This window comes from Balearica regulorum, chromosome 12, assembly GCF_011004875.1.
Source record: "Balearica regulorum gibbericeps isolate bBalReg1 chromosome 12, bBalReg1.pri, whole genome shotgun sequence".
Taxonomy (NCBI): Eukaryota; Metazoa; Chordata; class Aves; order Gruiformes; family Gruidae; genus Balearica; species Balearica regulorum.
In genome coordinates, this window is record NC_046195.1 from 1,169,846 (window position 1) to 1,230,793 (window position 60,948).

The 60,948-nt window shown below is 55.1% G+C and overlaps 3 protein-coding genes and 1 long non-coding RNA gene across 5 annotated transcripts; 1 reads left to right on the forward strand and 3 right to left on the reverse strand.

Annotated features, from left to right (window-relative positions):
- The first annotated feature begins 14,430 nt into the window (after positions 1-14,430).
- INSYN1 (inhibitory synaptic factor 1) lies at positions 14,431-25,705 on the forward strand. Its single transcript, XM_075764780.1, has 3 exons — positions 14,431-14,554; positions 14,877-15,624; positions 25,013-25,705. The coding sequence occupies exons 2-3, from the start codon at positions 15,442-15,444 to the stop codon at positions 25,694-25,696; spliced, it is 867 nt and encodes a 288-aa protein (XP_075620895.1). The 5' UTR covers positions 14,431-14,554; positions 14,877-15,441; the 3' UTR covers positions 25,697-25,705.
- A 12,732-nt stretch (positions 25,706-38,437) lies between these two features.
- On the reverse strand, positions 38,438-41,529 carry LOC104640848 (zona pellucida sperm-binding protein 3). The gene is made up of 9 exons (XM_010309339.2): positions 41,122-41,529; positions 40,365-40,480; positions 40,177-40,280; positions 39,789-39,966; positions 39,593-39,713; positions 39,395-39,486; positions 39,180-39,325; positions 38,783-38,902; positions 38,438-38,568 (listed from the first exon to the last, which is right to left on the reverse strand). Exons 1-9 carry the CDS (start codon positions 41,527-41,529, stop codon positions 38,438-38,440), a joined length of 1,416 nt encoding a protein of 471 aa, XP_010307641.2.
- Positions 41,530-42,850: 1,321 nt separating this feature from the next.
- Positions 42,851-44,141, reverse strand: LOC142603458 (uncharacterized). Its single transcript, XR_012837386.1, has 2 exons — positions 43,494-44,141; positions 42,851-43,410 (listed from the first exon to the last, which is right to left on the reverse strand). It is a non-coding gene; the product is annotated as an uncharacterized LOC142603458 (long non-coding RNA).
- Positions 44,142-46,749: 2,608 nt separating this feature from the next.
- Positions 46,750-60,427, reverse strand: CD276 (CD276 molecule). 2 transcript variants are annotated; one of them, XM_075764495.1, is made up of 9 exons: positions 60,296-60,427; positions 58,215-58,313; positions 55,005-55,152; positions 53,308-53,658; positions 52,616-52,912; positions 51,323-51,463; positions 49,589-49,630; positions 49,170-49,205; positions 46,750-47,884 (listed from the first exon to the last, which is right to left on the reverse strand). In XM_075764495.1, exons 3-9 carry the CDS (start codon positions 55,051-55,053, stop codon positions 47,862-47,864), a joined length of 939 nt encoding a protein of 312 aa, XP_075620610.1. In that variant the 5' UTR covers positions 55,054-55,152; positions 58,215-58,313; positions 60,296-60,427; the 3' UTR covers positions 46,750-47,861. The 2 variants fall into 2 exon arrangements, with proteins under 2 accessions (XP_075620610.1, XP_075620609.1); XM_075764494.1 differs by lacking the exon at positions 60,296-60,427 and having other exon boundaries at positions 49,585-49,630.
- Positions 60,428-60,948: the final 521 nt, after the last annotated feature.

A 60,948-nucleotide genomic window follows, 5' to 3' on the forward strand; every position in this document is an offset into this window, starting at 1 on the left:
CTGATCTTACATTTTCATCCATCAGCGAGCAGTTTTTAATTTTGCTGAGAGGAGGGAAAAAAAAGCCCAAATCCACCATCCAAAGCATGTTCAGCCTGACCAGATACACCTTCCCCTGAGACATCTGAATTTTGATAAGAGCACATTGCCCGCACTTGCAGCATCCCTCTCCCCTCCTGCTTCCCCTGCATCTCAAAGACAAAAGGAAACCAAAGATTGATTTTTTTTTTAATTTTTTTTTTTTTAAACGCATCAAGAGTTGCTTTTTGGTCTCAACCAGGGCTTCGCTAACCTGCTCGTGTCCCAGTCTTTGCATCAGCCAGGACAGCAGCATGCCCCACGCAGGGACCCGCCGACACCGGAGCCAAGGTCACTACACCCAGGTGACATTACCCAGCAGGCACATCCAAGGAGTTGGCTTTGCTCCCTGGCACCATCAGCCTGGCCAGACCTCGCAAAGTCACATAAGGTGACATTTTCCAAATAATTTAACTCGCCCTGATAAAAAGCTGGCTAAAAAAAATCCTCCTGCCTGTATGTATCCCTGCTGGGAATTACTGTTCTGGGGAGAACAGGCTGTTTTTACCGGCATTTACTAGGGGGAGGGAAAGGGAACAAGCTCCTTCCCAAGGTAGGAACCACACAAGAAGATTATTTCCTCTGAAAAGACATTTGGTTGGGCTGTATTTTTTTTTTTTCATTTTGTGCTGCAGCAGGCACACTGATACGTATCTGTTCAAAGGCAAAAGGAGAACACAAACGCTCTGATCCGCTCGGACAACCCCAACCGTCCCCCCTGCTCCGCCCCTCCCTCCATCACGGTTCAGCTTTCCGCTCGCCAAAAGACATCGGCTTTCATTCCACCTGCAAACGAGAAGGGAATCGAGCAGCCGAACACACGGCAATGCTGAGCCCCAGCAGCCCTCAGGCATTTTGGGAATGAGCGTCTGCCACCCTCCCGCACCCACCCACCCCCCCAAAAAAACCACAGATTTTTCTCCTTTTCATCCTTGCAGCAAGCAGGAGGAGGATGCACGCTTCAGGGTAAAGAGCAGGGAAAAGCTTGAAGTTTCTTGGGTCAGGGAAGCTACCAAAAAATACAAAAATCTCATTTCAAGATGTTTTCACAACACACACCCCCCCGCCACACAAATCACAGCCCCCAGCAACTGGAAAGCACGGCATCAGAGCAAAGATTTTTTTTATTTGCCTTGCTTTAGTTTTGCTCTGATAATGTAGAAGGGTGGGAATGGGGTGATCTTCCACCTTGGGGGTGTCTCCTGGGGACCTGCCTGCCCAGCTCTGGCTGGAGAAGGGGGTCAGCAGGATTGGTCCTTGTAGGCAATGCAGGGAAGGAGGAAAGAAAAAAAGGAGCTAAAGGAGATGCAACGCTCACTCTGAGGAACTCACAAATGCAAAAAACCCTCCAAAAGACAGAAAACAGAGCAGCAGCAGAGGAGACACTCAGTCCATGCTGCAGCCCGGGACAGTCTGGTCCTCCTCCAACCACCGCTTGTCCGAGCTTCATCCTCCAGCAACGCAAGGATCCATGCCTAAGGGCCACAAACACAACCGAGCACCCAGAACCTGAGCTCAGCACTTTTGCAAGTGCAGGATTAGGGCAACAGGGTGGGGGATTTTTGTGTGTCTGGTTGTCCATTCTCACATCCCTTGAGATGCTACACCATCCTTCAGATCCCAGCCCACACCACGCTCCAGCTGCTCCCCTCCTGCCTAAGCTCAAGCTGCCAGCAGTAAATGTCTTCTACTACTTAAAAGCTGTTCTAATATCACATAAGAATAACTTCAACTTACTCTTAACTTCTTCACCAGTGAGGAAACGTGCCCTCTCAAAGCCCAGGAGAGCTGTCCCCACGCAGGCCATCCTGTTCAGCATCTGTCCCAGACAAATCAGAGCCTGCAGCAGGCTGGAAAAACTCATCCGGCTCTGAGCATCATCAGGAAGCATTAAAAAGGGCAGATTTAACATCTCCAAACAGGGAAATAAAACCTGTAAAAGTTTATATTTTTAGAAGCTGGGAATTATTAAAACAAGCAGACTGAGCACAGGACATTAGGAAATGTTTTCATGGGGCTCATTTTATTTCAATTCCTCCTCTTCCCAGCCCAGTACACTTATTTCTGGCTGTCCCACCACACCTTCCCAAAATAAGGAAGGCATGACCTCAGGATAAATCTCCCTTAAGGGATGTGCAGAGACAGGGATACAGGCTCAGGGAATTACAATCGGAGAAGTCAGGCTGGAGGCACTCAAATTGTGGAGTTTGGGGCTTCCCCCCCGCTTCTCCTTCATTTTCTGGTGGTGTGACATAACCGTCTCACAGCTATTTTTAAGCCCTCGTGACTTATTTCAGGACAGATGCTGATCCCGGGAGCAGGAGGTAATTCCCACACAGTAGCGTTGCTCTGGGAGAGATGGCACAGCCTCTGCTGGTCACCTTTTATACATGCTGAAATAGTTTCTAAAAATACTCAATTTTTATTTTTTTTTTTCTAACAGAAACAAGGGAGCTGGTAGAGAAGAGGGGAAAAAAAAACAGTTTAGTTCTCCTGATGCATCTCCTCACCCCTGAGCTCGTCAGAGGACACTACTGGGGACAAACAGCCCAATTTCTCCTTCCCAGACACTCTCGTTTTGGGATACATCACCAGAACTGAGCATTTTTGCTATTTTTGGATAGCAGGGAAGACCAGGACTGTCCCTTTCACAGGGGGCCTCTTCCCAGGACACCTCTAAGCAGGGAGGAACATCCCACATCCAGAGCTACCACAACAGCAAGAGATGGGTGAGAACAAGGTCCAGGAGACATCTCACAAGCTTTAGCCTCCAGGGTTGCTACACCGTCAGGAAGGGCAGTATGTCCTCTGAGCTCCCATCTCTCCCCATCGCTCTCCTACTTCTTGGCATGAAATGAGTTTGAGGGGTCTCAGCCACCACACCCGCAGGGTGAGGACTGGAGTTTTTGTGGGACGTCTCCAAGCTGTTGGATTTGCAAGGTAACTGTGTGTTCATGTTCTGAGTGCACCAGGGAGCATGCAGAAGTTGCTGGATCAGCCCTGGTCCTGGCATTAGGGTCCAACAAGAGGCCGTGGTGCTCCTTCTCCTACAGCCCCTAGAGTGTCCCCCTGAGCAGATGGGATGTGCCTCCAAAATAAAACCAGCCCTCCTAACTGGTCCCAGCACTTCCTTTCCCTTCCTGTTCCCAGGCAGGGAGGGATTCAAGTGGGAAAGCAAAGGAAGAAAACCCTGCTGAGATGGCAATCTGCAGCCAAAGCCAACCATAAGCACCCTCAGCCCACCTGGCTCCATGCAGCACCCAAATCCCATGGGAGGATGAACATACCATTTTGCATCCAGGAGACGCAATGCTTTGAGGAGGAGATATCACACCAAGATGCAGGACCCACCCATAGCCCCACACACAACCAAAAACTGCCCAACCACAGCTTCAAAGCCCCAGGACAAGCTGATGGCACAGCCCAAAGCTTGAAGGATGCTCATGGGGCACCACCCGGTAGTTGCACGCACCGAGGGTTAATTTTGCCCTGTGGCTGCTATGGGGGCAGGGAGAGCATCCTCCAGATGCACTGAAACTCTACATCACCCCCAGAGCCAAAACTCAACCACAACCAGCACTCAACGTGATCTGAGCACGCACGCGTGCAATTTTACACGCACGCTCCCCACAAGGGCTCAGACGCTCCGGCGACATGTCCCCCACCTCACCCAAACACACGGCACCCTCCCTCGCTCCTGCCCACGTGCCCACAAAGCTGTTTAAACAAACCGTCTTATCTTTTTTCTATGAGCTTTAAGGAAGCAATATATATACACACACACATATATATATTGCAGCTGCTTCTATACCTAAGCGCTTGGCTCTTTCCAAAGAGGAGGAGCAATGCAGATAGCGATGGGTAATCCAAGCCTTGTAGCGAAAACATCTTTGAGTCGGAAAGGTCGAACGCGGGTAACTAAAGCGATGCCTTCTGAAGTTTCAGGCATGGCGCGTACATCTCGCCATCGTCTCCGAAGCAAAGAAGGTTTCAGGAAAGTTTGTCTAATCCTTTCCAAGTTATGAAGATTTAAATTCTTTGCATTTTCATCAAGTGCATTCCAGCTCACAAGGAGGAACGGATCCTCTCTAAGCACACAGAGAAGAGCCGAGTCAAGCGTGTGGTGGGCTAGGAGCACTTTTTCATAGCATCCCACCCACATCCCATCCCTTACTGGACCTTTCAGCAAATAAAATAAATCAGTCACAGAATTATTTATGTCTATTTTCGCCAAAGCTCAGAAGCAGCCAGCTGTATTTTGTTCAGCCTGTCCCAAAAAGCTCCTAACAAAGAGGAGACCAAAGCTGGAACACATGCCCGATGATTTTGAAAGCTATGAATGACTGCAGCAAGGAAGCAGCTGGGAAGTCCCCAGGCAGACGCAGCCCATTGGGATGCCCCATGCCCTGCAGGGTCCCCATTTCTTCTTGGAGGGGCTCAAGATGGGGGAAGGAGAGGGAGAAGAGGCCACATGTGGTTCTGGTGGGCTCTCAGCATCTCAATCTGCTCATACAACTCCCTGCCCCAGCTTCTCCTCCGCAGGCCATGCTGGAGTAAGGCTTTGAGACACGCTACAACTCTTGCAGGGGCTCTTAAACCCTCCCAGGCTCGTCAGCAGAGAAAATAAATTCCTCCTTCGCACCATTCATGGAAAGCCTGCACCCTCAAGCAGCTCAGCTGGCACTGGGAACACCAGCTCTTCCTTTTAAACCAACAAACAAGGGGTAGGAATTCAGGGTGACCACAGCCACGTGAGGAGCAAGACTCAACAGCAGATGGTAGGAAGGACTTGATGGTGGAAGAGCTGTAAACCCAGGACAAGGAGCAGAGCAAGGGATGAGGGATGGACACCTAAAGTTTATCTTACTCATTTCCCAGTACAGCTGGGAAATGGGGACAGCACCTCGCTCATCTTCATTTCCTAAGCTCAAGAGCTTATCCCAAAAAATCTGGAAATCCCAAACTTCTGTAGGCTGCAAAACCCCTTCCACCAGGCTGATGGATGGATGGTTCCTCACCAAACCCAACCCAACACAACCCTGACCGCAGCTCCCCATATTTCTTCTGGTGGGCTGAGATGATGTTCCTGGCCACAGACCTTACCTAGGAACATCCCACCAAGGCAGGAGACACCGCAGCCCTTGCCATGACCAAAATTAATACTTTTTAACAGAAGGAGGAAAACCAAACATCAACCTAAGAAGAAATTGCAAAAAAAAGCAACAAGATTTAAAAAAAAATAGAAGCCCTTCAAAGTCAGCTCCTCAAGATTTGAAGGAACACGGCCTTAATTTCATCAACTGTGAAAACCCATTAGCATCTTACTAAAGTCCATTTAAAATATTCATCTGGAGGATATTTTATGCAAAACTGCCGCTGTGTCTCAAAAGCTGTTGCAAAATGTTAACAGCCACATTGAAACTCCCCTCCTGTGGCAGTCATCTCCCGGAGGGTTTAGTGAAAGTGGCAGCAGGGACAACAGCACGGGGTGACCCAAGGGGAAGGGACAAACAGCACAAGGAACCCCTCGCCGGCTTTGGAAGAATAAAGTCTGGAGCAAATCACAACCTTGATGTTGGTTTTCCAGCCTGGGCTGCATCCACAGGTCACCGCGGCACGGTGGCGTGCAGACCCCGCAACATCAAAAAAGTGCAGGAGAGGGGTTTTCCCCGGGTCACAGCCCAAATCCAAGCAGGATTTACAAGGCCATTCCTCCTCCCCACCAGCTCACGGAAAATTCTGGGGGAAATTCTTGGCTTTCCCCTCCATCAAAAGCACCATGGATGTTTATTTAACAAGCCCTAGCTCTGCCACAGCAGGGAATTAGAAGGCAAGCAGCTCTCTGCTGTGGCCTCTGATTAACAAAATATATTATTAGCATCCCAAAACGAGCTTTGCCAGTGCCTATAAATACGAGCCGGCAGTGACTCAGCAAAGCTATAGCTATTCCCCCCTCCGCACCCCCCCCCCCTTCCAATTTCCCAGGTAGACGCATCTTGGGGTGTGCATGTGTGCGTGGTCCTGGCTCCCGGGATGCTGCGCAGGTCGTCATGGAAACCCAACGCTGCCAAAATCATCCCTGCTCCGGAGAATCCTGCGCTAAATTTCCCCCTGCCCCAGCCTGGCCAGGGATGCCCCAAGCTGACACAGGATCAGGCTGTAGCATAAATTTGCAGCATGGAAAAGAAAAATGGGGATTTTTTTTTTTTTTTTTTTTAAGAGTTTAAGCTATTCCTGGCCTTTAAAGTCACCCATAGAGCAGGGATGATTCTCTGTTGTCTCGTATGATGCTGTGCTAGGCACCCTGCCCTTGTCCAGCACGTGCTAAGCCACAGCCAGGGCATAGTGTCGTGCTTTATATTTTTTTAATTAGCAAGGTTATGTTGGCACAAGCAATCAAAGGATACGACATGAAAAAGCACAATTAATAACAGGGGTTTCCCACCAGCTTGGGTGGCTCTGTCCACTGCTAATTAATCCTGCCATGAAACCAAGCAGATTTAATACATCTGCCCCCCCCAAAAAAATATCCACCCCAGTAACATTTGGGGTTTCTGATAGCTTTTCATACATCACGTCAGCAGAGTCACCCAGCCCCAAGGCACAAAACCCTTCGGTTGTTATCGAGCTTAAAGGATTTTCATTTGCAAATTCATCACGTTAAGCAGGGCCCTGGAGCAGAGACAGGCAAAGTTTTCCAGGGGAAAAATATTTCAGCCTAAAAAACCCCCCCAGAGAACATTTGGCAACCCCCAAATTTCCATGCCTTCGTCCAAGTTTCAAAAGAGTTGTTTGTGCCTGGAGGATGCCAGCGCTGGTTCGCTGCGGCATTTAAACAAGCCGCCGCCGCCACAGAAAAGGAGATTTGCATTGAGAAACTCCCTGTGATTTTGCTTTTCCATTCCTGATGCAAAAAAAAAAAAAGATTTAATTTGAAAGCAATTTTGATAGAAATTTCTGGTTTGGCTAACCAACAAATCACAACTGGAGCATCGCAGCTCCAAGAATGGGTGTTGCTGGGTGAGACAGGAGCAGTAATTAATTAATATTAATTAATTATTCCATTAATATTTCCAGGTAGGTAGCAGCAGCTTCTGATCAATGAAATAAGAAAGAGGCCATGGCCAAACCAACTCAGCTGGTGTCCCCCATCCCAAGTCATGTCCCAGGAGGAGCCACATCCCTGTGCCCGCGGCCAGCTCTGTGGCAGCCCGCTTGCCACACCGCCACCCTCCAGGGCCGGAGGTCCCCCTGATTAATTATTTATCCATTGCACACCATAAATCATGAAGAATTTGAAAGGGAAACCTTCCCAAGCAAGGTCACCTTTCCCCTGCCAGGGCTCAGCTCATGTTCCTGGGTTGGACACCGAGAAGATGCTGTAATTACATCCACCCCTCGTGACGGTCACATACAGCAACCAGCGCTTCAATCTCCCCATCCCAGCACCACAATGATCCAAACAAACAAGAAGGCAAACCAAATATGGGGTGAAGTTATCAGGAAATGGTCAATTTATCCTTAAATCCAAGCTATCTTGGCAAGCATCGCTGTGGCTGGGCTCTGCCAGGACCACTGGTCCCAAGGGATGCTCAGCTGCCTCCTGCAGACTTGGCCCTGCAAATCTAACTTGGCTTTTGGAGACCAAGTGACACCCCAAATCATCTGGGGTCTCCAAAGCCGAGAAGGCAGCACATCCCTAAACCCGCTGATTTTATCCTTCCTATTTATAGCCATCTCCCCAGCCTGGTCATGCCAGAGCATCTCTGAGCCCTCGCCAACACAGCTCGGTCCCCACAGAGCTCCAGAGGAAGGAGGAGAGCCAGAAACTCGGATAAGGTCACAGATGAGCTTTTAAAAATGTAAATGAAGCCCAAGGAGTTGGCCTAATCCTGCGGGCAGGCGCTCTGCGACACACAAAAATGAGATTAGCACAAGGTCCCCTTGGCGCAGGTCGGGTCCATCTGCTTGGTATTCTCCTCGCAGAGGGTCTCCCTGAGGACAGGACCAAGCCCAGAGCTCCCAAGGACATCTCCAACCCCAACACCATCCTTCTCGGGCATAATTGTCCCGGCTGGTGTCAAATAGAAGGGGGAAAAAAAATAAAAATATGCAGGTTTGGGCCAAATCAGCATTTCATTCACGGAACATCGTTGCTGATGCTGCATCCCTCGAAGGGAAAGGAAAGCGCAAAGGAAGCTGGAAAACCCTCTTCCAAAGCTTTGGGGAAAGACTTATTTTTCCTTTCAGCTTTTATTTGGGTAGGTTTTGAAAAGCAGCTGGAAAAATCCGCTTTGCCGTCAAGCTCCAGCGCTGGCCCATGGCCCTTGGCCACTGCTGAGGCTCCTCCAAGACCAGCCTTGCTGCATCCCTGGTCCTCCCAGCTGGGCAGCCCCAGAGGAGCACAAAGCCTGCTGAGCCACCTTTCCAATCAGCATCTTTAGGAAAGATTTCTACTTAAAAACACGGCACGCCAAACTCCCAACAAGCCAGTCACGTACGAGCTGAGGACGGCAGAAGAGGCTTTAATTCTTGACCCCCCCAGCAGATGCTTTCCGGGGGCTCAGCTCTGAGTCCAGGCTAAGGACCATCTACCTGCTGCCCACCAGCTTCCCGACACCTTCCCCGCCCTCCTGGCACATTTTCAGCCCAAATACAGAAACCAAAGGGAAACTGAGGCACGGGGGCATGGATACCAACTGCCAGCTCAGCAAAAAGCAGCACCCAGGATTTTTGAGCCCCGTGCTCTCCACCGGAGCCTCTTGCCCCCTCAGCAGACTCCTCTACCTATCCAGCAAAGCCAAAAACATACTTTTTTTTTTTAAGGCTGCTTATTTAGGGCTCCACCAGACCCGGCGCTCAGTCCCTGCTCAAGTGCCGGCGCGGATACTCAGAGGTTCCCCCCTCCGCTGATTTCCAACGCTGTTTGCACAGATAAGCCATCCCCGAGCAGGCTCAGCTCCCCTCGCCGGGGTGATTAATAGCAGTTTTGCTAGTAAAACAAAAGGCCATTAAGAGCGCTAATATTTGCTCTCCCTACTCCCTGCCTACTTCATTTCATCCTTCGGTGCGAGCCCTCGCACGCTTTCCCCAATGAGAAATTAATAAGGGAGTGAAGCGACATTGATTTCCCCCCGCCACCGCTACGGGCGATCGGCTACATCTACCCAAACCCAGATCCACCGGCTGGGAAGACAAGGATGCTCCCAGCTCCAACCACACGGAGAAATCCCAGACCAGGGTAGAAACAATAAAGATGCCCTTTCTCCATCTGAGACTGAGTTTTTAAGTATTGGAGAGAAGAACGGTGTTTCCACGGGGCTTTTAGCCGACCTGGTGATGGAGAGAGTCCCATCCCCATCCCGGCAGCAAGAGGGACCCAATTAAGACAGAAAAGCTTCATTAAAAGCAGCCCAGACCCCACAGCCTCTAAAGAACCTGGAAATCAGGAGAGAACCCCCAAGGCATCAAATCCCAGGGAGAAGGACCCCGCTTTGGGGTTACTCACCCGTGCCAGCTCCTCTGCGGCTCGGCATGGGGACACCACCTCCTCTTGCCAAAAATCTCAGCGCCAGAAGAAACCCCCTTTGCTCTGAGCCCCTTTAGAGGATGCTGAAGCCCCTGGAATCCTTTATACTGATGGTCCCATCCTCCCCAGGTGGGATGTGTCTGGGGTAAAAGCCGCGGGGAGGGAGGGTCGAGTGCCTTTGGGGTTATTTGGGCTATCAGCTGGGGTGGGGATTTGCTCCCAGTGCTTGATACAAGAGCCGGCCAAGGCAGTGTAATACGGACCGACAGCCCCATGTGATGGGATACGTGTTTTCCATCAGGATATATAAATTCATTAAAATGTAGCCTTTTTCTCAGGGGAAGAGCAGTTTCCCATTTCGAAAGCATGTTTGGAAAACGGTCGTGAATTTTCCCGCATCCCATTCCCAACAAAGCGGATGGTTTTACAGGTCACGCCCATGTTGCCGCTCCATTTTAATAGGCTTTTTTTTTTTTAAAAAAAAAAAAAAAAACCTGCTTGAAAGCAACAATTAAACCTGAAATCACCTGGCTGCACGTTGGCTGAGCAAAACCATCACTGCTCAACACCAGAGGCAGTTTTTGACTCCTCATCCTCGCCACAGCCAGGCTGTGATTTGAAATTCAAGGATGCTCTGCTCGCTGGGATGAGCGGACACTGGGAATTTGGGGATTTGGACCCTCCAGGACGTGGCTCGGAGCCGGAGCGTGGTGTCGAGGGTGCCGACCACGACACCAACACCAGGCAGAGCAGGCAACGCTGGAGCTGCCGGGCTCTTCTGGTGAGCAATGGACTCAAGTCCCCCCAAAAGAGCTCATCATGGACAATCTCACCCCCAAAAAATCCTAATTATCACTGAATGCAAAGATTTTGATTTCACCCCAGCCCTTGCCCCGGGGGGCCGAGACCCCAGCAGGGACAGAAACCTCCTTGTCCCCCAGACCACGTGCTGAGCATCAAGGACCACGTTTTGGAGCATCTCAGAGATGAATTCCCACGTCCCATGTTTGAAACGGCCCAAGGATAACGTCCATCCGAGGAGAAAGCTGCTTCACCGTGAGCATCGCATGGGACCGCCTGCTGCCGCGGGAACGCAGCAGGATGGGACTCGTGGGTCTGCAGGCCAGGGAAGGGCGATGGAGATGGGCAAAAAACCCTGATTTGGAAACATTGCCCTAAACAGGCTTCTTCAGGGGTTATTTTCTTTCTCCTCCTTGGTTTCTTACCATATTCTCTGCAGGTTTTCTCCAGGCGGCTGGGACCCGAGGCGCTCCCAAGCTCGGTACTGCTAACACATATTTCTGTATTCTCACATCTCTCCTAGCTAATCTTTAGGGAAAGGCGAATTGACAAACTGGTGAAAAACTGACTGACACTCCAATCAAAATACAAAAGAAACAGAAATAAATGGCTCTGAAAAGAATCGCTATTTAATTAGAAATTACATCTGTGCCAGTGAGTCACGGCGGGGAAGCGATACATCAGCGGGCTCGGCGCTGAAGGGCACCTGCCAGCAGCATGACAATGGGGACCGGCTCCCATCCCCGGGAGATTTCGGGGGGACGGAGGGGACCCCCTGCCACGGCGTTCCCTTGCTAAGCCTTGCCGAACTGAGCACCAGCCTGCAGGAACCAACTTGGCACGACCCTGGAAAATAAAATGCCTGCGAGCCTGAAAGCTTTTGTAGAGAAATCCCCTCCCAGCAGTTTTCCTGCTGGAATGGGAAAATCCCTGGTAAATCAGATCTAACGAAAGGCATAAATAAAGATTGCAGAATGAGGGAGATTAGGGAGGTGGGAATAAAACCGCTCCTCTCCCTGTCGCGCTCCGGCCGTGTCCCTCCCGCAGGGAAACCCCGACCCTCCATCAGCGGGGTACCAAAACCTGGGCAGCATCTGGGGATCCCCCCCCCAGCCCCCGACTCCTCTGGGAGACCCCGAGGAAGGTGGGATGGGGTAGGAGAGGATGTTCGGCAGGGAGATGGGAGACACGGATCAGTCAGAAGGGACGTGAGATGCCGAGAGCGGGGTGGTCCATGACCATGACCATCTTTTTATTCTTCTTCTGCAAATGACGACTCCACCAGCAGCTGGAAACACGGCAGCTTTCACAGCAGGAGCGAGGCAGGACGGACGGACATCCCTTCCCGCAGACGCTGCTTTGTCCCCCGGTGCTGGGGGTGCTCAGGACCAGGGGTGTCCCTCAGCATAGGACCGCTGAGCGTGTCCATCCTGGGCTTTGGAGCAAAGGGTGGCGTGTGCTGCGGGTTTGGCTTCTCGGGTGTCTCGTAGAGGCTCGGCCTTTCTGTCCCTTTTCCAGGGGTAAGAGCTTGCTGGCACCCCTTCATTTCACAACCTCAAGACACCATCCAGAGGGTTTCAGAAGGTCGTAGGAAACACGACCTCACGCTGGAGCCTTTTGGACATCCCTGCAGGGCCGTTTCTGCTGTCTAAACTTCACCAGCATGGACAGGACTTTCCAAGGTGGGTTTTTGGGCAGCACCGACACTCAGGGTCCCACTCTCCAGAGTTTTCAAGCATCTGTTATCACCCTGGCTCAGACCAGAAGCCCCTGGGCTGCCACTACCCATCACGGAGGTGACAAGCAGACACCTACGGCAGAGGGGAAGAGCAAGTCGTGGATGGAGCAGTGTTTCCTCCCCAGCCCACATCTCAGCCGCTCGTTTTATTCCCCACTGTAGTTTATTCAGGTCATCCTCTGGCCAAAATCATTCCGTATCTTTTATTGCCTTCCCTGCATCTGCTGTGCGCGTTCGGAGGTGAGACCTCACCCGATCCCTCATCGCCGGTCCAAGGTGGATTTCCCAGGAGCAGCACCTCCACCTCAGTTTTACCACCTCCATTCTTTCCCCAAATTACTCTCCTGATATCCCCGTCGATTTTTGGCTCTGCCTGGTTAACAGCAGAGGCAGAGCGTGAGCTGCCATCAATCTATTAGAGGAAAATCAGAGCCTGGGAGCGGAGGAGAGTGTCGTGGTTGTCGAGGACCCAGGTTGGCTGCATTGCCCACAGCTGAGCTTTAGGGGCAAATTATTGCATGGAGGAGGTTCCTGCTGAAAACTTCCCACCGGCTGTGCGGTTACCCTGGAAAATATCATTACGGTAAGGCTGTGTGCCAAGACGTTGCTCGTGCCGTCCCGGGGATCCACTTCTGGACCCTGACCCGTATGCCCCGTGGGAATGGGAAGAGCCCCCCCCCCCCCCCCAAAGCATCATCTCGTGATGAGCTGCTCGCTAAAGGATGAGTCAGTTCGGGTCCACGCCAAAAAGTGTGTTCAGCACTTTTGAACATACCCGGTAGGAGGCAATAAATAACACGTATGCGCACACGCCGCCTCGCCTCTTGCAGACCTGGGATTGCCACCTATCGTCGCGGTTCAGCTCTAGGACAGGAATCTCCCATTGCTGCTAAACTGGATGGATTTTCCCAGGCTGGATTCCCTGCTTCGGGTCGATTCCTTCCCCTCGTTGGGGTCCCTCCCAGACCAGACACCCCCCCCTCCCCACTGGCACACACGGGCCAGTGGTTGTTATCCTCCTCTTGCCCAGGCGAGTCCCGCAGCAGGGACCTTTGCTTGGATGACGCTCCTGCGTCCTGGGCGCACTACTGGTTTTTTTTACAGATCTTGCAGATATTGGCCCCAAATATGACCCACAGGGTGGGGGGGTAGGAGGGAGCATTGTACGCTCAGAAGGAACCAGCCTATTATTTAGACGGGAGGAACCAAGCGGGGAAACTGAGGCACAGCCCCCCCCCCCCCCTTCCCCCAAGCAAGGACACCCTTACCCCAGCGCTGCCTCAGTTTCCCTTGGCTCAGCCGCCCCCCTCCCCTCTCCACACCGTGCAAAGGGGCTCCCGGTCCCTTTAAGCCCCCCCCCATCACCACCACCACCACCACCCCCCCCCCTTCGCCCGGCGGAGGCTCGGCCCCTTTCTCTGACACAGCAACCGCCGGGGCGAGCCGAACCGGGGAGCCGCGGGGAGCGGGGAGGCTGCGGCCGGGGGCCGGGGGCCGGGCGCCCATCGCCTCTCCGCCCGCCCCCCCCCCGCCATGGCTCTGCCCGGGGCACCGGGGGCCGCCCGCCCCGCTCCGCCCGTCCGGCACCCAGGGGGCGGCCGGTCCTGAGCCGGTATCGCTGCCGCCGGTCGGTCCTGGGGGGCACCGGGGGAGGGAGGGGAAGGGGAATGGTGGAAGGGGGAGGGGGGATGAGGGCAGTGGGGATGCTGGTAGTGGGGCTGGAGGATGAGGAGAGCGGGGATGGAGGATGCAGGTACTGGGGATGGAGGATGCGGGGATGCGGGCACCGGGGATGGAGGATGCGGGTAGAGGAGATGGAAGCTGCGGGTACCGACATCCTCCATCCCCGGTGCTCCGGAGGATGCGGGTACCAGGGAGGATGGAGGATGCGGGTAGTGGGGATGGAGATGCGAGCATGCCGGGACACCCCCCCCCCTTCCCTGTGCGCACCCCCGGGCTGGGGGGATGCGCCCCCCCACCCCACTGTGCTGGCGGAAGGGTATTCGAGGGAATTGGGGGGGGGGGGGGATTTGGGGGTAAGGGGGGCTTTGCCCCCTCTTCGGCCGGGGCGGGGTTGGGGCTTGAACCCGGGAGGGAGGGTGGAGGTGGGGAGGGGGCTGCCTGACACCCCCTCCCCAAAGCAGAGGGGTCCCCCCCAGGACGTGTGTCGTGTGTGTGTGTGTGTGTCCCCCCACGGCGGGCTGTCACCTCTGGTAACATCTCACCCCTTCCAGGAAAGTGGCCCCCGGACTCCTCGTGTGCCACGCAAAAGCCCTGAGGGAGGAGGAAGAGGAGGAGGAGGAGGAAGGGGAGGAAGTAAAAGAAAGGAGGAAAAAAAAAAAAAAAAAAGGACAAGGAAGAGCTTGGACTGGAGCCAAGGAGGGGTCTGGATCTGGCTGCCCACGACGGTAAGTTCCTGGGCTGCGCGGCTGGCTGTCCTGGCTGGCTGTCCGTCCGGCTGGCTCAGCCAGCCCCCGCTGTGCCCAGTCTCCAGGTCTGCAACCGGGAGGAGGGCAGGAGCGGGGAGATGCCAGGGGCAGCGCCAGGCTCCATCCTGCTCCCCCCACTAGTTAAGGGGTGCTGCTGGCGGAGGGGGGGGTACCCGGGGACTCATCCTCACGCTGGGGCTGAGATCAAGGCAAAGCAGGAGGGGACAGAGCCCCCCCCCCCCGGCTTTCTGCCTCCAGAAGGGACGGCTCCCTCATGTTGTCTGTCTGTCTGTCCTTGCAGGAGGGGACCCTGGGCTCCCCAGGACGCCTGCGCTCAGCTGGGAGACACCCCCCCCCACCTCCACCCAGCGTCGCAGCTGACGACCCCGGAGCGAGGGCCCGACGCAGGGAGCAGCGTCGCTCTGCGGGGACATCCAGCCCCGCATCCCCCTCCCCAGCATCAGGGAGCAGGCGAGGCGTGAGCCGCTGGATTTTAGCTTCCCGGGACATCCAAGGGACTCTTCCTCTTCTTCCTCCTCCTCCCGCGCACCCGACCAGGCAGCGCTCGCCTTCCTCCGCTCGCCCCATGGCCGCCCCACATCTCCCCGTGGTCACCGGCTGAGCCCCCTTCGCAGCGTTCCCGACTCCGCATGCCGCATCCCGACCCCGCTACCTGTTCCGAATCAGAGCCCCCCAACCTCGCAGGGAGGCGAGCGTGCTGCCGGGACTTTCTTGGAGGCAGGGGAACGTTAAGATGTTGAAAGCTCCCCGGCCGAGAGGGGCTGCGTGGACGCCAGGCCACCCGGCTAGAGGGGAGCAGGATGGACAGAGCCGTCGGGGCCGGGAACCGAGGCCGGTAGGGAAGGATGGACTCCCGGACCTGCCAGGACAGGCAGCCCAGTGACCACCCCAGCAGCAGCAGCAGCAATTGTAGCAGCAGCAAGAGTAATTGCGAAAGGGAAAGGATCCGGAGTCGGATGAAAATGGTGATCGGGCAACTGGAAGGCATCTTACAGGAGCTCAAGGAGGTGGCCAAGGAACTCCGGGAGGTAGGAGAGCACCGGGGTGTCACGGTAGCTGCTGGCCGCAAAAGGGGGTGCCCTGTCCCCGTCCCCCCGCCTGTCCTCTGCCTCCGGGGCCAGGCTGGTGGGGGGAGCTCAAAACCCGCAACCCATCAGCCCCAGGAGCGACCTGGGGTGGCACAGCCTGGCTGATTTGCAATAGGGTTTTCAAAAAGAGGGGGGACAAGTTAAGGGGAAAAAAAAAAAAAAAATTAGCTATGGTTTGTAAAATTGCCCTTGACCTTGATGCCGGGGTTTGCTCGGGGTCAGGGGGCCCAGCCGAGGCACCGGCTCTGCGGGTGCTGGTGGTGGGAGAAGCACCGTGGGGTCACGCACGGGGGCTGGGGGAGCCGGTGGCACAGTCAGCTCCGCTGTGCCTGGAGCCGGGAGGGGACGGGCACCTGGGAGGTGTTTTCCAGGCCCCTTTCAAACCAGGGAGGTGGATGGAGAGGGGATGGTGGGTCCCTCTGGCATTGCGGAGAACACCAAAAATATGGCATCAGCCCTGGGTGCGATGGTGGTCCATGGGGTGGGCAGGGGGCTAGAGGGACTGGCTGTCCCATAGCCTGGCTGTCAGGGTCCCTTGCTCCTGAGAAAAAAAAAATATATATACACACACACACACACACACATATATATAAAGTGTGGTTGGAGTTTCCTCCCTGTGCGGAGGCACGGCAGAGTCGGTTTGGTGGGGAATTTAATCTTTTTGTGGCTCAAGGGTTTGGGTCGCACGTTTCCAGGGGAAGGGGACCTGGATGAGGCTGGTAATTTAGGACATCTCTGCAGGTGACAGGGAAAGCGGTGGATGGAAATCACGTGGTGGCCTTGAGCGCAGCGTGGCAGCTTGCTTTTGCATCCTCTCCGTGGCCCGAGCCAAGCACGGGGTTATATCCAGAGCGGTGCGAAACCTTGTCTCCTCCCCCCAGGAAGGGGCAGAAATTGGTGGAGGTTTTGCCATGGGGCCACCACGGAGCAGCCCCGCATGGGTCGGTGACGGTTGCGTGCCACCGAGAGAGCGTTGATGCAAGTGGACCGACGTCATCCTGGGTGCGGACGTGGCCGTGGTCAGGGAGGTGACACCTTCCAGCCTGAAGCATCCTCTGGGATGCGGTGTCCTCCTTTGCGATGGCTCCGCTCGGTGCGGGAGATTTTAGGGAGGCCATCCCACTGGGAAAGCCAGCACCGGGGGGATGCCACATCCCACCCCACCAGGTCCTCACGAGGGCTTGACCTGGCCATGGCATCCCTAGAAGTTTTCCTTTCTCTCGTGGCTTTGCCGGTCCTCCCTGTAGCAGAGAGCAAACCTGGCCATCCAAAGCAAAAAGCCTCCCCGATTCCTGCAACGCCAACGGGGGAGCCCAAAACCCCTTCAGCAAATCTCTGATGGATTGAAAATAGCCACAATAGTAACAATCGGGAGGCAGGGCTGTTTTCCATTTAGTCCAAGCTCACTGCATGGTCCTCCAGGAGCTTAAAGAGGCCTTTAAAGTGAGGATGATGGCAATTGGCCCCTTTTATTGAGCCCATGAATTCAAGGCCAGGTGGGACCACCTCAATCATACAAGCATCCCTCCTGCTGAGGATGCAGAGGGATAAGGAGGTCCAGGATGGGACAAATCTCTGACCCTTTCACAGCTGAGGCCAGGTTGTGCTTCCCACCAAGCCCTGGGTGGCTCCACAGGGTCCTCATCCATCTCTTGGGGCCAGAAGGACCTCAAGTGTCCCTGCGGCATCCTTGGTAGGCTGCCCAAGTCAGGCCGTACCAGCGTGTGTCAGAGCAGAGAAGACAAGGTGGCCTGAGGACTCAGGGGACAGGTAAAGGTCTCTCAGCTTTCCGGAGGGACACATTTTGGGAAGCAGGCTCAAAGGAGGAGCAATAACGTTGGAGGGTAGAAGAGCTAAGCTGGGCACAGCAGGTCCCTGTGCTTTGAGGAGCAGAGGGTGGCCAGAGGGCACCTGTCCTCTGCCCCTCACCCTGGGCAGACCCTGCCTTTGTGCCAAGGAGGAGGTCCCTGCCCCATGAGATGGCTTCTCCAGAGGGTGCTGGGAAGTGTTGTAGCCTGAAGCTGACTTTGCCACGGAGCTGGCACATCCCTAGACACCGGTGACCTCCCAGACTGCATCCCATAGCTGCCCTGGAAGAGCTCCTCACATCATGGAGCAACACAGCCAGGTCAGCACAGAGCTAGCCACAAGGTCCCCACCACGAGAGGGGTCCTAAACTTCAACCCTTCTCAACAGCTCCTACAACACACCACATCATAACTTGGCAGCAATTAGTTGAATTTAAAAAAAACAGCATAAAACTCGGTACAAAACCAGGCTCCAGAGCTAGAACACACCGGTCCAACCTAGCTAAACAGGTCTTCATCAGCTCCAAAGAAACCAAGGTCTGGTTTTCCCCAATCCAAGCAGATGTTGGGCATTAGAGGCTTTGGAAATTCAACCCCTTGTCTTCTGGATTGCTCAGAGCGAGCTCTGTGAGAGCACGTTACATGGAAGTGTCTTTCAAAGCCGCCCAGACAAGTATGTGGTAGACATCAGGCTGGCAAATCGTAAGCTCTAGGATGCTGGTGAAAGAAATAGTGAAAAAAAAATTAGCCATTGTGGTTGTCTACCTTGCACATAGTGATGCTCTTCCTCGTCTAGAGGTGAAGGCCAGGACATGGGGACAAGGCTAGGGACAGTCAGCCCTGCAGCCCCAAGCAGGGACTGATGGCCCCAAGCCTAAACGGGCTCATGGGGGTCTCAGGAGGGGCTGCTCAGGGTCACTAAAGCCCATTAGTGCCCGCAGGGCCCTGGCACTTGTGATATTGGTGTGTTCTCCAGTGGAGACTCCAGGTAGGCTTTGGAAATGTCCATCCCCGCAACCATCTCCTCTGCTCGGGGCTTCGCCGCTGGGTTGGGGCGCAGGGCTGGATGTGCTCGCCGAGGGCAGCCGCGGACCCGATCCTGCTGCACCAGAGGCATCCGTGGAGCCAGAGACCCTTCACTGGGTGATGCCAGACCTGCTCCTTCCAGGTTGTTCTTGTGAGAGGAGCTGGGTGCCAGGACTTTGCAGGTCTGGAAGAAGCAGACGGGTCATAACCACCCTGGCAAAAACCTCTCCCAAAGCCACCAAAAGCCCTACGTGGGCACGAGGGCTTTCACCCAGGGATGATTCCTGCTCCAAAACCACTTGCCAGCTCCAGGTGCAGCCAGCTCCGGCTCACACAAGGCTTTTCTCCCAGGTTGTCCCTACTTCAGCAGAGATTTTGAGTCCCGGACTCAGCCTGGATTGCAGGATGCACTGGTGGGGGGCGGGAATGCTTCAGTGGGGGACCCCAGGTCAGCCCCGCTCCGCTGGCCCATCCGTGGGGGTGCGATGCAGGACCAGCCCCTGGTTCAAGCATCATCCCCGGCTCCCGGGAGCCGTTGCCACCTGAAGGCTGTCATTCCAGATGTCCGTTCGATTCGGGATGCTGTTTTACCAGTTCTCCGCTCCCACTCTCCCTCCCTCCTCCTTTCCCTTTTGTGTATATAATTATTCCCCAGCACTCCAAGACAGGGCTGTATTATGTGCGGGGAAAATGATTATTAAAATCTTTGATTGAAATTGCACACTGGAAGTAGAAATCAGGCAGGAGGCAGGCAGGGAAGGCGCTTCCGCCGAGAGCGCTTGCCACGCTGCCTGCCCTCCCACGCGCCTCCTGCCAGCCCCTGGCCTTTTCTTCCCCCCCCTCCGTGGGAATAAGGGTGATGCCACGGGGCGGGGGAGGGAAACCCAAAAGATATCCCAGGAGGTCTCAGCCACTGCAAGGTTTTTTGCTCCTTCCCAACCTTGGGGCAATCCCTTTGATTAGTTCTGAGGGTTGGAAACCATCCGTGGGGTATATTCAGAGGTGGGAAATAAAGATAAATATCTGTGCAAGTCTTCCTGTGGGCAATTCCCCCCAAAATCCCATGGAAAGGGTCCTGTCACTCCCACACACCCCCCCCCCAACATGGGAGCAATGGGGTCCCACCACCAAGGGAAACAGCACCGAGGGGTCCCCTCCAAGTCTTCTGCAGGAGGGAAAATCCTCCCTGCATCCCGTATGATAATAAATACCTTAATAACGTTGTAATCAATAGGTGATTAGCTGGGAACGCTTGGGAAAGTTTACAGTGAGGAGGAAGCTCGTTATTATTCTAATAACAACACGGTTTTGAGATCTGCGTGATGATTTCCAACTATTTAGCGGGTGACGTTGTAGCAGATGATCCCAAGATCTCATTTATAAGCATCGGTTCGCGGAAGAGAGGCCCCCTGTAACCCAGCTTCAGTTTGCGAGCTCCAATTAATCATTTATTCCTTATTAAATATTTACTCACCTTGCCTGTGCCGGGAAGTGGTTTGGGAGATGCAGGAAGGTCCCCGCTCTGGGAGTGTTTGGTCGGGGGGGGGGCTCTGCTGGAGGTCTTGGGGTGGCGGGAGGAATTGATGCTCAAGGCGACAGTGTCAAACACTTCTGGGTTGTTTTGGGAACATGGTCGGGGATATTTTTAATTTTTTTTGCGTGGGCTACGCAGTCCCGTTGCACATCTCCTCCGTGTCCCAGCTGGCGCAGGGCCCGACGGGTCGGATCCAGCCTGGGAAAGCAGCCGCGTAGCATGGGAAGATGCTTTGGACCCCAAAATCTGCTGCTGGAGGTCCGAAACACGTTTCTAAGGAAACATGAGGTCAGGGATGCACAAAAATGCCCAGCTGGGGATGAGATGTTTGGCTCTGGGTTGGGAAAACATCTCACAGGAGGGCGGCTGAGGGGGGACACACACACGCAGGTCCCCCCATCATTGAAGCAAAGACACCCCAGGCAGCGCAGTGCCCCGTCCCCCCGCTTTGATCTCCCCAGGACCCCTCCCCGCTTCGCCCAGCGGTACTCGCCCCGAGCTCCAACCTGCTTCGCCCCATCCTCTTCAAAGGCCGTGCCGGGATGAAGGGGCCGTTAGATCCCACCACTTTGATCCCGGCATCTTCCAACCCCTTCCCCGGCCTCGGGAATGAGCATCACCAATTAATTACCAGCCACGCAGCCCGTTCAGACGAAGCCTTTGAAGTCTTCTCTCGTCTTCCTGGCCTCATCCTTCCCTTCTCCAGCATCTTCTCGAGCTTCTGGGTGGTTTAGCTCCTCGATAGGGAACAGTACGGCCAAAACATGGACGCTGGAGCCACCGAGCCAGGAATCTCCGAGCTGCAATCGAGCCGATAACAAAAAAAAATCCCATTAAAAACCAGTGATGCTGCAGATGTTCAACATCTGCCTCAGCTGGGGAGGTAAACACTCGATTTGGGGAACCCAGGCTTTTCTCTGGAAAGCTCCTGGCTGCCAGCACTGTCCTTGGGTGCAGGGACAGTACGTGGGGCGAGCGGAGCTCCCAGCACTCCCAGTTGGGCTGAATGGTGGGAACTGGGGTATTTTTGGGGTGGGGGTGAACCAGTCGGTGCCCATTTATGCTCTGACTGCTCAAAGCTTGTCGCTTTGGTCCAGAGCTGAGCATCCCTTGGCCACCCAGCACCTGCTTTCAGGTCACTGGGGCACAGCAGGATGAGGCCCCTTGGTGCCACCACGCGCAAGGCGAAGGGGAATTATTTTTGCTTCCTATTTCCCCGCTGCTGAGTACCCTCGGATTGACCAGGGATGCTCTGCTCTCACCAAAAAGGTGAGGGAGGAAGGGGACACGTCACCTCTCGGTCACTCCCCACCCAATGGCACTTCCAGCACACATTGGGGACACCCCGACCCTCATTCCGTGTTCGTAGGGAGCCAGAGCCACCCCAGTTCCCGGGGGATGAGAGCATCACCGGGGGTCTCATCCTGAACCACCCCATCCCAGTGGGATGGGATCTGGTCCATCCATTCCTTCCTCCCCATCGCTCTCACCCCAGCTCCCCCTGCCAGCAGCGATGGCCTCGGCTAAAAATCTTTGACAACCTGCTTCAGGAAGGAGAAAAGAGGGGGGGGAAAGCCCAAATCCTACTTTACATTTAAATCCTCAGCGGGTGCCAAGTGTCACATAGGTATTTAACCCCCCCCTCCCCGCTGCTGCCACCACCACCCGTTTAAAATAGAAAAGCGCTCCTAAAAATAGCCCCGAGTGAGCCACCGCTGATGCGACGCTAATCCCTGTGTGCCGTGGCGAGGACCGGGATGGGGGATGAGGACCGGGATGGGGACGCACCCACCCAGCACAAAGCACAGCAGGTCACTTTAACGAGGATGAGGAGCAGCAGGGACCCAACTCGAAGCCCAGGGAAATGCTTGCCCTGAACCCGGTGTTGTAATCACCGAGCCTTCATGAAAACAGAGGTGATCTCATTTTAGCTGAGGCTTTCAGCAGAATCATTTGCTGCCTTATTAAAAAATAATAATAGCCGGGTGTTTCCCAGGAACTGCTCTTTTCCTGCCCTTTCTCCTAATTCTTTCTTGTCAGTGAGAAAGAAGAGGTCACATCATCTTTTTTCTTTTTTTTTTTTCTGTTTTCCTCGAGTTTCACCCTTTCTCCCCCAAAGAAAAGAGGGGGGAAAAAAAAAAAAGAAAGAAAAAAAAGAAATCTCATGCATTGGGAACAGAAGCAAGTGCCTTTTCTAATTTCAAGACTTTGTTGCGGATGCTGGTGTGGATGCTCCCAGCTTGTTCCCAGTACCCTTCAAAGCCAAAGCTTAGAGGATGGATGGGTCCCTGCCTGTCCTCTCTGGAGGTCTTGCGTGGGCGAGGAGGCAGGAAAAATAAGTCAGAGATCATGGGTGAGGAGCTTAGGTAAAGCCCGTTGCCTTCTGCTGCCTGGGATGAGAAGCACTTAGCTCACAGCATTTCCCTGCTTTGGGGGCCCAAAGTCCCTCCAGGTGACAGTGCCGTGATGTAGGTCCAAGGTCCACCCCCCAGGTAGGGCCAGGGATGGGCTTCAACGTACCTTCAAGAGATCCATCCAGGAGAGAAGCCACTCACGGGGCTAGGGACAGGTCAAGAGGGGACTTCCAGCCCTGGGCTGAGCTTATATGGGCTCCTGGGCCATGGGCAGGGGGGGTGGGGGGTCCCAGGTGGGGCTATTTGGGGCCATTAAGATGTATTAGTGCCCATCACCATGTGCTCAGGTCTGATGGTGGGAGCGCTCCTCTCATCTCAAACCTAAACTTCATCCAGGCTCCTCTGCACCCTTTTTTTCCCTGGAAAGGTGTTTTTTTGGTGTCTTTTATTGCCAACATGTCCCACACGCTCCCAGGCAGCAATCCCCCAGCTCTTCAACCTACATTTTCTTGGTGACACCAAGCAGGTCCCATCTCAGCAAGGGTCTCCCCATTCCCGGGGGCTCCCCGATTGCTCTGCTCCACGTTTCCAGCTGGTAGCAAAGCACACATCCAGCCCCATCACCCTCACCCGAACCATGTCGCACCCCTGTGCCCCCTGGGGTTGTGTGTCGTCCCCCCATGGAGGTGATGCTATTTTATCCACCAGAGATGCTCATCCAAGTTGTCCCCAGGTTGTCACGCAGTTTTTGGTGGCCTGAGAAATGGTCCTCGCTGCAGCCTGGAGATGTCCCGCAGGGACCTGCAGCTGATTTAAAAGAGGCAGGTTCTGCCTACCTACAGCTGGATCCCTCCCCAAAAAGCAAATGGGGGGTCGGGGTCCCCCATGCTCGGCGCCGTCTCCTTGGGAGCTTGGCAGAGTGGGAGAGCTGCATGGGCAGGGTTGTCGAACAAGTGAAATTTGGAGCTCGAATATGGGAATTTTATTAAAATTAGGTCAGCGGAGTGTAACGGAGCCGTTTTGGCTGCTGGCAGCATAATCATCCCCCCGGGCTCCCGGTTTCGGATGCCCAGACATATTAAATTACCCTTAACTCTGCCCACGCGTCCTCATCCACCACGAGGGCTTTGCGAGGAGCCTGCCCCGCTGAGCCGTGCTTTACGGTGCGTTTCTAGTGATTTATGGTGCTGACCCAAACCCCCCCGCGCGTCGCCGGACGCAGAGACGGAGGACAACCTGGCACCGTGACGGCAGCCTTGGGGTGCCCGCTCTTGGCTACCCAACACGATGGGATGGGGTGTCTGAGCCCAAGGACTCGGTTTCCCCCAACAAAAGTGCTCGGAAAAATGGAGTTATGGGAGAACAGCAGCATAAAAACGATGGAGGGACGTGCCGTGATTAATTATCCTTGGTGGATGAGGAGGTCCAACACCCGTTGATGAACCGTGGCACCAGCAGAGATATGGTAGGGCTTTTCGGTGGCATGAGACGGAAATAAAACATGTCTGGCAAGATGTTGCCAGTTGATTTGTCTTCCCTCCCTTATTTTGGGAAATTTGTGGCCGATTTCCACCAAGAAAGGACGTGTGGAAAAAGATGAGGAGGTTCCCCTCAGCACCCCCCTGTCTGCCGCTGCCCACCTCCTGCTTGGCAGCGCTGGGACCGGCCAGGCCCTCTGCCAGCTCCCCCGGAGAAGGGGAAGGGGGGGGAAGACAAACCCTGCCAAAAATATACACTTCGAATTGCTGCCGAGTTGAATTTTCACGTCGTACTCTGCCTCCCACGCAAAATAAAGCCACGCACACCCCCGCACGCGCACACACACACACGCAGAAACACCAGCCAAGAAACACCACAATGCTCCCGGAGACGCAGTGACGGCTCCAGCCAGATGCCACCACAACTGGTGCTTGGGTGGGATCGGGGAGCCCCCGGGCAGGATTAGTGCTGCGCTCGGTGCTGGGCAACCCTTGAGCTGGATGGGGTTAAAGATTTGAAGGTGGGCGATGACCCCTCTTGCAGTTGAAGGTCGTTAGATGGAGACCACGGTCCATGGGGAGGAAGGTCTTCTCCTTCCAGCCCTGCCCATCGGCAAGGTCGTTCCATGCCCACAGCTCCCCACCTTCCCGTGATGCTCTCTCTGTTGTCACACGACCCTGGGAATGTTTTCCACCTCCTGCCTCGGTTTCCCCACCCGTGGAGCTGCTTTTTCCGTGGGGAAGAGGTGGCAGTTGCTGGTGGCTCCCCATGGTCAAGTGTGAGGGACCAAGGAGGGACCGTACGTGAGGGGATATGGGGTGACACTCAGGGTACCAGGCAGACCCCAGGGCCATCCTGCCGCACTGAGCACCCAGGGGTACCCCAGGCTTCACTGCCTGCTCAGGGCCCATGGGTGCTGTGCTGCTGGGTGGGCTTCGGTCCCTGCCAAGGGGGTCCTGGAGCAGCTCCGCAGTTGGGCTGAGACCTCCCAACTCATCACATTGGTGATGCAGGGTAGGGGGGAAACCAGCAGAGCATTAGGAACGTGGCGTTATCACAGAGCGAAAAACGGGACGATCCCGTCCGGCGGCTCCTCTCTGCCCGTCCGTCCGTCCGTCTGTCTGCAGGTGGTGAGCCAGATCGACCGACTGACGTCTGACTTTGAGTTCGAGCTGGAGCCGGACGACTGGACCACGGCGACGGCCAGCAGCACCTCCAGCAGCGAGAAGGGGGGAGGCGCCTTCGAGCTGGGACCCCTCGATTTCGCCGCATCTGACATCCTCTCCGACAGCTGGGAGTTCTGCTCCTTCCTGGATGCTTCCACCCCCTCCGACCCGGGCGACGGTCCCGAGCCCCCCCGGCCGCAACTGCAGCCCCCGCCGGTTCGTCAGCCCGATTACCGGCTGATGAACGGGGGGATCCCCATCACCAATGGTCCCCGGGGTGGGGGGACCCCGGATTCATCCAGCGAGGAAGCCTTTGGCGCGACGGCCAGCCAGAAGATCTCACATCACCGGCCGGCCGGCACACGGGAACGGGTCCGATTCAGTGACAAGGTGCTTTACCACGCTCTGTGCTGTGATGACGACCGGGACGGTGACAGCACGGTGTCCCCAGGGGATGATGGCCCCGAGGAACCCGGCCATAAGGTGCTGGCGGGGCCACCCTCGAAACATCCTTCCGCCGGTGGTGGCAGACACCCGGCGCGGCGGCTGACGAGGAACAGCAGCACGCAGACTGTAGCCGATAAAAGCACCCAGACGGTGCTGCCTTATATCCCGGCCAAACAGAAAATTAAAAATAAAAACTGACGCCGGCTCCGCCGCACGGATTTGGGGAGGGTGGGTGGATGGGGGAGATTCCTGGGGAGGGACAGAAAAAAATATATATATATAAATATATATTTCAATAAATCAATACTACTAATAAAATCAACATGAAAAGGTGGCAAAGAAGACAAATGTCCCAACTCCCTACCTGTCATTTTTAAGGCTCAGGGAATTTTAAATCTTTTTTTAATTTTTTTTTTTTTTTTTTTTTTTTTTTTTTTGTGGACAGAAGCTTCAGATCAATAAACCGTCCGTCATGGAGAAATAACAACAGTAACATATATATATTATATGTATATATGTACCAAGAGAGGGAAGGGGAGAGCCAGCGCATCTGAGGTCATGGCCAGGGGATGGATGGGGACGTGGGGATGCTGGCGGGGCGGTGGGGGTGGCTGGGCTGGAGGGGCCGAATGTCCCTCCCAGGGACATTTTATCCCTGTTTGGCTTAAGAAGAGCCGGTGTCATCTGCTTTGTCACATCCGATGTCCGAGCGGAGCGGGGATGTCACCGGAGCTGTCGCTTCCGTGGTCGGCGGGTGGCCCGAGAGGGATGGAGAGGGGCTTGCAGAGAGCAAAACCACACCGGTGCCGGGGAGGCGGGATGGAGGACCGGTCCCCTCCCAATTTCCATCCTTTATGCCAGGTCCAGGGGAAATATCAGTGACCTCGAAGTCTTGCGACCATCTCCAAATGCTGCTGGAAACGTCTCCAGCTTTCCTTCAGGTACCCGCTTCCAGTTTTACATTTCAAAAGCCCCAGTTTGGGGGAAAATAAAGTGGATTTGCTCTAAAAAAATGAAGGAATCTGGGCCTCCAAATCCACCCTTGGCAGTTTTGGGTTTTTTTTGGCTGCCAGGTTGTGCTGAAGCCTTCAGCATCCAACGGGGTCGGCGCAGCACCTGGTCCTGGGGACAAACACCCCGCGTCCTCCCCGTCGGCTCTTCCTCCCGCAGAGATCCATTTGCACCACCAGCCCTCGAGCGTCCCTGGCACCACGGTGGGTTTTCCAAACCTGGCAGCCAAAAAAAAAAACCAAAAAACAAAAAAACCCCATCACCTTGACTCCGTATTTTTAATCCAGGTCAGAGATGCTCCGTTTCAAGCCTTTTCCCAGTACGACCCCCAAGTGTGTCACCCCAGAGCTGGAACCCTGGCCACCACCCAGCGTTGCTACCACGGGATGCTCATATGAAACGTCCATCAAAGAAGCAATGTCGGTGATCGAAACACTCTGAATTCAACCCAAATCATAGCAGGAGAAGAGCCTTTCACCTGAATTATGTTGAATTACTTTTTATTTTTAGTTTTTAGGACCCAAGGGACATGGCATCACCTGGGGATCAGTGTACCTACCCATCCATCTGCGTCCTCACCGGGACATCCCAGCCCCGGATAAAGCTGGGAGAGGGAAGAACCCTGCAGAGGGGACCATGGGAGGAAGATGATGATGATGATGCAGCATCATCTTCCTCCTCATCTCCCCCTACCCCTAGGGCCGGGACCCCGAGGGGGACCATCAGCCCGTGGTTTTTCCCAAGAAGGGATGGGATATCCCCCATCCCGCATCCCAAAGAGGGGACGGCACGGGGAGACGGGGGATGGAACAACTCCTCTCCGCTCCCTCCGTTACTCCGCGCGTCAACAGCTGGTTACTTCTGTATTTTTATGAGCTTTTTACAGCCTGGTCTCGTTGTAAAAGCATGATTAATAGATGTAGCTTTGTTCTTTAATAACTCCTCCCGAAGGATGCCAGGAAGAGCGCGAGGGAAAAAATTCAGAGCAGCCAGAGCCGCGTAAGGAGGCGGGTTTTTTTTGGATGATTCAGGTTCGGGGGCACCCGCATCACCTGAAACCCCGGAACGAGCTGCAAAAGTAGCCAGAGGGGAAACTGAGGCACGGCGTGGGGGTGCAAAGCTCCGGTTCCTGCATAGCTCGGGGCTGGGGATTTAAGCCTGCAACCGGGGCCGTACGGACAAGGGTAATAGCTTCTTCCCCCTCCCCACATTTCTATTAAGACTGAATTTATAGCCGTGCAAGCTTTATTTCATGCTCTCCGATAAATCCAAGCGACGGCGGCGGTAAGTGCTGTATTAACCTTTAGTGCCCACGGATGGAAAAACCTCTGTAAAACAGGGGTAAGCGGGGGCGAGGGGGGCAATTCCTCCCCTCCCGTCCGCTCGGGGTAAGGGGCGATAAAAGGCACCGGTGATATACAGAGAACCGCGGGTGATGTCCTTGCTGCTCCCCTGCATGCCCAAAATAGTTTTGTTATTATTATTCAGCAGGAAAACCTGCTGGTTTGGGTGTTTGGGGGTTTTTTTTAGGGTAAAATTCAAGAGGATGGGGGTGATTATTAAGGCAAATGTGGAGAAACCATTCAAACTAGTAAAAATCGCTTCGTTACACCAGTTAACAAAGTTATTAATGACGTTGTTGATCGCACCACCAACCTAGTTATTAATGATGTTGAATTAATGGACTTTGCTTTCGCAGGGACAAGATCCATCTTGCTGGGGTTAGCCCGTGGATGCGGGGAGGGTGATGGGCAATGCAGCCCAGAGCTGGACCGGGAAAACATCTTGTCTTCCTCTTGACACCATATATTAACAAATTAATGAGATTTTACCCCAAAGCATCCCGGCAATGTCCCTGTCCTCTATCCCCAACCCATCCTGTACCCCAAAACCTCTTCGGGAACACCCGAAACAGCAAGCAGAGAGTCACCCGAGCCGGAAAAAAAGAAGAAGCAAAGGGATTGTGTTTCATCCAAGAAGCAATAAAGAAACCATCAGCAAATAAAACAAGGACACGGACTGGCCAGCAACCCAGAACGGCGGGTACCTGTGCCACGCATCCTGCTGATTTTTGGCCGGGAAGGATGTTCGGTGGCTGCTCCGGCCAGAGCCAGGGCTAGATGGAGTTTAAAGCAGAATTTCAGCTTCACGTTCAAATCCTCCAGCTCTGACCCTCCCCACGGTTCCTATTTGAGTTGACCTGAATTACAAGAGGCTCTGCTGGGGTTTGTGGTTTTGAAGAAACTCCTCCGAGCTCACCCAATCCCTCCGGCTCGCAAAATCCATCTGGAAGGTTCCCCCCCGCCCCCCAGAATAAGCTGCCTCGCTACGTCTCACTTCGGCGAGGGCTGAAAACAGCCCCCTGACCACCTGGAGACTTCACCCCTGAGCTCGCAGACGTGAAGGGCAGCCAACAAAGTGGATAACGGGATATTTTCCAGCCTAAGGAAGAACTCCGGCTCAAGGCTGGGCTTTGGGAAGACCAGTTCTGCAGGAGACGGTGAGCCCAAACTGGGTCCCTGGGCTCATCCCAGCTCCCCGCCCCCCCCCAAGAGAAGCCAAAATCCCGGCTGTCCCCATACACAGACGCAGCTTTTTCTCTCAAATCTATTCCAATCCGCTCGCAGGGGACTGCGGCAACCTCTCCTTCCGCAGACACGGGCTTTATTTCCCATCGCCCTGGCTCGGACCAGGCTACGACCGGCCCCCTTGTAGCTCATCGGCTGGTAAAAGCATCCCTGGATTTTTAACTGCTCCCCCTCGTCCCTGCCCCGGCACCGCTCGGGGCTGGTCGCTCGCTGCGGCTGGAAGAGAAATGCTTTGTTTTCCAAGGGAGAGGCTATGCCTCCTGCCTCTGCTAACGTACAGCATCTTGTCTTATTTGTTCCTCGCCGTTCCACAAGCTGAATTGCCGCGAGCGACGTAGCGGTGCTTGGCGCGATGATGCTTCTTTATAGCTGCGAGAGGAGCGCGCCTTTGGCCTCGCCTTCCAGCTTTCAGGAGTTAAATCTGTCTGTAAGGGGGATGCCAAGGCTCTTCCCTCCTCATCCTCACCTCTCTTTGGCTTCACTCCATGAGGAAGAAAAGGAGCATTCCCCCACCCCAAAAAAAAAAAAAAAGCTACGGCTCAGCTGCATCTTCCCAGCTTGATTTTGCTCCACGGCGCAGCGAGCCGGGGGTCGCATCCTCCCCGTCTCTGCTTATCTCCTGCCTCAGAGCCAGATAACTCGCTGGCGGCTGTTATCTCCTCCGTACGGGGAGGAGGCGAGGAGCTTTGTACCGAGCAGAGCGTACCCACGCTGCTCGCAGCTCCCCAAAACTGTGCCCGTCCTCAGCCCTCTCTCCTTGGGGAGTTATCGCAGCATCCTGCATCCCTTCCCCTCCTTGCCCCCCCCCCCCCACCAGTGTAGGGCATCCCAGGTGGAGGAGAAAGGTGGGTTCAGGGGCACCCCCGAGTCACATATCGGGGCACTTGGTGACTCAGCGCTGGGTTATGGATTCACCCCGATGCAATTTGGCACTAAAACCCCAACCAGGAGCTCCCCTGCCAGCCGAGCCCTCCTGGCAGCCACGGCATGGAGATGTATAAGCCAAGCTTGGCCAGACATGGACCTGAAATGGGTGCTCGTGGCCACGGCACGCTAATTAATCCTCATTTGTGCCTGGCACTTGCCAATCTGTAATTTCACAGCTTGCTGGAGGCCTCCGTACCGCAGGATGGCTGCCAGTTGCTCGGCGGCCGGGCCATCTTCTCCATCCTTGTGGGATGAGCAGCTCAGCCAGCAGCTCATGGTGGGCTCCAACCTCCCTCAGGGCTGAAAACCCAAGGATGGAGCAGTCTCAGCTGGACACCTGAAAAAAAACTTCCTGCTCTGCCAGGAGAGGGAAAGAAAGGGATGGAGAGCTGGGATAGATGCAGGTGTCTTCACGAAAATGGTCCAAGGCAAGGTGGGAATAAGTTTGTGGTCAACAGGCACGGCTGGAGAGCAGCATCCATGCAGTATAGATCAAGAAAGGACCAAAAACCCCAGGCTGAGCTTAAATAGGCTCCTGGAGCCATGGGCAGTGCGTGGGTGGGGGTCTCAGGTGGGGCTGTCCAGGCTATTTAATGCCCCCAAGGCCATAGGAGGTCACACTCGGGGTGAGGGTCTCTGGCTGACACGCTGAGCTGGCAGCTGCACCTCCAGCCCAGTAAAACCCACTTCTCCAGTGGCCATTGGTCCTGGAGCTCAACCCTCCGGTGCGCGGACACAGCCCTCGCTACGCCAACGAGTAACGTACATTTATTTGTTACGTTATCTTGCCTTACGAAAAGCTGGGTGACGGCTGGGTGCTCTCCCACCACTGGGTGGCAGTGGGCACACGCGCACCCGCGTGCACGCACGCACGCACACGCGTGTGCGCCCCACGGAGGGGCTGCCTCTGTCCCCGCCGCCCTTCGCGAGGCCTGTGCCAGACGCGAATGCCGCAGTGATCCCATGACACGTCACCTCCGTGGGTCAACGATGTCATCACCCCACGCTTTGTCCCCCCGGTAGGGACATGGGGACCGGGCGGCTTCAGCCTGGCTACATCCTGCTCCCAGGAGAGCATCCCGCCCCCCCCAAAAAAACACAGCCAGAAAGGGCAAATTTGAGGCTAAAAATGCTTCTTACCTCCACGCCCTAGAGGTAGCAGCAATCTGGGTCTTCCCTTGACCCTGAACGAGGGGTGCTTGGCCGGAGCACCCCATATTTGCAAGGCAGCACCCCCCCAGAAGAGCCCCAAGGCCATCCAGAGCCATCGGGTCCAGCCAAGCTTGCCGAAACACAGCCATGCCGAAGGAGCCCTGGAGGTACTTGTAAGACAAGGGATGACATGCTTGATGGGACTTCTTAATTAGATCTCGCTAAACCAAAATGTACCGGGGCTCCCCTGGCAGAACAACGTCAGACAAAACATTAATCATGCTCCAAATAAATAATTAAAACGTTGGGGCTCTTAGAAGGGAGGAAAAGAAAAAAAAAAAAGCAAAAAAAAAAAAGCCAGGAAAAATCAAAGGCGTCGGTGCCTGCCCACAATAAGGAGCACTGACGCTGGGTCTGGCGATGCCCTGGCTTGGAGCAGTGTCCCCAAGGCCACCTGAGCAAGGTGGGACCCAACATTTTGTGGAAATCTTTGCCCAGAGTCCCAGGAGGTGTCAGGATGGGGTTTGCGAACCTCAGACCTGGAGTCGTGGGATTACATCCTCATCTCAGCTTTACATTGAAATGTGTCTTTTCACAGCTAGCACATATGGATTCATGGATTAAAACAAATTATTTCCCCACTGGCTGGCTCATGCAGTGCCCTGGGACATCATCCCTGGTCACCTTTGGGATGCTGGATGATGCCCAGATCTCAAAGTCCAGCAGCTGCCTGATGCAGAGTGGGAAAATCTGTTCATCCAGAAATTAGGAAACACTTTTGGGAGAAAAAAAACACAGGAGAAAAAAAAAAAAAAAGAAAAAAGCTCTCCTTCTCTGTCCTCTCTCAGCCGGAGCGGAGATGATTACTCAGTGTAAGCAACACGGAGCTTAAATTATGCATGGAGCCATTTGCATCAAAGAACGCGATGGAGGCAAAGCCATCCCTGTCCCTCACGGCTCCCTGGCCACACAGGCAGGATGACGGAAGGCTCCGTGGGACCGCACATCCCCCACCCCGGCATCAGCCTTGACCAAAGCCTCTGGTACAAGTTTATGGGGTGAAAAAAGCTGAAAAAAAAAGAAGTACGAGGGGCTGCAGAGTGATGGTTTTCCCCTGCGTGGCCATCTAAGCCACTTGGGTACCAGTCTTCAGAATCAGACGTCACCTGCTTTCTTCTTTGTCTTTCCTACAATATATTTATTAAAGAGCAAGCTGTATTTATTAAAAAGCAAAGCAGGGCTGCGGTGGGACGGGACTGCTCCCCTTGCTCCACCGATGAGCTGACAGTTGATGATGAATTTACCGCAACGACTATTTGATTTTTTTTTTATTTTTTTTTAAGCTTCTGGTTTTCCTCCCTGTAAAGCTGCAACGCTGCAGGGGAATGGGATGTTTTCTACCAGGGATGGAGCAACCCCATAGCTCTTAGACGTGGCCACCAAGAGATGATGCTGCACCCTAAAAACAATGGGCACCATCCCTGACCTTCCTCTTCCTCCTCCTCCTCCCAGCCCTTCAGCAGCACATCACCTGAGTAACAAAGCTCGCTGGGAACAGAGGACTCCACCAAAACCCACTTTATTGCATTAATATTCGCCAGTAATGAAGCTAGCTAGCATTTAGACCTCCAATCAAATTAGGAAAGCTATAATGAACAAGAAGTGGTGCATTAATTCATTAGCAGGGAATTACGCTAAATTATCTCAGCAAATACGGCAAAACTTTAATTTACCGGCGGTGTTTTCAAATGGCTTTTGCTCCTTCGTCTCCATTTACACCGCGGAGTGTTTTTTCCTGGCAGCAAACACACGAGAAGTAAATTAACTCCAGCCCCTTGGGGAAATGCTTTTGCCTTTCAGATGGGAATGAATACCCACAAGAGATACCAGAAATTTTCCTTTTCGGCTCCTGCTCCAGGCCCGTGGAGGGAAAATGGATATTATTTACAATAAATAATTGCTCAGGAAACACATTTGCAAAGGTCACTGCCTGTAAAAGCTCCACCAACAGCATGTCAAGGCCTAGCGTAACATGCTGCTTTGCTGATCATCACAGAAAGGGAAAAAGAAGGGGGGGGAAAAAAACCAAACCAAAAAACAAACCATGTAGCAATTTCCTTGAGCGTGTGCGGGCAGGGCATCAATAACGTCAACGGTTGGGAAGTTAGCGCCGATGGGGAGCTGCCAATTTGCACGCGCGTTAGATTTGGGCAGCGAAGTTTAACAGCCTCTTTCACTTCTGCATGCAGAGGGCTGAGAAAGGACACAACTCACATCACATCCTCAGCCTGGCACAACTCAAGAAATAAATCCCTGGACCCTTCGCATCCAAGCGCATCGCATCTGGGGTGGTTTTCCCTTGCGAGAGCGAGCCCCCGCGTAACGTCAGCAAGGTCCCCTCTCCCCACGCCTCTTTGCTCTTAAAAAAAAAATATAGAAAATAACTTTTAAAAACACCAGAGGGTGTTTTTCCTGCTTTTTTGTTTTAGGTTTTTTTTTTTCATTACATGGAATATTTGTTTATTTTTAACGAGCTTCCCGCTTCTTCGCAGCACTCCGGGAGCTGCCAATGCAGGGACACCTCTGTGGTAGGAGAGCATGGCTGAAGCCCCCACGTTGGGGTTTAGAGCAGCCAAAAAAAAAAAAAAAAAAAATGCAGGGCAAGGTCCAGAAGACATTTGGGACAGAAATAAGATCTTCTTTGGGACATCAGGGAGCTCATTCACAGGGGTAAAATAAGAGTAGCAAGGAGCCCCTTGCACCACAGGGTATGGGTGCCTGCAGCCTCCTGTTTAAACGGCCAGGTCTGCAGCGATACACGTGTGGGATTTAAGGCAAGAGGGCTCTTGGCTTGGGGGGAAAAAAAATAAATAAAAACAATAAATAAGGCTGGGAAGTCCTTGGGCTGCACAGATGTACCTCTCCACAGCTGCAGGGTTCCACGAACCAGGTTTTGCACGTTTAATTGCAAGGAGGGCAGCTCAGGGATAACAGGGGATGCTCCTCCTTTTCAAAACTGGAAAATCAACCCTGAAACGACACCCTGGCCTCAGCAACCTGGAGTTTTTAATCAGATTTGGAAAATTTTGATTGTGTTTTTTTTTTTTTGGAAGCTATCTACTTCACAGACCAGGCATCCTTTGCAGAAAGGTCCCTTCTGCTGGAGGATGGATGGCAGTGCAACGAAGGGGATAGTCCCATGGGATGAACTCACGCACCGCAAGTCTTGCGGTGCCAAATATCCCATTTAAAAATAAACTGCAACACCTTGAGTTGGAGGACAAGGGTACACCAAGGTCAGAGAGAAGGATGTCCGGCAGCACAAACTCTTTGGGTACTCTAACAAGACATTAAGGAACAGCTAAAACAAACTTTTCCTCCTTTCCCTCAATTTTCCCTTTCCCCGGTTGCTGCTGCATCTCCAAGGAGGTCATCTCCAGCCTGCCCACAGGTGCTACAACAAAAAGCTTGTCCACCCTTCCCTGGTTGTCCAAGTGCCCACATCCAGGTTGGTCCAGAGCTGCCACCGTCCCATCATGTCTTCAAGATGCAGCCAAGCCACCCACACAGGCAAAAGGACCTCCAAACCCACCAGACTCCCTGCAAGCCCCGGCTTGATTCTTGGGAAGAAATCCTCCATTACCTAATTATTTTACTCTATCTTTAATTGTTCTTGCTGCCTAATAACTGATGGGCCATGTTCGGAGAGGGACAGGATGGAGCAGCTCCTGCTGTACAGAAGGGAGATGGGTATTGACGCTCACACCACTTCCACGCAAGAGTGCAAATCTGCAAATCAACATACCAAGCAGCTCGATTTTACCCTGAAATTCCTGTGAGAAGTACCTGATTGTTCTCCTGCATGGCCAATTCTTTTTCTTTTAATTAATTGCCTTGAAGGCCACTTACAGCCTATCACCAACATCTCCACATAATGGGGCACTCACAGCAAGCTGGAGACACACGTGAATAACCACGATGCATCCTCTTTCACATTATTAATTCCCCACAAATTGATTTTTCCACCAGCATCTTACAGCTTTCTAATTAAGTCTTTACTCAGATGCTCATGAGTGCAAGGGAAACAAACGTTGATGGCTTCCAGAAGCAGCAGTTACGGGACTGGGGTTGATGGGGCGAGTTGGGCATCACCACGTGCCATACGCTTCCTCTCTTCACCCATCAGGCGATTGCACAGGGTTGTGTTAAACCAGACAGGGAAAATGGAAAAAAACCCAAAACATTCTGTCACCATCCATGAGACACCTTCTCCTCACCAGCTCCTTAATCCACCTGTGGCAATCCCAGCTTTGGGAGCCTTAGGTCAGACCTAGATTTCTAGGAACTGCTTCTCAACCCATCCCTTCTCCTCAGGCCTCCTATCAAGCTTTTTTTTCTCCTGGTAAATAGAGGAGGGGGAATTGGTTTGGTATTTATAATTCATTAAAGAATGAATAGCTGTTTTAAATTATGATACTAAAAATCCACAGATGTGCTTCCCCTGTGGTAGCCAACAGCATTATAAGCAGCAACAGCAGATATACAGACCCCTCCTGGGCTGGGAAAAGGGTTTGGCAGGAGGAGGTACAGCCTGGAGGACAACAGCTCCCAGCACAAGTCTTTCCAACCCAAACCATTCTGTGATTCTGCAAGATGAGCCTCAAAAGAGGATCTGAGCACAGGCTGAGGGATTAGTGCTCATGGGATTGGATCCAACAAGGTTTGGAGCCCAAGACACAGCCAGAGTTCCTCCACCTTTCCTTGTCTGGATGCTGAAGCCATTAGAGGGGAAAGGAGAAGGCCCATGCTGATGGCTACACCTCCTGATGAGCCTGCATCAGGGAAGGTTATTTCTTCTTAATTAAAGATGTGGCCTAGTAACCACAAAGCTTGGCTTGTTCATTAAGCTCCTCATGGACCTGAGAAGGGAGGTAGTGCTGGCAACACCTGCCTGGAACAGGACTGGGCTTTCACAGCTGGAAGAGCTTCCAGGAGAGATGTGACACCCTGGAGACCTGTGCTCCCCTTCAAACCCCTGTGACATAGGACAACATGAGATAAGAGCAGGAGGTCCTGCTCAGCAACAGATTTCTTTGGAGGGTGGGAAGAAAGTGGCTTCAGAGATGAGTGAGGAGCCTCAATACAGATGGCTGAGAGGTCCATGCATGTGGGACAACCTCCAGCTCCCACGCAGGGCACAGAGCTGGGTCTCCACACCCTTGGGAGGAGCACCAACAGCTTTTTGCAAGTTTAACATCACAGCCTGGCAGCACATGTCACCCTGTCAGAGTAAAAATTAGGAAAAAAAAGGGGTTTTAATCTTCTGTAGCTCCTTCAGGAAGTAGCTTGTGCATTAAACATGAAGGCTGACAGCCTGATCTGGAAGGTTTCAGCCAAAAAAAAAAATACTTACATGGCTGCCTTATTTTTCCACTTGATTATTTCAGCTCAGTGTTTAATTCGTTGAAAACAGTTTTCAGAAGGCACTAGCAGAAGACCAAACATCTGAGAAGTGGGGCTGCTGGCATTGCTCCAAGTCAGCCTTGCTGCTTTGCCCCCCCCCCCCCCCCTTTTCACTCTTTATCCATGGCCAAGAGCAGTTGCCTCAGCTCAGAAGAGGCTCTTGCAGGCATCAGGTCTCTGACTTCTCCCAGGGTATAGAAAGCAAGAACATGAGGTATAAGGTCATTCAGACCAGAAGGATGGAGGGGTGTCAGGCTTGGGGATTCTCCCTGCAAAGCACACAAGGGTCACCAGCACCAACCAAGGCACATTCACACTTCAAGGAATCTGACCCCACTGCTGTCCTCACCCAGGAGGTCCTGCACCATATGAAATAAGTGAATTAGTTCACCTGATGCAATGTAGATGATCTTTATACCAGGTAGCACCTCAAAGCACATGGAATAAGAAAATCCGGCAGCCTCCAGGTTGGTTTGGAGGTGACCACTGCTCCCAGGGGGTCTTCTGGGGCATGGGGCTGCAAGCAGCATGCAGCCCAGGGTACGCAAACCACTTTTGAGAAGCGTTTGTGTTACACAAACTCCCGAGAAACACAACTGGTGTTAGACTCACTACATCAGGAGTCAAGACACCAATAGCTCATACCCAGATGGAATTCCACCAGGCAGCAGACACCTCAAGCCTTCAGCAGCCTAAGCCAAGAGGTCAGAATAAGCCTACGCTGTGTAGGAGAGAAAGCCGCAGAGCAAGGAGAATGATTTAACATTGAGGCCCATCTTATGCATACAGGCTCCATTTAAGTGTGATGAGGACACCCTATGGCACAGCTGCTCCAGCACACCAGGGACAGAGTCCCCAAGGTGAGGTGATGACAGTCTAGGTCTTATCTCCAGACCTACTGACTAAAGGTTTTCCCTCCACCCTTTATACTTAAAAACAATAATAATATCTGTTTAGAGTGGGTGGACCAGCAGCTTTCCCTATTTATCCCCTTTCCTTAACTACAAGGTCACTAGTTCCACCCCCCCATCCAGCCATTGCTCCCTGCTCTCCATACAGCAGAGGCCACACCAACTAGAAGCAACACCCATCTTCATCCCACATCCACATCCAACACCACATCTTCCCCAGGTCTGCCAGCAGCAGAAGCCATACCTAGCCCCAGCACCCGCAAACCCCCCCAGAGTTAGAGCTGCTGTTGTGTCATCCTTCAAGGGGTGGTGCCACCTCACCCAGGCTGCATCAGCTCACACCACCAAGCCCAAGACAGAGCTGCTGCTATCACATCCTCCACTATCACCCCTGCTAAGGGGGAGCAAACAGGACTTCTAGAGTCAGGAAGCCATTTACTGTCTGTTAGCAGCGTCAGTTCTTCCCTCATTTGCCTGAAGACAGGAGCCATACCTTGTTCACAGCCAAGGTGATTCAGGAGTCCTCGCCATCAGGCACGGCAACGCATGCCAAGCATACAACATGCATGGAGCCACAACAGCAGTATTAAACATTTGGAAGGTCCTCCTGCAGAGAGACACTTTCCATCTCCAAATGCTGTGGTTTGGGAGATGCTTTCAGGTGGCAACAGCTCTCCATGGTTTTGGTCCCACCACTGTTTCATTGGTGGCTTCCCAAGAGCTTGTGGCCACCCCAGGAGATGGCTTACCTGGAGGATGGTGCACAAGCACAACCTCAACTCCCATCCCATTGGGGCAGACCAGAGCAAAGGTTGACTGCTGTCCCTCCTCCCCACTGAGAGCACAAGGAGAGGACAGAAACATTTCTCTTTATTACACTTGGGGAGTTACAGTGACACTCCAGGAGGGCAGCTACATTTTCTGCATGCAAGAAACAGTCCAAGAGCAGTTAAGCTCAGCACAGTGGCTGCCGTGAGCATGGCAACTTGGACCAGCATAGGAAGTCCTTCGGCAGCACCTGGAAAAGACAAGATCCACTTACTACACATTTAATGGCTTTCCACCATCTGGCAGTGGATGAACTTGCAGGAAGAAATCCCCCAGACTGTCTTTTGGTGATTATACTAGAAAAATCTCTGTCCAGGTGTGAAATCATGGGGGGGATTCATGGCTAGATCAACCTGGAGTCACCTTTTCTGAGACCTGAAGGCAGTCACAGAAGACACACGTACCATGTGGGGTCTTCCCTGCTGGTGCAAGACCTCCCGAGGAACTCCATAACCCCTGAGCTGGGTCAAGGATTAATAGTGGTCCAACTGAGACTTCAGCCTCTGCTGCTCTTGAGGACCCACCTAAGAAGAGAAGGATGTGAATGAGTTCAGAGGGGAGGTAATCTCCTGCTTAGTCTGGATTTCAGGACTTACAGGAAGATGGACCCTGCAGGAGCAGGGTTCCAGTAGTTTTGGATATAAAGACACAGACACAGTTACTTCCTCAAGAACATTGGAGAGGAGCCAAGTTTGTCCTTAAGATAAGATGCATTTGCTAAAAATCTTCCAGCATCTTGGCCATCCTAACCTGGAGGGTCACCCTGCCTTGGGGGTACATTTTGGAGACACAGAGCCCTACCTTGCTTGGAAGGGATGTCTCTCTTCAAGCGCCTCCTCGGCCATCTGGCTGGAGGGTTAATTCTCCGGGAGTATCCTCCATACAACGCACAGTTGCCCGTCTCGCAGCAGCTGCAGATGTCTCCAGTACCCTCCACAGGAGCCCAACTGAAACAGAATTACCTGTAAGCCCTCTTCTCTAGGCTGGTCCCCTCCCTAGGTGCACCAGCTACTCACAGGCTGCTGGCTTTGTTGAAGGAACAGGCCTTGTTCAATGGATTTGGGGCTTGGTCAGCTGGGGAGACCTTCAGGTGGCAGGTGATGTAGATCTGGAAGCAAAATTAAGCCGACATCCAGGGTTAATTAAATTTGTTCATGCAGAACAGCACAGCTTCTGAACACGCTGGGGGAGGAGGGGCAGGCACCACATCTCACCAAGTTTCTGTCATCTCCTGCAAACTTGAATGCATCAACCACAAACTGCAGCGTTTCCTGCCTCGGCCTTGGAGAGATGAAGGCTGAAGTGGTGTCATCTGATCTCCCATCCACCAAGCACCTGGACAAGGATCAGAAGTCAGGGACATCCCAACCAGCTATGGCAGGACCACCCAGAGCACGCTGCGCCCCTTACCCACTGAGGTCAATCAAGGCATATCGGGGAGAGGAGTTCCTGTCGGGACTGAGGGTAGCAACACAGTCATCCACAAAGAGCCTTAGAGGTACATGGTCCCCAGAAGCAACATCAGCCTGGAGGTGCAAGCTTTCCCCCAGCTGGAAGCCATTGGAGAGTCTTTCAGTGCTCCAGTCATCTGGAAGGCAGATTCAAGGTTACAGGTCAATCTGAAGAAAAGCACATTGCAATCCCTTGCACATGGGACCTCTTAAGTGAGCAGCAACCACATGTGACTTCTACAAGATTTGATTTTAGCCCAGGTTAGAGCTCTGGGCTCTCAGCATGCAGACAAGAACTGGCAGGAGCAGGAACCCGAGGGAGAAGGGTCCACCAGGTTCGCACCCACCGTTCATGAGGCGTAGGGAGAACGTCAGCCTCTCCTCTGCTGACAGGGTGGAGCGGAAAGGAACCCACGTGGGCCGGATGGCATTGCTGCTCACATTGCTCTTCCTAAATGGGAGAGAGATGTGTTAACAAATATGTCACCATCACCTCAGGTCCATAGGAGGAGAGACACAGCTCCCATTTGCTCACCTGGGATAGTGACACTCAATAGGAACCACAGCTGCGTTGGTCCTTACAATAACCAGGTCACCAGGAGTAGGTTTGTAGGACAAAATTGTTTTGTAGATCAAGGAGTCTGGGGTCACCTGGAAAGAAGATTTGGGAGAACCAACAAGTCAGTAAAACAAACCAGTCAACCAGAAGCCCAGCACCATCAGATACCCGGCACTGACTGTGCTAGGTCACACAGGTCCATCAGCTGTAAAGGCCCAGGATGTCCTCCACATTCCCAGTCCAGAGCAAACAGGATGCCATGAGGCTTTGTATTGGCATCCCAACAAGGTGCCAGCCCTGGAGGGGGTAGGCCTCAAGGACTTTGGTACTCCAGCAAGTCCCCACATCAGGCAGGCAGGGGCTGTAGGTCTGCAAACCTCCTTCCCCAGGTGAGCTGGGGCACACCAGCTCCAGGCAGCCCTCCTCCTGTCCTGCTGAGGAGGTCAGCAAGGTCCCAGCCAGCCCCTTTCCCTAATTCCCCAGCGACAGTCGCTGCAGTTTCAAGCTATGCCCAGTTCTCCCATATACTCATGCAACCAGCTACATCCGTCCAAGTCATAAGACCACTACAAGGCTTGCTTGCTGTCAAGTGTGCACCTCATCTAAGGCTTAAGGATGGTACCCATACTCCAAAAACTACCCACCCAGTGCTGGTCAAAGCCCAGAGAAGGTCCATTACCTATGGAGCACTATCAGTGATGGAAAAGCCCCTCACCCTGGCATCCCACCTCACCTGCAGGGTGCTGCCACACTCATGCAGTCCAGCCACAAAGGTCACCGTGCTCTCAGCAGCACTCTGGGCCACAGGCAAGCAGGCAGCTGAGCCCAGGGTCAGGTCCATAGCCTTGACCAGGCGTCCCATGCCAAAGAGGTCCCTGTGCACAGTGACCACCACCTGCGCCTCCTGGCACTGCACGGCCACGGGGTGCAGCGGGGCCGCAGCCTGGAGCTGGGACACATCCACCCATGCCCAGGGAGAGGGCTGGGAGAAGGAAGGCACACGGGGCCGGCTCCAAGAGGAGTCCCCCCGGACCCTCAAGACCCCTGAGTCCCATTGAGGGAAACCCCAGGGGCTGTGAGATGCTGCTTCAGCCAGCACCCAGCAGAACAAAACAACACCCAGGCTGCTTCCAGACCCCATCCTGACCCCAGCAAAACCAGCTCATGGAGAGGATGCTCCTCAAGAGCCTTTTATACCAGCAGTCCCAGCAGCCCCAGCCCAGATGGGGCACACCTGGGGGCTGCCTGCAGCCCCCGCCCCCCAACCCCAACCAGGAGCAGCCCTTGGCAATGGGATCCAGCTGGGACCATCCCTCCCTCTCAGGGCATGGAAGGTGATTTTCCTGGACCTGCTGCTGGGAATTGCCCTGGAGCACTTTGTCCCATGTCCCTCTGTCTTGCCTGTTCGGGTTGGCATCAGCCGCTGCCACCTCGGTGGCCAAATGGCCACAAACCCTCTGCTCTTGTCCCTTGTACCTGTGTCCGTGACCTTCTCCCTAGATGAGATGGAGCCAGTTTTGGCCACCAACATGACAAGGGCTCAGTCAGGCTCCCACAAGCATTTCTCCCCCGGTCTCCCGCTACGTCATCGGCAATTCCCCAAAACCCAGGTCCTGGAGCACCAATCGAGGTGGCACGTTGAGAAATGGAGAGGACTTTTAACTGCAAAATCCACCTGGGCTCTGGCCCGTGTGTCTTGGCAATCTGTCCGTCCTCGATTTCATGGGTATCTGCGCTGGGTAATTGTATACGGAGTAATGAAGGCATCATAACCGGCTTATTTGCATAGAAAGCAGAGGTACAAAAGCCGATCTTCCCATAATAGCAGCTGATAAGTGAATGGCAGGCGTAATCAAGAGATTAATTGGCGCTCGTGTGTTAATTATGCTAATTGGCACAGCTGCTTGTGTGTACAGTATGATGACTAACGGCTCTACACCACTAAGCTGGATGAAGAGGTTGGGGGGGGGGTCACTCAAAGTTGTTTGCCACCGTGGCAGAGCCCCGCGAGTGGGGTCTCCTTGACGTGGGGGTGATGCCCCGCATACACCTGGTCTTCAACAGGGCACCTAAACAAGCCTGGAGGGGTTGTAGTCACGGTGTGTTTCTAACGGTGCTTTACGTGGGTGCCCAGGGAAATGGGGTTTATCGGCTGAAGCATCTTCCTCCTGGTCTGCTATGATCTGTGGGATGGGTTTGGGGTTGGGTGACCCGCACCGTTTGATTTTAGGGGAGACCGCAGCGATGAGATGAGGGAGCAAAGCTCCCACCAAGGCCCAGGGGGTGCACCCAAATCCCTGGTGGGATCCCCTTCCCTCGCTGGGCCATGCGTTAGGCATTCGCTGTTGTCTCCCTGAAGCATCAATAATGCCACACCACCCTTTTCTGGCACGATCTCCCTGTCCCAGCCTTGCTCCTGATATTTTTATGAGTGATGAATAAATGATACAACAAGAAAAACCTTTCCAGCAGCTCAGGCCCTCTTTATTAATTCAACAAACAGTGGGTCATCTCCAAACCCAGCTTGTGCCCGTCCTAGGTTGGTGTCTTCTACCCCGCAGGGACACACAAGCCGGATTTGTCCAGGGGAGGTCCAGCAGCCAAAGGCATCCAGGAGGATGGGAGATGATGCTCGTGCTGACCACAGCCCTGTCACCCAACCTGGCAGCAGGACGTGGCACTAAAGATCTCCAGGCCTTGATTCACCCAACCTTCTGCAAACCATCTCCATGAGGAACCGGGTCTACGTGGATGGGTACCTGCACCCCACACCTTTGCTCCTGCTCCAAAGGGAGAGATATGGCTCATCTAGAAACCCAAGGAGCCACGTACAGCCCGAGCCCCACGTCTCATGCGAACACAGCCCAAAGTTTTTCTGCTCAAAGTTGGGTTCCTCACACCTTGCAATAGCTCCAGCCAAAGGTTGGCAGGTCGAAGCACTGGGAGCGGGATGGTGCAAAATAAATTCAGGCGTCTGGGATGAAACAGGGATGGGAGATTCATTGGCCTTAAAAGTCTGAACCTGTTGGGTGAAGAACAGTTTTTATTCTTGTTTGGGTACAAAACAGATCAACAGGCAGCAAAAAAAAAAAAAAAAATCACCACCTCCCGCCTCTTGTGCCGCATCCATCACTGGATCAGGGACATCTCCTTTTTGTCGCAGTGGTCTGTCCTTCCCCCGGGCTAACAGGAGCTCGGGGGCTTCACCGAAAGGGGAAGGCCAACGGTTCCCTCTGCCCCATCCATGCTCCTTGGAAAGCCTTCGGTTGAGTAGGACAAGTCCCACGATGGAAGTCTTCGATCCGTGCTGTAGGAAGCAATATCACATCCTCCCTTTGGGAAAGATCTCCTCCTCAGTTTTTCCTTTTTATATACAATTTCACCACTTGAGATGAGAAAAATCATTTCTCGTGTCGGGCACGGAAAAGAACTGCACTGTCAGCGCTTCTTCTCTAGAAGGCTCATCCGACGGCATCTGTTTATTTACCAGGGTCCTTTTTCACTGGAGTGTTAAATACTGGATTAAGAGGGGAATCGAATACTTCTCCGGCACCGTTTAAGCAACATCTCCTTACCTGAGGCACCACGTGTTCCTCTAAGGCTCATTAAGCGACACCGACCTCTCTTCGCCCGGTCCCCGAGAAAATGATGCTATCGCCGAGCCCGCAGCGCACCGGCTCAGATCCCGCTTGCAAAAGCATTGCTGGGGGGGGGGGGGGTTTAGTCTCACGCACTGCGAGTAACGATCGTAAAATGACATCGCAGCACCGCCCGATCATAAAATGACATCGAAAGGTCACCCCAATTCCCTCGTCCCCACACCACGCATCCCAAAGAGAAACGAACTCGGCTCGGCTAACGCAGGAAAAGAGGGGAATTGGAGTTTTTGAGAATGATAGCGCTCATTAATTTTCCTGGCAGGAGACAACGTCTTCATGCCAGGCAGGGGTTTGTTTTTGGTTTTTTTTAAGCAATATCACCGTTTCGTTTCAAATCTCTCTTAAACGACTTCTGAGTCACCGCGATAAATACTCCCCACGCTTTCTTTCTGCTTCAGATCCCTTATAACTGCTGATGGATAAATTGCTCGAGTTACCCGGGATAAATCACGCAGGATAGCCAAATCTGTAATTAAAATGTCTCTCAACCCTTCCGTTAACTCTGACTTAGCGGGACCAGATGCATTGCGGCTGCAGGGAATAACCCGCTCGGGATTCGGCTCTGAAAAATGGGTCCTGGGAAGGAGAAACTGGCTCTGAAAGTGCCGACTCCGCACGGATCCCTTGGGAATACCACGTCCCTCTTCATCCCCCATCAAAAGGATTCGGGTACCAGGATCGACGGCACAAGTGGAGAGTTTTTCAAAGCCTTTTTTTTTTTGCCAAAAAGGAGCTTTTGAGTGTTTTGCATTGGCTCCAATTTGCCCGTGGAAAGCAAATTCCCTGCGCAGAGCTGGCAAGGAGCTGGGTGTTTTCTCCATCCCAGTTGTTCCACTGGGAGGAAACAAAAGGGAAATAAAATAAAAACAGGTTGTTCACAACAAATCCTGGATTTTTAGACCGAGCTGGGCAGTTCTTGGGTCTGACCCACCTCGCAGGGTATCCAGAGCATCCCTGCTGCCTGCAGGGACACGGCCCCATCCGTGAACCGGGGGCAGGAGAAGGGGACAACAGGGATGGGCAGTAACATCACCCCAGCACTGCAGGGGCATCATCCATCCCATCCCATCCCTTCCCATCCCATCCATCCCATCCCATCCCATCCCATCGTCCATCACCCAGCCTGTGCGGTCCTCGATGGAAAGCAACAAGGCTCAGCATTTCTCTCCTCCCCTCCCTCCATAATTAGGTCAATCGGAGAAGCAGGAGCCCTTTATTTCTTATTGATGGGGAGAATCAAGGCGGCATCGATCGGCGCTGGGGAAGAGACTCGCCCCAGCGCTTTCTGAAATAACCTGCCAAATAAGATTTTTGTTGGTTGTTTTTTTTTTTTTATCGGTTGAGGGGGTTTGGATGAACTCGCAGCCTCGCCTGCTCCTGGGAGCAGCAAGCTCTCGGTGCTGGGTCCTTTGCGCTCTGCATCCCTGTTAAATCCTACTTTCCTGGCTGCCAGGTTTGCCGTTATCCAGGAGCGGGTGGAGAAGGATGTTGGGGCTTTTGGGGAATGGAAAAAAAAAACAAACCCGCAGAGCTGCAGCACTGCGACCGATCAGCCTCGTCCCTGCCTGGGTCTCATCTGCAGCACCCATAAACTGGCGTGTTAGATTAAGACCTTGAAGAAGATGGGTTCCTCCCCCCAAAAAGACCCATCACCTGGACAGCCCCAAAAGCAGGATGGCACTTGGGGACAAGGGGAACAACTAAGCTCCTCCTGGGCTTCTTCATCCCAAGGCAAAGCACAGCACATCCTCCCAGGGACAGACGTGAGCGGCTCAGCCCCGAGCTGGAGCTCACAATTCAGGACAGCTCATCAGCCTGAGCCACCCAAGTAATATTTTCCCCAGGCTGCCACAGCTTAATCCTCATTTTCTTCCTCACTACCCTCAAGATTTCCCTTCCCTGCATGATCCAGGCTGCATTTGCCAAAAAAAACCAAACCAAACCAAAACCAAAACAACCCTCAAATCTGCTTGAATAAATGCCCCAGAAAGCTCCCAGCTGGAGGAGACATCCCTGAGGATGCTGGCACCATCTCAGGACCTTTAAAGATGTCCTGGACCTGAGGACAACTCATCCCGCTGCCCAGCAAGGAGCTGGGGGGGTGGTTAATGGCTTCATTCCCCCAGCCCAGCGTCTGGGTGCTAAATAATAGTAACGGTACCTCCTGGCACCTCATTAAAAATTGCACCGGCACTTAATTCAGGCGGTAGATAAAACCCTCTAAACGAAATCACCATCCATCCCCTTCTTAATCCGAGTTTGATACCAGTGCGCTTTCCCTCACCTCGCTTTTAGAAATAGTTTTCTATTGAAATGCAGAGCCTGGCTTCGTGCCCAGAGAAGGAGAGCTAAAAATAATCTTCCATGGGCAATTTAGGAAAGTCCCTTCCCCACCGGTCCCCATCAGACCCCATTCGCATCCCATGGATGCGATGAACCAGCCTGAATTTCGGAGCGATTGCAGATGGATGACGACGTCCCTTCGGGATTTTGCTCTTTGTTCTGCTGTTGGAGGTATTAAAATAAAGAGGAGGGATGAGGGCAGGCATGTCTCCGTCACTGGAGTGGTTTTCTCCCCGCGACGGATGAAGGCGGCACGGCGCAACGTGCTGCGGTGGCTGCAGGGGACCGAGGGCTGAAAGGGGGACAGCAAGTTTTCACGGCCAAAGCTGCATCCCGGAGACGATGCCGAGCCTGGAAAGCACTGTCCAAAACAACCCCCAAATTTATTTCTCAAGGCACAAAAATGCCCTTCAGATTCTGGATTTTAAATAAAGATGAAAACCAGCAGAAGAGCCATCAAGGGGCACAGCCAGGATTTCTCCACCCACCGGAGCAGGACCAAGGACATGCCACCCTGTTCACCCTGGCACCTTGGGTGCTCCCCATGCACCCTACAAGTACCCAGCAGCGGAGGGAGGACCCCCAGGACACGTACGGGCGGGCAAAGACCCCTGATCCCACGGGAAACACAAAGGCTCGACCCCGTGCACTGGCCAGGTTCATCCCCCCCCGGTGCTTTACCCCCAAAGCTTTGTCACCACGGGGAGGACAGGGGGGCTTCACCTGGCCGGCAGGTCGTCCCCCCCCCGCCAAGTCCTGCCTTTCACACCCCACCCCCCCCCCCCAAAAAAAAAATCCCCCGGGGTTAATTTGAGGCAGGGAATTAACACCCCGATGGGATTTTGCATTTAAGGCAAAAATAAAAGTCCAGTGGGAACCACAGTGATACAACGTGAAAAAATAATTGTCCCCGTACGTTCCCCCGGAGCAGCGAATCCATCGGGATGGAGAGCACCAACGCTGTCCTCCCGTCCCGCAGGTCCCATCCGTCTTCCCAGAGCCTCCAGGGCTCCATCCATCACTCCCAGGGATCTCGCTGAGCCCATCGGTTCTCTCAAAGCCTCTGGGCTCGGAAAGGGCACCGAAATTTGCCCTGGAAGGCGCCTGGACGGCGGCTGGCTCGGCTGCGACCACGTGGGAGAGGGCACCGGAGGGTGCTGGGGTGGGGGAACGGTCACTCCCGGTTGCTCTCAGCCCAGCACGGGGATGGACAGACGGACAAAGAGGAGCCTCCTCCCTGAGAAGGATGCGCTGGTCTTCAGGGCTCGCCGGGGATAAAGAGACGCAGCGTCTCTCCAGCCCCAGGGCACCCCGAAGACGTGGCCGGGGGAAGGAGGAAGGGTGACGGGGCACGGGACGAGGGGTGGCAGCTGGTCCGTGTTCTTCCCAGGGGACCCGGAGCTCGTCCCCACTGGGGACAACTCGGCTGGTCCAAGGCACAGGGCGCTGCTTGGGGGTGTCCCAGCTCCCGTCAATCAATTTCTTGTTCGTTATCTGGGGAAGAAAAAAAAAAAAAAAAGACTAAATAAAAATTGGCAAAGGCATCAAAAAAGAATAATAATTCACAGGTCCAGAGTTAATTTGGCAGTTCTGGACCCTCTTTGCGCTGGAAAACTGGGATCCCCACTCCCAGGGCTGATGCCCAGGTGTGGTTTTATCCCTCCATCCATCCTCCTGGCTAGAAAACACCCACCCACCCACCCCCCCGCAGCTGGCAAACCCTGGGAGATGTTATTCTTCAAGCTTCGTTTCTGCTGAAAAAGCGGTCGAGGATGTCTCGCACGTGGGGTTAAGCAAACAGGCTGCATCGGGGCCGGGAAGCCGAGCACAGTCTGCGGCAGCTTGCGAGGGGGAGATAAGGGAAGGAGGAGGGGGGGGAAAAAATAAAGGAAAAGCGGATTCGGTTGACGCTAAAGGTGCAAAGGGAGAAAAGGCTTTTATAAACCTATCGGGGTGGGGGAGAAAGCGGTGTTAAGAGAAAAAAAGAGGGCTGTTAATAAAAGAGGGAGGGTTAAATTAGCAGAGGTTCACCAGCAGCAGAGGCCGAGCGGCTGCTTTTAATAAGAAAGGAACTAAATTAAATGCTGGAGATCTTGGGAGGAGGATGAGTCGGGAAAGAGGGGGGCTGATCAGACACGGAAAGTGCTGGAGCCCAGCGTCAGGCTGGGATGGGTGATGGCAGCATCGAGCCAGGAGTTTGGGAGAAGAAAGGCAGAAACAGGAGGTGGGACTCTTAATTTTCGTGGATTTCCACCAGAAATTCAGCACCAGGCTGCTGCTGGGGAATTCCGCGTGGGGAGGGATGAAGCTCACGCGAGGCAAGGATGGACCACCATCGATTCCCCTCCTCTTAGCAAACCCACGGCAACGCTCGAAAAGGACCCAAATTCCCCGCAGCGACCCAGGCTGGAGGCTTTTCTCAGCCTCGAACTGCCCAAGAAAAGGAATAAAAAGAGCCATCACATTGAAGTCACCGGCCGCGTCGTTCCGTTGCTGCTGGGAGATAAGGAGCGGTGGCCAGAGCAAGCGGCAGCCCAAAGCGGAGTGGAAATGGGTGCTGGGAGACAACTGATCTGGGAAAATTCGATTGAAAACTGGGGGGGGGGGGGGGGGGGGGGGGGAAAGGGAAAAAAACCACCCAAAAAGCCACTAATGGATGATGGGGATGCAACAGATGTTTTACACTTAGATCTGAGCATCATCTCCAGCGTGCTCAGGAAAAAACCTTCCCCACGAGCCGGCTCACGGTCCTACGCCGTCGCCTGGCAAACGCACTCACCGTCATTGCTCTCCGCGCTCTTCAGCGGCTGCAGGGCTGCGAAAAGCAAAACAGCACACGGTCAGAGCCCACCGCGTGGGACGGGGCTTGGCAAGGGAATGCCTCCCTTGGAGGAAAGAGCTAAGAGCTCCATTTTGGGGGAAGCCACCCCAAAATTGGGAAGCACCCACCGATTTCCATCGCAAACCAACCCCCAATCCCTAAATCTCCCCGGCAACAAAGGAGCCGGCATCCCAAGCGGGCTTCATCCTGTGCCAGCAGATAAAGGCAATCACCAGGCATATAATTAACCCATTTGATGACAGCATCGGGCGAGCACGGCGCTGAGCGCCGACGGAGGGTGCAAAGCACGCCGGGTGTTTGCGTGCATAGGGGACGGTGGCGCTCACGTGTATAATAAGCAAGAATCATGCACCCACCTGTCTTGGGTTCTTCCCCCTCTTCATCCTGCTCCTCTGTCCCTGCAAAAGAGTGAACGGAAACATGAAGCATCTGCCAAGCTTCACCCCTGAACCCCATTTTTCCCGGGCGGCCAGGCTTGGTGGATGTCCCTTGGATGGTCACCATCCCCAGCTGCACGGAGACACCCGCCAGTGCCGCACGTCTGCTCGGGACCAGGCGCTGCCAAACCACCGGTGATGCTCAGGGAGGAGGCGATTGGTACCCACCTCGCACCCAGCACCCCCTCGAGGGTATTTTCCCCCATCTCAAGGCTGTGTTGGGGTGGCAAAGCAGGAAAAAACACAAAAAAACCAAAAAAAAAACCCAAAAAAACAAAACCCCACAGCTCCGGGTGACGCAGCACAGCCGCTCGCCTCCCTATTTATAGCACGGCTGCCATCTGGAGCGGCACTCGGCAAAGGGCTTAGCTGGGAGACCACGGATCCCCCAACACCTCCGGGATAACCCCATCGGCACCGAGGGATGAGCATCCGCTTCTCCCTCCCGCAGCTCACCCCATCTGGGAGCCCGGGAGCTTTGCACCCCACGGGTGAAACCTCCTTGTGATGCTGTTCCTGGCCAGGAAAAAAACCAGCAAAAATTGCTCCTCTTGCCTCCCCCACGGCTGCCAGGCTCACAGGCAGGGTCCCTGCCTGCTTTCGGGCTGACCAAGAGCCGCGGCAAAAGGTTATTGCTAAGGGCGTGCGGTTATCGGTGCAAAACGTCGCGGGCTGGGAGCTGAAGGGGCCACGGCTGAGCGTCACGGCGTTGCAAATCCCTCGGCTGGGGAGAAAATACTCCCCAGAGGGGGAAAAGAAAAAAATATTTATTTTTTATATATATATCTCTCTCTCCTGCAGATGATTCCCTGGAATTTGCCAAGGAAAAACCCTCTCGGTCACCCAACAGCCAAGCATCGATCGTGGTGGCACCGCCGTCCACCCTGGCAGAGAGAGGTGGCACGAAGCGGGACCCCTCCCGCCGGGGAGGGAGGCTGCGGGTCCCGGCCCTGCAGCACGCTGCTGGCGGGGAAAAGCTTTGGCAAAGCGAACGCCTCGGGAGGCGGCGAGAGAAAACAAACGGGGAACGCCAGCAAAGCCGCTCCTGCAGCCTTTTTCAGAGCATGGCAGCTTTTTTAAGGCAACAAAGCTCCCCCTTTTTCTGCAAACACCTCTTCTTCTTCTTCATCATCATCATCATCATCATCATCATCATCATCATCATCATCATCAAAAAAAGCCAACCACAAACAGGAGGAGGATGCAGAAAACAAGAGCACGGAGCATCTCTCTCGTGCTCTTTCTGCGTGTCAAAGCGCTCGGCATTGCCACGGCAGCAAGCGCGAGAGGCGTCTTCTCGAAGGAGATGCTCCACGCACGCCCGGCTGCGGGTACCGGACACGCAGAGGATGCTCGGAGCAGGAAGGTGAAAGGGGGAAGAGATGCTGGGCGGGAGGAAAACTCAGGCGTATGTTTGAAAGAGCCGCCCCGGAACGACGCGCACAGCCGGCGTGGGCTCTCTGGTACGGATCTGCTGGTGGCCCGCCAACCCCAGCGGCTCCGAGCATCCCTTCATCCTTTAAAAGATGCCACCACCAAGGCAAACTTGTGCCAGTTAAAATTTCCCCTGGCTCCATCCATCCGTCACCCCCTGCAAGCCCCATCCCTTTTTTTTTGGGGGGGGGGTGTTTGGTGTGACAGCCGCCACGTTACCTGCGTTTTCTTCCTCTTCCTCGCAGCTCTGACGGATTTTCTTCTGGCACACGTACGCCAGGACGGCGAGCAGCACCACGACACAGACGGCGAGTCCAACCGTCACCCAGAGAGCCACGGCGGGGAAGGCGAGGTGTTGGCCTTGAAGGGAAGGAGAGGAGGTTGGGGTGGGGGGGGAAGAGAAATACCACCGCAGTGAGCATCGCCGCCGGACCAAGGGGACGCGTCCCTGCCAGCCGGGACTCCGCGGCGGCAGGGACACGTCCCCACGGAGAGAGTCGGCGGCGCTAAGGGGTGGCTTTGGAAATAAAACCGGCAGCGCCTCTAATGACCGTCTCCCCCAGCAGGTCTTGAGTCACTCCCTAAAATACTTAATTAACCTTTAAATAATTGCACTTATAAATTCAAACGGCAGGCTGACCCTTCACTTTAAGAAGCTCAAGAGAAGCGTTAGATGATGCTCCACCCGCTTCCTTCTCCTCTTTCATCTCAACGCCACAGGACGGGGAAGGACGGGGACCAGGGGATATTTCCTAGAGTGCTGGAAATACGATTTTTTCCCCGTAACTCTGCTCCTTTTTTCAAAGAGTCTTGCCCCAAACGTCATCCCCCAGGGTGACAATTTGCTCTCGCTCTTGGGACCCCATGCAAAAGCCACCCCTCTGCCCCCACCCAGCAGCATCCACGCAAGTTCTCCTGCAAGAGTTTGGGGCGCATCCAGCCAAAAAGTTTATGCTCCACCGGGGACCCACCTTCCCAACTCAGCAAGTGTCGTACCAAGGGTAATTAAACACTAATTAACGCTACGAGGGAGCGCACGGGGTTATAAAGAGCTCCAGGAGGGCAGCGGGAGGAGCTCGGAGCAAAGCGGCGAGGCTGAACGAGTTTGATGAACTCCTCCAGCCTGTATTTCTGAAGTAGGATTGTCGCAGCTGGGATGGAGAACCCCAAATCGAGAGCATCCCATGGCCATGTGCTAAGGAGAAGACAACTACCGTGCCCTGTCCTGGCATTCGGGGGTGGTTTAGACCTGGACGGGACAACTAGGAAAGCTAGAGACTAAGAACCAAGGATGCTAGTTCTAGCTGGGACGCTGGCGTGGGGTGACAGGGAGGACAGCACAGCCCCAAGTCACCCTTGGAGGTCCATGGGGAGAGAGGTAGAACGGGGATACGGGGTAGCAACCCCCAGGGTGGCTCTGGGCCACAGTAGGGATCCCGGTGCCACCGTGGTCACCTTCTTGAGACAGAGCTCATCCCTTCCTTCCCCCAATTTTGGCCCTCGCTCGCTCACCTGTGATGGTGACGGAGGCTTGGGTCTCCTGCTGCAGCACCGGGTTTCGCACCAGGCAGGAGTAGGTGCTGCTGGGCTCCACCAGCACCTGGAGGACGCTGTGAACATCAAAGAGACCTTCCTCGTTGGCCACCTGGGACGTGGTGACGTTTTCAGTGATGTTGCTGCCCCGGCTGTCCTGCCAGAAGACGTTGGCCTCGGGGTAGCCCCGGGAAGCGTGGCAAGTCACGGCCGCCAGATCTCCTGGCTTCAAGTCCTTGTTGGGCTCCAGGTTCATATTAGGCTTGGAGTAGGGAGCTGCAAGGGAGAGGACAGCCGGCATGAAGCGATGGAGACGACCAAAGCATCAGGATCTGGAGCAACCCAATGAGATTGGGCAACCCCAGGACAAACTCTTCCAGCTGATAAGACCAACCAGCTGAAGCCTCCCCAGCTTTGGTTCATTTATGACCATCCTTTCAGGTGGCATCTCAACTGAGAGCCTCTCCATCATGGCAAGGAAGGGACCACACTCCTCACCAGCAATATTTTAGGGAGATGCAGCTGGTCGGTCTCTAACAGAGAGCTGAATTCTTGGGGAGACCACAGCACGAGTGGAGAGAGAAAGAGGCTCCATGAAGGACCAAAGCACGATGGAGAACCCTTCTCTTTGGGGAATACATGGAAGGACACCCCAACTCTCCATCTCTCACCTGCCACCTGCAACGTCACGGCTGCACTGCTGTAGTCCCGGACCCGGACGAAGCAGGTGAAGCTGCCCTCATCCGAGATCTCCACGCGCCGGAGGAGTAGCGAGACGTTGCCCTGGGCCAGCTGGTCGTAGAAGAGGGCCGTACGGTTGGCATAGCCCCCGCCCTGGTCTGCCAGCTGGTCCTGGCCACCGGAGAAGCTGTGGACCAAGCGTTTGGTGTCCGTCAGCTGCCAGATGAGGCTCAGGTCGTCGAGGCTGAAGTTGGCCTCGGGGGAGAAGGAGCAGCGCAGGGTGACGTCTCGGCCAAAAAGAGCCACCACGGGCTCATCCGGGACCTGGATCTCCATGGCACCTGCGGGAGGGTGGCGAGGGCAAAAGCACGTGGGGGTGAGACCCTCCAGAAGCACCTCCTTCATTCTCCATCTGGATAACATCTAAGCAAACCAAGGGATGCCCACAGAAGGGACCCAAGGGCAGGTGGCATCTCAGGACCTTTCCCAGCCAAGCCCACCCCACATCCAGCACCAAACCTGGGGCATCGCTGCCTTCAGCCATCAGCTGCGGCCACCGGCACCCCTCCGGGGACACGCAGTCTGGTTTCTCCCCGCAGGGAGAGGAGGTCGGTGGGTGACAACGGTGGGAATACAGTCCCACGTCCTCCAGGCAGTGCCGTGGCCGGTCTGGCAGGCGCTAGATGGCACCAGCGCTCCAGCACGATGCCAACCGGCGCGCCACGGCGAGACGCCAACCTCGTCCCAGCGCCGCGGCACGACGCCAATCACATCGCCAATCACGTCGCCGAGCCACGGCGGGATGCCAACCCTGCCGCTGCGTCAGGGAACGATGCCAACTGTGGCAGGGCTGCCGGACCCTCCGTGCTCGGAGTTAGTCTTGGGGTCCCTCAAAGCGAACCCATCGGCACTTCATTCACCAATCCATCCCAACCCCAAAACGAGGAGGAAAAAGGGGGGGGGAAAATAAATCTCATCTCCGACCAAGAGAGGTAGATTTGCTTCATATTCTGACCTCGACAGCGTCGCAGAACACAGCAACGCCGTTACCCGCAGCAAAAACCTCCCTGGGGACGAGGGCAGCGGCGAGACATTAAATTTTAAGCAAGAGCCTGAACGGGGGGAGGACGAAGAGGCGCGGGAGGGGGCCGGGCTGGAGAAGACCTGCCAGGGGCCGCAGACGGGCAGGAGGAGAGCGCTCGGGCAGCCTGCCTGGCTCGTGGCAGACTCGAGAGCGTCACATCTCCCTCCGGCTAATAATAAATGCCAACGGGTTTTAGGAATATTACCCAGCCTGGCCGGAAGCGCTGCTGAGCATCCCGAAAGGATTCAATCCCGACGTCTCTCCCAGGTTGAGGTGCTGCAACCTGGGAGGGCAGGAGCTGCAGCGCATGGGGACAGACCCGGGGAAGCAAAAAAAAGAAACAACTTCAGGATTTGGTCCTTCCATGGCTTCGTCATTCAGTTGTAGCGCGCGGGAGGTGGTGGCCCACGTGCATCAGAAACCATCGCACCCATGGGGTGATGCTCTGGGCGGCTGGAGGACCATGAAACCAGGAGAAACGCTTTGTGGGTGCTACCCTCCAGGAACCACAGGTCAAAGGTAGCTTTCTTGGGATGAACGCGTGACATTCGGGACATCTCCTTTGGGGTGGTGCCACCCCCAAACCCCCCCTGCCCCGCTCACCTGCCAGGCTGAGCACCAGCGCTCCCAGGGCAAGCAGCAGGCAGAGCATCCTTGGCACGAGCAAAGGGTGCGTCAGAAAGCAGAAGCGAGCACGGCCCCAGCGGTCCTTCTCACGGGGAGTCTTCTCTCTCACGGAAAGCGCCCTGAGCTGGGGAAAACCAGAAGAAAACACTTGAGATGGCGCTGGGGACGAGGGGCAGAGAGCGGGAGAGGGCAGGAGATCGGCATCAGGCAGGGGGTCCCATGCCAGACGTCTCCTCCGGGTGCCGGGCGGCAAGCAGAGCACCCACCCCATCGTAAAACGCAGGAAGGGGGGGGGTGCCCCCAGCCCGGCACCGGCGCATCGGGGAACCGACGGACGCGGAGGCGCTGGCCGGTGCCCCGGGAAGCCACGTGAGCCTCTTCCCCTCCTCGCTGCTTCTCCTCCCCTTTTGTTTCTCTCTTTCCCAGCTTTTCTCAGCAGCTTTTTGGCTGTTACGTCCCCATCCTCCGAGAGGAGGCAACTCGCTCCTGATATCCAAAACGGCTAAAAACCAAAAATAAGAAGTTTGCAGATTCCTGGCTCCACCGGCAGCTTTGAGGGCTGCGAGGTTCATCCCTGCTCCGCGGCAGGAAAGTCTCCAGCACGAGGTTGCCCCGAAAAACGGGGAATAAAACCAGAGTATCTCGGAGCTGGATGCAGGGAGAGGCGAGGGCAAGCCGCCCGGCACCGCTGGCTACCGTGGCTCGTTTCCCGAGCATCCCTCTCCAGCCGTGCCAAGAGCTCGCCGGGCTCCTCGTGACTCGCATTCCTCCCTCGTAGCATAACCGAGCCCCAGATATCACAGCCAGCGTCACCGCTGCCGCGTCCCATCCCTGTCCCAGCGCATCCCAGAGCCCCGCTCCTCCGCTCGGAGCCTTTACCGCCGACGGTTTTCGGCGCGATAGCCGTATTCGCAATAAATCGGGGTCACGGCACCGGTTTCCTGGGGAGCAGGGGGAACGAATTCAGCTGTCGGCGCCTTCTTCCTTAAATCCCCTTTAATCGGGGAGACGGCAGCCCCGAAGCTCAGCTCTGCTCCCAGGGGGAAACTGAGGCACGGTTCTGCCCCAAGAGCTCTGGGGGAAGCCTCTCCTCTCCTTCCCTCCCGAGCACGAGGCTCCTTTGGGAAAAACAAATTATCCAGCTTTTTTTTTTTTTTTTTCCTTAAACCAGATCCCTGATCTTTGCCTTTTCCCAAGCGGACGAGCCTGCAGCAAGCCCCGAGCAACCAGGAAAGGAGGGAATTGCGGTGGGAGAAGGTGACGGGGCATCGCCCAGCTGCCCGGGCGAGGGAAACCGTGACTCATCTCGCTCACGGTTCACCCTTCAAGCTCTTTCCTTTTCCTGGTGATGCTTAAATAAATTATATTTTATAGGTTTCGTGACCTACAAGTCCTGCCAGACCGTCTCAGAGGTGTCACAGAAAGGAGACACCCGCGTCCGCAACCCTCCTTCCGCAGTCGGGAGTCTTTCAGCGGGTGTCTCGCCTTTCCGTGACTCAGTTTCCCCATCCCTGCGGTCTGAGCCTGGCCGAGGGACGGGTTTTGCCCCGGACCCGAGGTTTCACCGCAAGTCGGGATATAACGAACCCTACGAACACAGCCCTTGGAAGAGGGACGTCCTCGTGCACGGCAAGCCAGGAAGGCTGAACCCTCCAGAAACCCAAGGAAGAAAATAAATCCTTTGTTGCAGCGGGACCCTGGGGACCATCCATCACCATTTAATATTTACTATCACGCAGCCAAAACGCTGGGTTTTTTAGAATATCCAGATTCTCAGCTGCCAAATTATCGCCCGGAGGCGTAAAGAAAACATCTGCTGGTCCAGTGAGAAGAAATCCTCACGCACCCCAGCTTTTGTGGGTGCCTGGGCTGAGCCCCCCGCTTTGCTCCTCTCCTACCCAGGGTTTGCACCAGAGAAAAGCCCAGCTCTGCTTTAGACTATTTTTTAGTCTCCGCTTAACTTCTCGGGACGGCTTACAAAGCGGGACCCTGCGGGGCTGGGGGACGTGGCAAAGGAGGGATGGAAACATGGGGTGCAGCCCCCAAACCCGAGGCGGGGATTTGGGGTGCAGCCCCCAAATCCCAGGAGAGGATTTGGGGTGCAGCCCCCAAACCCAAGGCAGTGATTTGGGGTGCAGCCTCCAAATCCCAGGCAGTGATTCGGGGTGCAGCCCCCAAATCCCAAGCGAGGATTTGAGGTGCAGCCCCCAAACCCAAGGTGGTGATTTGAGGTGCAGCCCCCAAACCCCAAGCGAGGATTTGGGGTGCAGCCCCCAAACCCAAGGTGGTGATTTGGGGTGCAGCCTCCAAACTCCAAGCGAGGATTTATGGTGCAGCCCCCAAACCCAAGGCAGTGATTTGGGGTGCAGCCCCCAAACCCCAAGCGAGGATTTGAGGTGCAGCCCCCAAACCCAAGGTGGTGATTCGGGGTGCAGCCCCCAAACCCCAAGCGAGGATTTGAAGTGCAGCCCCCAAACCCAAGGCGGTGATTTGGGGTGCAGCCCCCAAACCCCAGGAGAGGATTTGGGGTGCAGCCCCCAAACCCAAGGCAGTGATTCGGGGCGCAGCCCCCAAACCCCAAGCGAGGATTTGAGGTGCAGCCCCCAAACCCAAGGCAGTGATTCGGGGTGCAGCCTCCAAATCCCAGGTGGTGATTTGGGGTGCAGCCTCCAAGCTCCAGGTGGGGATTTGGGGTGCGCTATTTGGCGGTGGAAAGGAAGGGATGGGGTTATCCTTTTGCTCATCCCGAGGAAAAGGGGTGCAATCGCTTCCTCTTGGGACTCGGTTTTCCGTCCCACGCGTGGGGTGGCTTTTAGCTCTATACATTAAACGAGCATCCGGCAACACCGCCCACACCCCCCCTCCCCCCCGCACCCCGGCTCTGCCCGGCTGCGCTGCCCCACGCCACCCCGGCGGGACACGGCTCGGGTGGAGCCTCATTCATTTCTCCCTCCCGGAACAACGCCCCGGGTTTCCGAGCCCCGTCCCCGCGGGAGGAGAGAAACGGGAACCGGCGGCTCCTCCCGCCGGGAGCTGCAGCGAGGCCCCGTTCACCCGGCTGACACACACACACACACCCACCCACCCACCCCCCGCAACCCCAACCGAGAACCCCGGCCCCCCGTTCCCCGCCACGTCCCGTCCCCAGCGCCGCCGTGTCCCGCCGGGCCGCGCGCGGGCACTTACCGGGAAGGCGGCGCGGGACGGGCGGGAGCGCGCGCTCCGCCACGGGCGGGGCCGGTCCCCGGGGCGGCGGCTTCGGCCCCGATTGGCTGCGGCTGCTTCCTGCCGGCGGGAGGAGGAGGGGCAGGGCTGGGGGCCGGCGGGGCGGGGATTGGGGGGCACGGGGCCGGGGAGCTGGGGTGCTCCGAGCCGAGGGATTGGGGTGCACGGGGCCGGGGAGCTGGGGTGCTCCGAGCCAGGGGATTGGGGTGCACGGGGCCGGGGAGCTGGGGTGCACAGAGCCGAGGGATTGGGGGGCACGGGGCTGGGGAGTCGGGGAACACCGAGCCAGGGGATTGGGGTGCACGGGGCCGGGGAGTTGGGGAGCACCGAGTCGAGGGATTGGGGTGCACGGGGCCGGGGAGCTGGGGTGCTCCGAGCCAGGGGATTGGGGTGCACGGGGCCGGGGAGCTGGGGTGCACAGAGCCGAGGGATTGGGGGGCACGGGGCTGGGGAGTCGGGGAACACCGAGCCAGGGGATTGGGGTGCACGGGGCCGGGGAGTTGGGGAGCACCGAGTCGAGGGATTGGGGTGCACGGGGCCAAGTGTTGGGGTGCACGGAGCCGAGGGATTGGGGTGCACGGGGCCGGGGAGCTGGGGTGCTCCGAGCCGAGGGATTGGGGTGCACGGGGCTGGGGAGTTGGGGAGCACCGAGTCGAGGGATTGGGGTGCACAGGGCTGGGGGTTGGGGAGCACCGAGTCGAGGGATTGGGGTGCACGGGGCTGGGAGTTGGGGAGCACTGACCCAGGGGATTGGGGTGCACGGGGCTGGGAGTTGGGGAGCACTGAGCCAGCGGATTGGGGTGCACGGGGCTGGGGAGTTGGGGAGCACCAAGTCGAGGGATGGGGGTGCACAGGGCCGGGGAGTTGGGGTGCTCTGAGCTGAGGGATTGGGGTGCACGGGGCCAGGGAGTTGGGGTGCTCCGAGCCGAGGGATTGGGGTGCACAGGGCTGGGGAGTCGGGGACCACCGAGCCAGGGGATTGGGGTGCACAGGGCCGGGGGTTGGGGAGCACCGAGTCAAGGGATTGGGGTGCACGGGGCTGGGGAGTTGGGGAGCACCGAGTCGAGGGATTGGGGTGCACAGGGCTGGGGAGCTGGGGTGCTCCGAGCCGAGGGATTGGGGTGCACGGGGCCGGGGAGTTGGGGAGCACCGAGTCAAGGGATTGGGGTGCACCAAGCCAGAGAATTGGGGTGCACGGGGCTGGGGAGTTGGGGAGCACCAAGCAAGGGGATTGGGGTGCACAGGGCTGGGATATTGGGGAGCACCGAGCCAGGGAATTGGGGTGCACAGGGGTTGGGGTGCACATAGCTGCGGATTGGGGAGCACAGGGCTGGGGACTTGGGGTACACAGAGTCAGGGTTTGGGGTACATGGGGCTGGGGACTTGGGGAGCACAGGGCTGGGGGATTGGGGTGCAGAGAGCTGAGGAACCTGAGCATATGGAGCCAGGAGGACTGGGGTACACACAGCCTGGGCATTGGGGTGCATGGAACTGGGGTACACACTAACCCAGGGCATTTGGGTACACAGAGCCAGGGGACCAGGGTGCTTTAAGCCAGCAGATTGGGGTACATGGAGCCAGGGAACCAGAGCATACCAAGCTGGGGGGATGTTGGGGTACACAGAACTGGGGGACCAGGACACACCAATCCAGAGGACTGGGGTGCACAGAGCCAGGGCGTGAAGCCCTCAAAGCTGGGAGAGGCAGCCACACAGACCTGGGGGACTGGGGTTCACTGCCCCAGAGGATTGGGGTGCACAGAGCCAGGGGACCAGGATGCTTTAAGCCAGCAGATTGGGGTACATGGAGCCAGGGAACCAGAGCATACCAAGCTGGGGGGATGTTGGGGTACACAGAACTGGGGGACCAGGACACACCAATCCAGAGGACTGGGGTGCACAGAGCCAGGGCGTGAAGCCCTCAAAGCTGGGAGAGGCAGCCACACAGACCTGGGGGACTGGGGTTCACTGCCCCAGAGGATTGGGGTGCACAGAGCCAGGGATTTTGGACACCTCAGAGCCAGGGGAATAGAGCATTTGTACCTGGGGCCTTGGGGTGCATGGAGCTGGGGCTTTGGAGCCCTCAGATTCGAGGGACTGGGGTGCACGGAGCCAGGCTGAGCCATCTCCTCCGTGGAGAACCAAAAGCAGCTGGAGTTTCCCCTGCGGAGACACAGGCCACTTCCCGGGGCAAAAACCTGGCTAATGATTTACCCGGGCCAGCTGCCCGCAGGCACCAGCAGTCCCACGCCATGCTCGGAGGAAGACACTTCTGGGGACTAGGGGAGGAACCCCCAAATATGTGGGAGCTGCGGTGCCGGAAGGGGACACCCATGAGGGTCCCCCATCTAGAAAAGCAGGACCTCAGATGCACGAGGCATCGAGGCAACCTTCCTCCTGCATCAACCACACAAAAAAACCACAGTTTCCTTGGAAAATTCATCCCGCCGCCTTTTGGAGTTTGCTTTTCTGGGGGTGCAGCCCAGCTGGGCTCTGGGGGGACGCCACCATCGCTCCCACATGCCGTCGGGTTGCTTTTGGCCGGGGCAGGACCACGGCGCTGAGCTTCCTCCCACGCTCCCCCGCGCACAATGTCTCCTTTTATACAGCCTCAGGCAGGCAGGCGCTCAGCACCGCTCCCCGACACGCACAGGAGGGACGCATCAGGACCGGGGAAGCGAACGCGGCAGGAAAAG

Excerpts from the sequence above, each read along its gene's own strand:
- INSYN1 (XM_075764780.1), top strand. The coding sequence starts at position 15,442 with ATGGACTCCCGGACCTGCCAGGACAGGCAGCCCAGTGACCACCCCAGC. Across the intron at positions 15,625-25,012 it reads TGGCCAAGGAACTCCGGGAG|GTGGTGAGCCAGATCGACCG; the intron begins GTAGGAGAGCAC and ends GTCTGTCTGCAG.
- LOC104640848 (XM_010309339.2), bottom strand. The coding sequence starts at position 41,529 with ATGGGGTCTGGAAGCAGCCTGGGTGTTGTTTTGTTCTGCTGGGTGCTG. Across the intron at positions 39,714-39,788 it reads GCCTTGATTGACCTCAGTGG|GTGCTTGGTGGATGGGAGAT; the intron begins GTAAGGGGCGCA and ends ATCCTTGTCCAG. Across the intron at positions 39,326-39,394 it reads TTCAACAAAGCCAGCAGCCT|TTGGGCTCCTGTGGAGGGTA; the intron begins GTGAGTAGCTGG and ends ATTCTGTTTCAG.
- CD276 (XM_075764495.1), bottom strand. The coding sequence starts at position 55,053 with ATGCTCTGCCTGCTGCTTGCCCTGGGAGCGCTGGTGCTCAGCCTGGCA. Across the intron at positions 52,913-53,307 it reads CGTGACGTTGCAGGTGGCAG|CTCCCTACTCCAAGCCTAAT; the intron begins GTGAGAGATGGA and ends TCTCCCTTGCAG. Across the intron at positions 47,885-49,169 it reads GAGCGCGGAGAGCAATGACG|ATAACGAACAAGAAATTGAT; the intron begins GTGAGTGCGTTT and ends TTTCTTCCCCAG.